Below are 72,089 nucleotides of genomic sequence, written 5' to 3' on the forward strand. Positions count from 1 at the left end.
ATAAACCAACCATGGCTATGGGGTAGGACTTTAAACAACATCCGAAAAATGGGCATACTAAAAAAAGAATCCAAAAGAAGACAATTATTATAATCTCTTGAAGGAATTGAAATTCCTTCTTAGCTTGCAAGTTTATGATTAAATCATAATAACTTGAAATTCTCACAAACAAACAAAGAAAATAAAACATCATAGGAATTGGAAAGAAGATAGACATCTCACCAAATACTAAAAATGAATTTACTAATAAAAACTTTTCTAACAAAGGTAAAAACCATCCAACGTAGGCTCTATCCCATACAAATATGGCAGCAGCTACACAGTGACAGAGCCCCCAGTAACACACCGCAACAGACATGATCCAACAACCAGGAGGCTTGGTTGAGACTTTGGACGAAATTATATATGGGGAGTAAATTCGTAACAAATTCAAAGAAAGAATATGATAACTTTCTCAAAGATCCACAAAGCATCTATTGAACTACCCTTTAAAGGGATCCACATGCCTTCATAGCATTCAATCTTATGAAAATAGCACTAGACTAAAGAAAGTTCATAACCCAAACTCTGTTCCAAGGCAATAAAACATTTGTCTCATCCATTCTTACAACCAAAAAAACAGACTTTAAATGGTCTAACCAAGAGAAAGTGAAGAGTACACTTACAACCTGGATGATCACATGAAATGCGGTCCTGAAATGGAAGAGCACCACTTTCAAAAAGGTTTGATTTTGCAAATTTGATGCACCGGGCAACAAGTTTTAGAACCCAAAGTTGGAAATAAACCAACTTAAATTTCACCAAAGAATCTGGACTCTTGAAATCTTGAAAAAGGAGGGCAAAAAACCCACACTCTTCAACTACGAAGATGAAGAAGAACGACACGAGCGAAGCACAACTGGGCAACAAAATATTAAGAGCATACAAGACCGAAAATTCATCTGAACAACCACTTGAGAACGATAACAAAAACAAACCACCATCGAAACCGAAATCACAGAACCTACAAACCCTAGCCAGAAAACCTAGTTTGAACTTGAAGGGGAGAAAAATGAAACATTAAATCCACTTTAAATACTGGATTGGGATTTTTATCAAAGTAGTAGATGACATAAACTGAGATAATAGAAATTGAAAAGAATTTTCTCGAAAATTCGAACCCAAATTGGGGGGAATTCAAGAGTTGAATTACAAGATTTGCAACTGGAATCCAATAATTATACTGATGATGAAGCTAACCAGCAAGAATGCAGCAAGCTGGGAATCGAAATGAATCACGAAATTGAATTGAGGCAATTTTGGTTAGCTAGGGTTTCTATTTTGAGATAAATTGGGGCTTTTTTCTCTTTCTCTCTCTAACTCTTTCTCTCTCATCTTTTTTGTTATATATATATATATATATATATATATATATATATATATATATATATATATATATATATATATATATATATATATATATATTAATATATAATATTATATATATATATAATATATATATATATATATATCTCTGTGTGTGTGTGTGAAAAATCATACTGGAATGCAAGACATAGTGGTCCGAGAATCCTTAACCGTTCAAGAGGTTAGGCGTTTGAAACATGATAGTAACATTAAAGGTGAACAATAAAGATGCATAAAAGGTTGCAAAAAAATTCAAGATTATGACAACGTTTAATTAGAATGTGACTATCATGTCCGGGAAAAAACACACATAGTTAAGCATTATAATTGCATTTTACAATATGCAAGAATAAAATTATAATAATCCCTATTAAAACCATTAAAAGTATCATTCCCCAGTAAAACATGACCTTCAGCTGTCTGAAAGATTCTACAAGATCTGCGTTTTTAGGGCGGCGGTCTCCGGCATTATACACGGTCGTCGAAAATGATGGAGATGAAGTTTGTGAAATTTTATGAGAGAGAAAATTTTATGTGGTGGAAGTGATTAAGGGGAGGTGGATGAAAAAATGGGAAGGGTTAAAGTCCCTTTAATAGTGGTGTAAAAATATTATACATATTTAACAGGAAAAATATATACTAGTAAGTAATACGTAAAATTTACATAACATTCTGACAAAAAAAAAAGAGCATATGTAATAATTTACCATAAGAACTACAGTTATAACTAATGGTTTGACATATTAAAGCTATTTATCATTACTGCTCCCCTTTTTGTTCTTTTTCTTGGTTTATAGATTTTTTTCGTTTTGTTTTCATGAAAAAAAAACTTAATGTGGCTTTAATTTATTACATCAGTATGCGTATAGTAATTGTAGTAGAAGACTAAGAAAAAGCAAGCATTGTGCCTCTGGCGTAAGTCTAAGCCATCAGATGCATTCACTTGGTTGCTAGAGGACAAGGGTTCAAGTTAACATTGGAAATAGTTGTTGACAAACAATAACGGACATTAACTAGGACATGTCATCAGGTTGATGTTTCATCAATTTAGCATTGGAACTAGAAGCTTCTATAATTTAAAACAAATCATAATATGCTACTTATAAGTTGTTTTCGGTGCAACAAAGAAGTCTAGCTACTTCTTCTATTATTTTTTTGTACAGTCTCAAAAGGTTTTCCCCCAACTTTTTTTTTTTACACAAGACATGATTTCCATGAAAAAATAGCAAAGAAAAAAAATAGCAGGTAGTTCCACCATTATAACAATTTTCTGGCCAAACATTTTCTCTTTGTAGTGTTAGCCGTCCATGTAGGCGGCAAGTTCAACAGAATAGCCCTTCCATATAGTCCGTCCATATAGGCGGCTTTAAAATGCAAGGTCTTTGCCCTCCATGAAGGTGACGCGACTTGCTTGGCGGCGCCTAAGCAGAAGGACCTGCCTCGTCCCAACTCCTTTTATTATTGTTAGGAGTTTGCCGGATTTCAGTTAGTGGTTCCGGAGGAGGGTTATCATTGAGGTTCGGGACTGTGGTTTGTCAGCGTTCGTCGACATGGCTATTAACGTGAGTATTGTGGCGTTGGGGTGTACTACCAATTCCTCGTGTCGGATTTGTGGTGCAAGGTACACTATTACTTTCTATAATAAAATATATACTACAAAGAGATACATTGTTTAGAATATTATTGATCCCATTATACTATTAGAAGTTGAGAAGAACTACCTTTTGATAGTAGAGTGAATTGGTGTTGATAACGTGTTGTGATTTAGAGAGATTTTAAGCAAGATTGAGAGAGAATGATATTAGTTATGTATCTTATTTTCTCCCGCGAATTGCGGTATATATAGTGTCGGGTGAATAATTCACCCGGTGATACAACATATTACTGCAGTATGCAATGAAACGTCTAATCTTGGGTGGCAAAGATACAACGACGTATTTATCCTTTCACTATTTACATAGAATATTACAACTGTTATATGCATTGACATGTAGGTTTATTGTTACTTAATTTATTTTTTATTTTTATCTGCAAGCATTGACAAGTTGATTGCATTAGGTTGTCATAATATGTAAAATTTTACTGATTTTGTTTATGTCTCGGGTACCATATGACCCGGTTCGTGAAAATCAGATACTCAATTAATCCGGGTTGGGTCACGAGGCAAGTTTCCGATTACCCAAAGCTGAACATCCCTATTAGATTCACATGATTTTCAAAAATTGATGAAATCTAAGAAACTCCTTAATAAGCCATCATAATCCTTTTAAGGAAAATTAAATCGTTTGATATATATAATATGATCGAAAATAATTTACAATCATTAAAAATACTCTCTTGAGAGAAGGATGATCTAACATCTTTTTTGTACCTTTATAAAAAAAAATTAATAATTTCAAAAGCAAAATAAAAGAAACTTCTTATATTCCCTTTCTTAAGTATATGGCATAGGGTGGTTCCAATAGAATGCCAATAAGTGACCTTGACTTACAACAATATGAAGCATATATAGATATGATCATCTTCTTTGCAGAAAACTCAAGGGTGACTCAAACAATATACGTGACAATAGAAGTCCATAAAACTTGTATTTGATAAAACAACTTCACTAGCGAGGATGAAAGACCATGAGAATTCGATTCATTATTTAGGGGTGATGCTAACTGTAGGCAAGTTTTTATTCGCCTATGCGGTGTGAGCGTGTTTATACTACCTCATTTAAGGGTTCTATTGATAAACAATTTTGAAATCGCCAACAAGTATTTAGATAAAGACTCATAGACCCAATTGAATATTGGAAAATATTAGGAACAATTTTGGGACTTATCCAATGTATATTTTCCCGTCATGACTAAATAGTAGGTTAGTAGACCAAAAATTGAGTTCGGGAGTGAGGGTACAAACATGATCAGGAATCACGTTCTCCCATTGCTAGTTTCTACTTAATACGATTCATAGGAAGATTTATGCAATTAAATAGCCAAGTAATATGTTAATGCGATGTGAGAATTAATCTATGTTGGTTCATTAAAAGCGCAAAATAATAATTTTTTGTGACATGTTATTTAAGCAATCAAATTTTTGGAAGCCTAATCCAAAATTGTCCAAATTATCTGAATTTATCCCTCGAACATTTAATTAGTGCTTTGATTAACTAAATTGTGCATGTGAGGTGATGAAGGTATTAAAGTATTATCATGCATATATGAATGATACTATAGAAAAATAAAAGAAAGAGAAGAGTACATATTAGAATATACATGTAACCATTAATTCCTTTGATATCTACATTGTGAAATGTAGATATTGTTAGTAAAAAAGGAATTCGATTTGAATTGACCCTCAGGAATAATACCTTTATCGCTTGGATCTTATGTAACGATTTGTAGAGAGAGCAATTTTGAAGCTTGAAATATGAAATTCGAATGTAATTTGAATGTGTTTGAATGTGAGTCATGAAATGCATGGATGTGTATTGTAAGTGTTTAAGTCGTAGGGAAAAAGTATGAAAATCGTATCATGAAGTGTTAAAAGTTGTTCACCGGAACATAAAGTATTGATAGGAGAAAGAAAACCCGAAAATTATGCAAAGATAAGAATAGAGCTTACGCTAAGCGCAAAGGCAATGTCTGGCACGCATAGGCCATGCGCTTGACGCATGAGCCGTGTGTGTGGTCCATCTGGCTTGCGCTTGGCGCAGCCGTCTTTGCGTCAACGCGTCTCAGACCTGGAGCGAATTTGGCTCGTTTTAAGATTTCTTTTGTTCTTTGATGAAATTTATCTTTTGAAATCCGAAATCAATTATCTTTAGGAATAGAAATATGATATTCATAATATCCTTGAGAAAATTAATTATTGAGAATAATTAATAAGAATATTAAAAATACAATCAATTATTAATAATTAATTGAGTCTTTAAAATTAGGTTTGGATTTAATAAATAGACTTTATATTTTCAAAACGCTTTGAGCATAGCTTGTTGAATTGCTTTTCCTTTGGACCTGACCAATTAGAACGAGGATATTGGGTATTGGAGAAACGATTTGTGTCTTCACTAACCAACAAAACTAATTCTATTTTGAGTAAATAGTCTCTTTCGATTTGATGAATATTAGACCAACAAAATTACCGAAATCGTTGTGCAAGGGTTGTTAGACCTCTTGGTAGAGGTATATAAAATGTCCCATCTCTCATAGAAAACTTCATATTACGGGCAATACCCATATTATTTATAAATATACTTAATTGTAATTGCAAAGTATTTTAAGAAGAATTATAATTTAAAATATATATTGTAGTCTATATAAAGGATTATAAATATAAAAAATTATTATTGAATGTTAGTCTTATGTTTTTCTTAGACATTTTATATTTATAACATAAAAACGAGGGTTTCTATTTTATGAATTGGAGAGAAGAAGTTTATCGTTATAATAACTTATATTATTTGATAATTATTTTTAAAGTAATTGGATAACTCTCATTGTCCGATGTGTCATACAGGAACTGAAACCATAAGTCACCTTTTCTTCACATGCTCTATTACTCAAAAATATTGGAACTCCAATCATATAAGACAAAAAATTTGGCATACTATACCTACTAATATTGAACAATGTCTTACCTCACTTCGCCACCGTCCTAAGACTATTCGTTTAGTTAGCTATAGCCTTTGGAGCATATGGAAAGAACGAAATTCTATTGTTTTTGAAAGAAGTAATGTCAATATAGATCGTATATACTACAGAGCCTGGCATTTGCAACAGGAATGGACCGCTCGCTCATTGGTAGATATCTCTCACACTATATCTTCCCTCCCACTGTGCAGGCCACCTACCAGAGTGTATGTTCGATGGCGCCCCCCTCCGCAAGGATGTTGTAAACTTAATTTTGATGGCTCTGTTGTTGGGACCTCCGCTTCGGCTGGTGTAATCATCCGTAACTCTGCAGGACAAGTTTTAGCAGCACAAACATATCATTTTGGTCAAACTTCTGCCCTTGTAGCTGAGGCCTGGGGATTACGCAATGGTCTGATTTTGGCTCAAAATCTCAATATCTAGAACATCTATGTCGAAGGAGACAATCAGGTGGTGATTCACATTCTTCAAGGTCGATATTCATGTCCATGGAGCATTACCACTCTCATCAACGATATCCGGTTGAAAATTAGTCAAATGACTATTTGTTCCATAGATCACATTTTTCGCAAAGCCAACCGCACATCAGACTATCTATCAAAAAAAGGTCACACTATTTCTGCTGGACGTTGACACAGGAAATGATCCTACACTAGCCTATTTTGTAAACCTAGATTTGTCAGGTTACTCCCTTGAGAGAAGGGTGCCCTAACTTCTCCTTCTGTACCAAAAAAAAAAAAAAAAAAAAAAAAATTAGAGTTTCCTAATTGTAGTTGTTTACGGGGAAGTTTATAAATATACCATCATCACCTCAAATTTTGTTACACTTAAATCTTTTCTACACTCTCCATCATTAATACCCAGCGACAAAAGACTTGCCCATTCAGAGCAGAAAATATATGTTGGGCAACTAACATTATATGCAAACGTTCTTGTAAGAGTTGACAAACATAAGAATCGATCAATCATTTTCTAATTAGACTGACAACTTTGTCATAATAATTGAGGACAAGTCTTGAACTTGAGACCTTAATTTTAACATTAGCAACATATTCATTGACTTAATATAATAATAATTTTCTTCTAGTTTTTTATTACTTTTGTTATTAATAATCCCCCATTCTCTCTATTTTTAAGAGTTTTCTACCCTATATTTGGTTTCTTTCTCTTCTTTTATGGGAGCTTGGAGTTTAATTTTATTCTCTTCCCACTGAAAGTTTGAAAAATGGTATGGAAAAGTGTTCTTATTGGTTGAAATTCAAGACTATCAACATAAAGATACTGGAAATTCAGATGCGATCAATATGGTTAAATCAAGAGTTTTTTTCCCAAACTATGTCAGAATGATAGATCCTTATCAATAGCAATTTGCTTCAACAAATACAAGGAAGCTTCGTTGTATTGCTCGATCTGATTCATTATAGTCTTTTGGAATACGAATTTGATTTGATCTTGTCTTGATTTTATATTGTTTCTCTTCAATACTTATTGTAGATGACGTTTGGCTTTCAATTAATGAAATTTCATTTTTAGAAAAACATGATAAACAACCATTTAAGAAGGAAAATCATAAAGCAGCTCAACTCATCATCAATTTCTAAGAAATAAATTTACAAGCATTCCAATAAATTTATCCATATTGTGCTAACACGTGAAGTGTCGCTCGCACCCAAAATCTAGTCGCCCTAAGGTTTTGTTTGGTTGACATTGTTTAACATAATAAGTTAGAATTCCTAGGAATTGAAATTTTTTAATGCTGTTTGGTTGACAAATTCATGGGAGGTAGAAATTCCTATAAAGTTTCAATTCCCACAAAATGGAGGAAGTTACTTACTTAAGTGTACCTAGGTAAGTGAGAATTTCCATGAGAATTTTCATTTCCCACGAATTACCAAACAACATTCAACCAAACAATCACGAATATAAAGTGGGAGTTAGGCATGGAAATGGATCGGGTTCAGGACGGGTGGAGCTTCACCCGCATCCATCCGCCCCACATACATCCATTCATCACCCGCATAAGCCATCACCCGTGTAAGACATCACTCGCATCCATCCATCTGTCATCCACCGGTTGAATGGGTCGAGTGGTTAGTGGGTGAGGATATATATTAGAACTTTTACAATAAATTATTACATAAGAAATACTTATTAAAATTTTTAACTAAAAATTTACTAAAGTAAGTAAATAAACATGTGTAATTGATAATATGGATGATGGATGGCAGGATGGGTGTAAGTGGGTGATGGATCGAGTGACGTTGTTGAAAAAAAAATCTCACCCACATGCATTACTCGCCACCAGCTTTTCATCCATTTATTTTGGGTGTTTACCCACTTAATAAAATCGGTTTAAACGGATGATGAATGATCCAATGCATCATCCATTTTCATCCCTAGTGTGAGTGCCCCTTTCCTTGTCATAAGCAGCATGGTTTGTCACACGTGCCCCTTTCCTTGTTGATTACACCAGCACGTGCCTTCTCCCACCAGAAACACGCCTAATTACTAATTAGCTACTCCTATTAACAAAACAAAACCAATTGTTTTTCCATATTTTTGAGACAAAAATCACAGTGCGAGAGAGAAGAGAAGGTGGTGGTGGAGATAGAATAGAGAAGAGAGAGAGAAGGAGAGGGAAAAGAAAAACAAAAAAAAGGCGATTACTAAATCAAAAACAAATAAAAATAAATTCTTTGATGAACCCATAAAAAAGAGAGAAAAAAAAGCTTCGGCTCCCTCATTTCCTCTCTTTTTCTCTCTCTTTTTGTCTGTCTCTTTTGTTATCTCCCTCCCTCACCAAACCAAGTTTAAAAAAATCAATAAAATTGTGAATTTTCATTACTTTTTCCCCAAAAAAATTTGATTTTTGGATTAATTGCTCCTTAGGTTGCTTTTTTTTTTTTTTTGTGGGTATGTGTAATTTAATTGAGGGTCCTTCAAAATTTTGGTGATTTCTTTGTTTGGGGAATTCTGTTGTTTTGATGGGTAATGTGGGTTGGTTTTGATTATCTAAAATTTGGGAAAATTGTATCTGATAAATTGTTGGATCGGTGGAATTGATGTGAGTTGTGGGTGGTATGATCTGGGTAGTTATGTTAGCAAAGAAGAAAATTATGAGAAGTAATTTTTGATTTGATTGGTTTCGGTGGATTAAGTTGATCCACCAGAATAATTGAGGAAAAGGGTTTGAATTTTGAGATTAAAAAATCTTTGCTTTATTTTTTGAAGATAAAAGTTCGGGTCTTTTATTGTCCACTGTATGATGGATCTTGTAGTTGGTGGAAAGTTTAAGCTGGGTCGTAAGATTGGGAGTGGTTCATTTGGTGAACTTCATTTGGGTATGTTATTGCAATTTTTGCTCTTCTATATTGTTCTTTGGTTTTTTGTTTTTGCTTGTTTAAGTTATTATATTATTCATGGTATTGATTGATTGAATTAGGGACCAATATAACAAACGGAGAGGAAGTTGGTGTCAAGTTGGTACGTCTTCTTGCCGTCAATTTTTATTTTGTCTATCCTATCTTTGGATGATCGAATTGCTTGCTGTTGTTTTACAAATTCTTGTTGGAATTCATACTGTTTCATGCAATTTGTATTAGACTATCACAAAATTTATAGCAACATATGTTTAGGGGTATAACTTATTTGTTAGTTTAACGAGGATAGTTCCATTGCTCTATCACTCTTAAGGACATTGATTGCTTAACATTGGAGTGAGGTTCTTGCATTGCATTGCGGCAAATCGCCAAATCCTGTGTGACTTATGGTTATAGGCCTAGAAAAGTGCAACATCCAATGTGTTGCAACTTACATTGCCCATTTAGATTTAATTTATTAATTGAATTGGAGAAATGTTTGTGTCCGTGCAATCACACAAGGCACCAGAATGCTTCCTGCTAATCAAACTAAACATTACTTCTGGAGGCTAGATTATGTCTAGACTCTCGAGTGTGTATAATAAGTGTACTGTGGTATGAGGCTGAGCTTTTTGCCTTGGGGTTTGTGAGCTGATATTGTGGTCTCTTTACAAGATCTTCAGCATAGTGGGTAGCATACAAATGGTTTGACATGTATCAGTCTTTACAACTTAAAAACCTGTCGATTTTAAGCTTATATAACAAGATGGTGCTGAACTATGGCAATTGAATGGAATCTTGGCAGTATAAGTGTCCAGAGCTCCTTGAATTTTAGACTAGATGATATTAATATCTTGAATCAAGACACATGAACTGCTAACTAATTATGCTTGATTTTATACACACATGAAACATTGTTCAGTCACACAAGGCACCCGAACCAGTAACTATGAATTGTGTTTCGTGAATATGCTTTGAATTTCTAGGTTGTAGCCTGGACTTGGTTCTTAGTGAGAGGACTAAAGAAGGTATGTGCTGAAATATATGACTGATGCCCTATAAGTGAAAGGGGTTTCCTCACTAATGACAAGAATATGTTTGATTTCATTTAGGAGTTTGCTACGAATTAGCAAGATTTGTTTGACCTCATGAGTGTGCTTCTCTGTCCAGTTGTGAGGGTGTAATCTTAGTAGTCAACAATTCTTTTTATTTTACCGTTTCAGCAATACTAAACATCTGGATGAATGTGTCAAACAATGAGCATTAGAATTTAGGAAGGCATGAGTCCTTGTACAATCATTTGTACAAATTGAGAATATAGGGCTGAAAGCCATCGGGAACTTTTTGAGCTGTCGTAGCTAGTGTGCTGGTGTTGTAATATTTATGGATTGTATGCTAGTCATGGGAAGCAAGGAAAAATTGCACATCTGGTAACGGTCACATTGTCGTGGAAACGACTTGTAATGGATCATTGATGATGTGGCGAGAAGGACGTGATTTTTCTCCCGGTGTTCAATAATGGGGCTTTGCTGGAGGGCAACTTGAGAATCCGTTACAACTCTGTATTGGAGTGGCTGAGTTTTTATTCCATGTTTGGAAGACATGTCCTCTGCTTCTATCTTGACAAGTGTATCAAGTCTATGTTGCTCGGACTCTTCATTTCACCTCAAGTACCCGTGTCGGATCCTTGACACTCGGACATGGGTGGGACACTTGGACACTTTGTTTTGGGCTAAAAAAAATAAAAATTTTCAAAAAATAGCCGAGTCGGACACTTGGACACGTATCCGTGTCGGACATGGGTACCCGAGTCTGAGCAACATAGTATCAAGTTGCTTTGTAATTGCATGAGCTTTGCTCTTTCTGATGAACGAGAAAGTAGATCGGGGAATAGGGATAGTTATTTTTAGTTAACTTGTGTAAAGGGTTCAAGTCTAACTAATCAATGCTTAGGAGACAAACTTGCTCAATTAGTGGTTGAGGTGCCTTGTTTCAAAGGGTTGAGTGCGTTTTGTTAAAATTCATGAAGTTTTGCTCACTAATACTTCAATGTTTTAGGCTCACTGGTGCACTTTTTTTTTTCCTCTATAATTTGTTCAAATGAACTTATACTTCCTCCGTTTCATCATTATCGCAACATATCTCTTTGACACATTTTTTAAAAAAGCCATGTGAAGTGGAGAGAGGTAGAGATAGACAAAAAGTGGGATCCTCATGTAATAGAAGAGAGATAAAGTGAAGATATTATCAAATAAGGAGAGGTTGCAATCAACATGAAACTTTAAATAAGGAAAATGTTGCAATTAAAAAAGAACGGAGGAAGTATGATTGTTCTGAGGATGTTTTCAAGAGGATATGGAGTGAGATGTGCCCTTTTCAACTTTCTCCCTTAATTTGGTTGTTGTTGCATCCCTTATGACAAGCTTAATTTATGTAAAATATTCCCTTGTTAGTATACCGTGGCGTTAAATGGCTAGTAAACTCCTATGCTATAAAGCACATGTGGCATATAGGTAGTGTGAAGCTAATGATCCCAATTAGGGAGCTAGATTTTTTTTGGTGTAGTTTACCACATACTCCCCCCGTTTCACTATATTACATTAAAAGCTAGGAATTGGGGGTAAAGTGGGTACAAGAAATGAAAAAAGTGGGGTTAGGTGAGAAACAATTACTCCATCTGTATCTTTTTAATTGCTACAATGTGAAAATTTTTTGAGACACAATTTCAAACCTTAATATCTTGAGTTATGTATAAGATAATATTATAAAAATTATGTATTGGAGAGTACACATTCAGATGAATCAAACAGGATTCCGCATGACTATGTTTTTGTTTACGTATATAAAACTATAGAAGGTCAAAGTTGTCATGTGAATACTAATAGTACCCACAAGTAGATTGTAGCAACTAAAAAAAGACGGAGGAAGTGTAAAATAAGGAGACTTAATTATCAAAATAACAAGATGTGGTGGGCCTTATGTCACAAAATGGAAAAAGTGAATTGTGTAACTTTATATGAAACAAACTATAAAAGATGCCTTATATTCAAGCCAAGCTCAGAAATCCGCGGGCGCAGGCTCGATCCCGCGGGCGAAGGAATTCGTCGATGTGCAGCAGCCCGAAATCCCGCGGGCGCAGGGTCGATCCCGCGGGCGGACAGGAAGTCCGTGAGAATGGGGAGCATCGGCTGCGGGCACGGGCGATACCCCGCGGGCGCGGGACGGGCGACTTGAGCATAACGCGTTTTACGCGTTTTTTGTCCGTTTTGTATTAATAGGTTATTTCTACCTAGGTTTTACACTACGAGAAACACTCTGTTCTCTCTGTAATCTGGTTTTCCTCACATAATAAATATTCTCCCTCTCTCTGCCGTGGATGTAGCCAAATTGGTGAACCACGTAAATCTGTTGTCTGATTTTATCGCTTTTTGCATTCATAATTTGTTTCTCTCTCACGTCCGTTATAACACATACCAAGAAAGAAAGTGAGTAAATTTCTTAGTATCCAAAAGCAACCTTTTGGTACCATTGAGCAGTAGTGTTCGTGAAGAAGGTTATCGGTGAAAAGTGAAAAAAACATATATGGTAACATGCTCAACCTTGGTTTATGTCAGAAGTGGAAGGCTATTATTCCACGTTCCATGTGTGAGAAAAGGAGATAAATAGGACAAAAAGACATTCAAGGATACATGATATATATTTTCTCCTGTCTATTTTTGTTCCTCTTTTTTTTTTTTTATTATTATTCTTATTATTATTATTATTATTTTTTTTTTAATTATTATTATTATTCATTTACTTCTGTATATTTTAGTTAATGTATAGTGTGCTGAGTGATATTTTGTGCCGGTAACCTCAGGAACCTGTGAAAACAAGGCATCCACAGCTTCATTACGAGTCAAAATTATACATGCTTCTTCAAGGAGGGAGTAAGTATTTGTTCATTTCTCTGTATTATCTGGCAGATTCTTCATCTGCAAGATAGGTAATCTCAAGACTCAAGAGTATTGTGTGTATCTGATTTATCAGTTTGTTTTGTTAATTGAAGCTGGAATTCCTCATTTGAAGTGGTTTGGAGTTGAGGGTGAGTACAATGTCATGGTGATTGACCTTCTTGGGCCTAGCCTTGAGGATCTCTTTAATTATTGCACCCGAAAGTTCTCTCTGAAAACTGTTTTGATGCTTGCTGATCAGTTGGTATGTTCATCTCTTATCTTTGATCTTTGTGACCAGTATTGAATTTCTGTTATTTATTCCATTGTGGTGATTTTGATCATGTCATTGTAGATCAGCAGAGTTGAATACATGCATTCCAGAGGCTTTCTTCACCGTGATATTAAGCCTGACAATTTCCTGATGGGCTTGGGGAGGAAAGCAAACCAGGTTCTTAATCGTACTTCTGCATTTATTAACTAATTCAAAACCAGTACAAGCACTATGATTTAAATGAGTATTACCCTAGGATATGTATTGGCATATAAATGAGTAGACTGTGGCCGTGCATGGGGATGTGATGTCTTGGCATATTGTATTTATTTGTTTTAAAAAAAATCATAAACCTTGGAATTTGTACATGTATTAAGTTTATTGAAACTCAATATTGTGCAGGTATCACATGTGGCTAGTAATCTCATTTGCTTTCCACATTATATTGAGTTTCTGATTACATGTATATAGCATGATCAATGATGTGCATATATTAGTCTTCTTTGAAAAGAGGGAGACTCCGCATTTAAAAGAGATGCTAAATGCTGATTTGTTGCTGAATACGTTCAGCTATATACAACTTTGGACCAATTATTGCCTTTTGAATTTGATACTCTTTTGTGCAAGTTCATTGTGGCATCTCCATTAGGAAGTGATATATTAAGGTTTAGCAAATAGTGGTGGTTTTTACGCGAATTTTTATATCGAAATAAATCTTTAAGTGTGTTGTCGTGAAGAACACACTCATAAGCGGCTTTCCTCATCTGTTATAAAAGTTTTTTCATTCATGATAAATTCTTCTAAGGAGATTTTCTTAGGATGGGATACTCTTAGGCGAAAAGTAGAAGGAAAGTGAACAATGCTTATGGGACGAAGTTTCTTTCAATTATCCGAAGTTGTATAATGTTCTGCCTACTTAATTTCTCCAGTTGTCTCCTTGATAATACAAGGAACAATAGCCATGAGAATCTCTTTCGGAGTTAGTGGCATGTGGGTATAGGATATGCTATGAGGGGAGTATGGATCTCAGTGATATCCCTTGGTTTTAGTTTTGTGTGATTTTTCTTGTGTGACTCTGAAGTGAGGATGAGAAAATTGTTTGAACCACTTTCTAGAACACAAAATGCTGTAGATCTTAGTTTTAAAAAGCGCTCCCAAGGCGCGCCGAGGCGCTAGGCGAGTGGAGGCGAGCCAAAACACATCCTCCAAGTCAGACAAAGCGCATGACGAGAGGCGAACACAGGCACGCGTTTTCTGCCGCCTTTGGGTGAGGCGCAGGCCCAGCGAGGCGCACACTTTTAGGGAAGAGGCGCAGAAATGTCGATCTTGGTTGCATTCAAAGAAGAAGATGAAGAAATTTTTAAATTAAATGTTACGTTAGCTTTAATACACACATTTCGAGCAAAAGCCCTCACCTAATTGCATGAAATATCTCAAATTTAACTGAAAATCCAAAGCCCTAATTTGGGAAAAAAAACCCTAATTTGCCAAATTGAGATATGTGTTGAATTGAGTGGTTGCCAGACTTCCAGACTGTGACAGAATAGGCCGGCAGGCATCCTCGCCTGATGTTTAGCAACAAATCGGCGGTGGTGGCCGACGGTGAACAAATCTGAGGTAAGTTCTCTGCGATTTACTTTCCTTCTCTTCGATCTACTTTTTCTACTTCGTCGTCGCCCTCTGTCATCTTTTCTTCTCTCTTTCTCTTCGATCTGGAGTTATGTTTGATTTTTGAATCATGATACTCCGGTTCTTATGTTCTTCGCTTATGACAATTCTTCTAATGTTCGGTTACTTTTCTCTTCCTTCTTTTCTTCTTTTCTTCTATTCTGTTCTTTACCTTTTTTTTCTCCTTTCCGTGGGGCCCACTGTTGTTACCTCAACAGAGAAGTAATTTTTTTTTGGAACAGCAGTGAACTAGAGAAGTATATGAAGTGAAAATAGAAACATATATTCCTATTTTAGAAATGCTGCCAGTTTTTTATTATGGAATTTTATATTAAATACTTTAATATGTGCTTATCTACAGAAAAATTAATGTGATAAAAAATAAATAAATAAGGGTGTGCCTCATGTACAAGATGTGTGCCCCTTCGCCTTGTGCCTTGCGCCTTGCGCCTTTTAGAACTAAGCTGTAGATATACATATTCCTTTACAAGTGTGGAGGCAAAGTTGAGGGCTAGTATTATACTCTTATAGAAGTCCACAGCACACTCACCATTTGGAAATTACATTGCCATGTCGCTGGACGAACATGATTTGTCATTGGTTTGAATCTTATTTTTTACTTTTTACTTGTCTTCCATTAATAGGTGAAATAGTTTTTAACGATTTTTTAACCTAAGACTGGTTGCTTCATATGTTATGCTTTTATAATAAGGCATTGAGGCTAGTGATTATGTTATTGGAAGAAATAAATATTAGTAAATGCCATGTATCTGTAAGGGGAAAAAAAAAAGTAAGGCCAATGTAAAATATTCTGCTACGAATTCAATAGTGTGCACGCTTAATATAGCCTGCTCTCCGTTATCACCACCGTAATTATGATATTATCTAGCCTCCAAATGTTCACGTGCAACCTCGCTGTCCCACTAGAGACCCACAACAAACCTATGAATCATGATACCATATTCAAAAGATATTGTAAGTATTAATTCATATTGAAGATGCCGGGGTTAAAAATCTAGTCTTTGGTTGCTGGTTGTATATAAGCCATTACTACTAAAGATGAGTAGAACTCTTTATATCATGAGCGTGGCAATGTGGCATGCAAATATGCAATGTTGAAGTGCTATAAGGTCAAAGATTGCCAAAGCCTAGCTCATATAACGTGGCCGGATCTGTTGCAAAATTCCGGGTAAAGTTCCCTTCCGTCTCCTTAAGTGGAGAACTTCAGGAGGTGGCTGGGTGATTCATTGGAAGCTTTTCTTTGTTTTTGTTGCATTGTTTAACCTTGCCTCCAGGGTACACGCTTTCTCTTAGTTGATAGCTTTTATGCAGACATAGGTATTGGGTAAAGTTAACACTAAGTCACGAGCTATATGTTCCAGTGACAAAGACAAGGGACAGCATTTTGCCGGATATGTGGATATGGTGTTGTGTCAATAGCAAGTGTTGCTCGCATGTATTCCTTCATTGTGTGGCTGCAGCCTGCATGTAATATTTGGAGGCGGCTTTTTGCTGTGTATGGGGAGTGACCCTTAGGTTTTCCCTTGTATTCTTCTGGAGCAGGTTGTTTTGTGGGCTTTGGAATGGCCAACGCGATGTTGTGGCAGAATGCTAATGGTTAGAATAGAATGTCCGCTTTTTCTTGGAATTCGTGTTAACAAGTGAAAGAGACCTCTATGCAGATGCTTGCTTATAGATATACATCACTTGGGGATGGACTTTAGATCAAATTTACCACCTTACAAACATTCTGTCTATTAGCATATTTACCATCTCAATATCAACAAGCACAATAATAACAAAACCTTAATCCCTATAGGATGGGTTGGCTGAGCCAAGATTTTACCATCTCAAGCATCAATGATATTTTTAGCCGTGATGTAAAAAGATCTTTGGGCGTTGGTTTTTTGGATCATTCTGTCTAAGAAAAAAGCTATTCTCTGTAGCTTTATGTGTTGTCTTTTGCCGTACTGCAGGTTTACATCATTGACTATGGCCTTGCAAAGAAGTATAGAGATCTTCAAACTCACAAGCATATACCATATCGGTATGACTCTGGCACATTCTTGTTATATGTTCATAAGAGAAATCATACAACGTTGTACTGTTCAAAATTATATTTTTGTGGGAGACATCCGCTGTAGTCATATTCGCTTCACATCAGAGATTAATTTGGATGACAATCCAATTTTCTTTTCATTTTCAGATTTGAACTCCACTGGTTCAGTTACTCTTTTTTGTCATTAAATTCTGACATGCTGAGCAAGAATTGACTTGTTTTTGTGCTTTTCTCCTGTTTAGCGTTCAGCAGCATGAACGACTCTGTTATACTTTTATACTTCCTCGATTCTACTATTATTGCAAGTTTGCAACATGTATGCTTGTCACATTTTTGTAAGAAAGCCATGTGAAGAGGATAGAGATAGATTGAAAGAGGGACCCATGTTATAGGAGAGAGAGAGAGAGAGAGAACAAATTACCAAATACAGTATTGTTGTAATTGATGTGAATCCTTCAAATTAGGAACTTTTGCATCTAGTATGAATTGAGAAAGTATGTTGTAAGATTCAGTCCCTTTTTTTACTTTTAAAGCTGCGGTTGTTAAGCAGATTTATCCTTGTAACCTGATGTTTACATAATAAAACTATTACATGCGAAATTTCCCCGTTTAAATTGCCATGAGCCATGTCACATTTTCGGAATTGTAGTTAATTGTAACTTGTTGTAAGCCAAATATTACTACTTTGTAATTGGTTGTTCCATGGCCTGTGGTTACAGTTTTTTTTTAAGATAAGGAAATTGTCTCTGTTACTTGCATTTGTTTTGTCTGCATTGATGCTTTTACGTTCATGCCATTTTCAAGGAAATCTTTAACTTGATCTTCACCTCTCTGCAGGGAAAACAAAAATCTCACTGGCACTGCCAGATATGCCAGTGTTAACACTCACCTTGGCGTAGGTAATTGAGTGAAATTTGTTTATTTTTACTCTTTATTTTTTTCCAGAGAATTCATGGTGGGAAGTTGAATTGGGTTATGTGTTTTATGCTCAGAACAAAGCCGGAGGGATGATCTGGAGTCTCTTGGTTACGTGCTTATGTACTTTCTGAGAGGAAGGTTGGGTATAGCTTGGGTCTTGTGCTGTTTTTCTATCTATCCTTCTGAGCCTCTTCTGTTCTGCAGAATAATATACCTTCTTACTATGTTGGATGTTCTTCTGTTTTCCAATTGGTGCTCTCAGCCTTCCTTGGCAAGGACTAAAAGCAGGGACTAAGAAGCAGAAGTATGACAGGATCAGTGAGAAGAAGATGTTGACTCCTATAGAGGTCTGATTTTTATACTGTTAGATCAGAAAATCTCTACCAGCTGATAGGGATTATACTTCTAGATGGTCTGCTTGGTTGATGTGAATCTGAGTTATGACTAGACATGCTTAATGTTTGATGCACCTAAATAGATCTAAGCAATTTTGATTCAGTCGAGCCTTGATTCTTCTGCTTGTCATGCACTTACTTTTCGTTTTGTCTCTTCATACATGAAGTATGTGATGTTGAATATCTGTTGTCTTAGTATATATAGCCAGCAATAACTTTAGCAAAATATGTCCATGCTAGGCATAGCTACATGTCAATTCGAAAAAAGGTGTTGATATTTCTGGATTCTAAAGTATAGCGATTACACAAGCTTGGAAGCACTCTATCTGAGTGCAATAAGATCTACATCTTCAAGTTTGAGGAATAGCTGATGCTCTTTGTGGTTTGTGCTGTGGGAGCTGTTTGAAAACATATAACTAAAACATGATTATCAAAGTGTGAGAACTTGGGCATTCAATATACTTGCTTTAGTTATGTTCTGTAAACACGATAAGCAAATATTAAGGAAGAGACACATTGCCTGTGCCTTTTCTTCTTGTTCTTTGGGCATGCGACTGAATGTGTTAGATACTGCGAATGCACTTTGGGGGGCCTATGATGTCCTTCACATGCTCAAAGGCTCCCTTGAAAACTTATTCGGTCTCTGCTGGAAATGTGGGGGAACTCCTTCATGGCCGAGGGCATCCTTTCAGCACTTTCCTCCAGCTGTCTAATCATTTTAGGTCATCAGCCAACAGCTGTATCTTTTCCTCGACTATCTGCTATTAGGATTTAGGAGTTAACTCTAAGAGGTCATTGTCATTAGTTGCTTCATTTTCACTACTACAAGCCATTTTGACCACCACCCTGAAGTTGTACTAAGATTTACCTATCAGCCTTGCGAGGAACTAAATGCTTTGAGAAAAATTGCTATTGTGGATTCTATAGTGTTTCTCTAACGTGATAAATGTCATGTTTATCTTTCTTGTGTAAGTTAAGGACGTGCTCCACCATTATAACCCTTTATCATCTGGTTGTGATCTAATCAGATTGCAGTTTGCAAATGCTGCTTGATAGTTTCTCATGTTTTGTACTTCGAAGGATGGTAATATTGGTTGCTTACCTTTCATCCAACTTTGTGATTCCTTGGCAGGTTCTTTGCAAGTCATATCCAACAGAGTTTACGTCATACTTCCATTATTGCCGATCGTTGCGTTTTGACGACAAGCCTGATTATTCATACTTGAAGAGACTATTCCGTGACTTGTTTATACGCGAAGGTGCCCTTCCCCGGACCTGTCCTTGACTATGCTTCACTTGACTTAGCTGGTTTTCATTGATTAGTGTATCTTGCTCATTTATCATTTTCAAATTTCATCTTCGCTGGGTCTGCTTAGATTTTTTTTTTGGCAATAACTTTCCTGAATTAATTGAGACCTATTTAAACCAGATATGGTAAAGATGGTTATGAACTACCTAGCTCATCTTGTGGTGAACTGGTGATTGCTCAAGTTGTGAATATTCTGGTCTCCTATTGTTATTAATCATGTTAACAGTGACTTAATTCCTAAAAGTGTTGTGTCAGACCTGCATAACAGTTTTTGTATCTTTCATGGCCTGTTTGGTAGGCGTTAATTATAGGTTGTAATGGCCGTGAATTCCTATATAATGTTGTAAAGAAAGTCTCATACCGCTGTCTGTGGTAATGCCTGCGCATTCGCAACTACCAATTTTTTTCATAAATTTTCTTTACCAATCATTACCACTTAAGAGGTTTTATTGAGTGGCAATGAATATATATGAAGAAAATTACATCTTTAGGGATGAAGTTCTCTTATCATGGACAATAGCATAAATCTTATTTTTACAACATTAGGTAAAAATTCAACTTTACTACTTACCAAATTCTCCCTCCCTTGTATTTGTGATCTCAAATCTTGTTCCTAATTAGGATGATAGTTGTAAATATGTGATTCTGGACTATGTTTCTCTCTCTTTTAGAAATCATTAAGTATCTCCTTTTCTTTTATTATAAATAAACTTCCTATCCAACCCCCACCCCCTTTTTAAGTCATCTAATGTTGCATGTGGTTTTCTAGCACAAGAAATTAGGGGTAACATTTGACCCAGATATCAGAATTCAGGTGCAACTGTTTTTCCTATTAAATTCTGAACATCTCGGTGATCTCCTAAATCCAATAAGGCAAAAGAGAAGAGGGATAAAGGGGAATGATATTTTTGATATCCCCAAAAATGGTTAACGAAGAGCTCAATTTTTAGAAGTGGTCAGTTATGCTTCTCAGATTAGAAGCATGTTTCATGAATTCGCATTTTCACTGCAGCATTATATTGCAGTCAAGTCTTCTTAAGTAGTCATCCCCTCGCCTCCAAATCCCCAATCAATTTTCAGGAGCAATTGTGAGCACTTCTCTTTCTTCGAGGAAAGACTATATAGAAACCAAATGCTCGATGTTTTAGTAGCTTTTGTACTTGTTATATTACAAATTTTATACTACTTTATGATATTATGCAAATTCTGTTTCATTTCTTGGCATGGTTGATATTTCAGGCTATCAATTTGATTATGTTTTTGACTGGACAATACTGAAGTATCCTCAGCTTGGTGCTGGTTCGAGACTAAAGGTTAGTTGTACTGTACATTGGCGCGCATTACAATATTACACGGGTATGCAATTGCACACCCCGAACCTTCAAAACATTTGGATGCACAACTACGTTGTTAAATCTACTTGTTTTGTTGACAGAACTGCAATGATAGAGTTAGCCAACATGGAAGTTATGTGTTTGAGCCTCATAATGTGAATAATTTTCACCATTTTGCATTTCTTTGGCATGTAATCCCCTTTCCGTTCATCGTCATCTTGTTGTTCTACTGATTCTCTCTTTATTTCATAATTTCCTCCTGATGTGTCTCCTATTAATCATTGCATGACAATTTCTATTATTGATGTTGCAACATACCTTTCATCTTCTGGGTCACGTCATGATCACAAGCACGAAATTTCACTTGGTCTCAATTAATACTTCTGAATACGAAGTCTGACTTTATATTTATAAATTACTATATAGATCGTATTTTTTATAAAATTACTACAATGATAATTTGATGTTATGTTACAAAGAAGTCTTTTTTAGATTTTGCTTTCTCTCTTTATGTCAGTTTTGGAGATTTAGATTTATCCAAGTGGTTAGAGGTACATTCTATTAGTTCTTCATACCCAAATTCATATTTCTGGATCTGCCATTGGTGGTCTGTATCTTAATTTTTATTTTGCTGCAGCAGTTCTTTTTTGTTTAAATTTAACTCTGTATGTGGCATTTCAGGTACCTTCTGGGAAGACAGGTGGACATGCTGGACCATCTGCTGAGAGAGCTGATAAACATTCGGGTACTTCTGTTCCCTTACAAAGTGTAGCTTACTGGAATTATGAGTCCGCATACTCAGTATTATGGAAAACAAGTTTATTGTGAACATTCTTTCTTTCTGTTTATTCTGACACTCGTACATTTGATGTGTTCACAGGGAAAGAGGTCCGTGAAAAGTTTCCTGCTGCTGTTGAGGCTTTCTCGAGGAGGAATTCATCTGGTGGGCACGGTGATTCATCAAGACACAAGTCTACAGAGGTGGTAATGTCCTCGAAAGATTTGGTATATTAGGCAATTTCTTCCTTTTACTCCTTTCTTTTGCATCTGTATTTTTTCTTTCCAGTTCCTCTTTTTAATTATGGAATATGTTGAATCCCATTTATTTATGTTGTACACAAGTGAGTTTTCCCACATCGGAGAAGCGAGAAAATAGCCGCCTTATAAGCTTGGGGAGCTACTCTCTCAGTTCTCCTATAGCAAATTGATTTTGGGATGTAATCTGCTTTGGGATTATAAGTGGTCCAAACTCTTCTCATATATGGGTTGCCCATACCCTTTTCATATTCTTTTAGAAAAGATTGATTTATCTCGTACAACAATGGTTTTAATAATTGATGGAACAAATTTTTTGGCAGCCTGATTCTATGAGAAGCAGCCATACCTCTACTCGGCCCAGCAGCACGTCAAGAAGGGCTGTGGCTTCAACCAGCAGACCTAGTTCTTCTAATGGACCCAGTGAGCGATCCAGTCGTTTAGTCTCAGGTAGTGGGCGCTTATCCACCAGTCAAAGACTGAAATCTGGGTCTGAGCCCAGCAGGTTGGGAACCCCTTCTCGTCCCCCAACCGCAAATAAAGGTGTTATCGATGACGCTGTTCGAAGCTTTGAGTTCCTGTCAATTGGTAGAGAGAAGATCAGGAAATAACAAGTTGAGTTATTATATTCTCAGAGGCTGAGAGCTGACTGACCCTCTTATTCAGTTGCTGTGAGTCTAAGGTGCAGTAAAGGTTTCAACGTGTTATTGATTTCAAAATTGTGGAGGAACTAGACATGGGGATACATGCTGCTGTATGCTAGCAGTTTGTGCTGGGTCTTCTAAGCTGATAGCAGCCTCTCTTTATCTTTTAGTATCCCCCCACCCCCCTCTTCTCCATTGGAGTTCTAATGTCTACTTTGTATCGCGCGCTGTAATCTTGTTCCATATTAGATCAAACGATTGTCAAGGTTCAAAAAAATTGTTTTACTGTTGTGTATTTTTTAAAATCGTGTAAAAAATAATGAGTGGAAATGTATGCATTACGTGTCTTCCATATTGTACTTGTTAGTTGTTAGTCGTTGCGTTTCTGCTGTATCCAGGTATATTTTGTATTCATGCTTTTACCATATGATTATATGAGGGATTACTGTACATAATATTTTGGTCATGTACTATATGGAAAAAATGGAAAGCTTGTTTTACCATGGGGGATTAAGTACCGTGCATGGTTTTTGGTTGATTGGTGACAAATGGTGGTTATGGTCTTATGGATCACAGGGATGGATTTATTGCAAGTTTTTTTTTTTAACACCGCGAAAACAGACTTAAAATTAGTTACTAGAAAGAGAAAACTTTTTTTTTAAAAAACGAAAGGCATAGATAAATTAGATACTTATCTTACAATAAGTGTTTCATACATAGTCAAAAGTGGAATTAGCCCTACTGACAAAAGTAAACGTAGAACACCTTCTACAGTGTTAACATTTACATTCAGTTTATCCAACAACCTAAACCAAACCATATTAAACTTGCGAGTTTCTTTGAATCTGTGCTCCAATGAGATCTCTCTCCAGCTCCTCCTTAACATAATCTGGAATCAACACATGGATTCTTGAGCATTCCTTCATATCCATCCCTAGTTTAGCTAACTTATGAGCTACCATATTTGCTTCTTGTTTCACATGCAGAAACTATGCTTCAAAATATGAGTCGATAGCAACTTTTATCTCCTGAATTATCATCCCAAGTTCATCCATTTCATTATCCTCCACCTCCTTCAACAGTTGATGAATAATTAAAGCATCCATTTCAACTTGAATTTTGTTCAGCCCAAAATCCTTTGCAAGTTCAATATCTTTGCTCACCGCTAATAGCTTCGCATGCGCTGGATCCTTAGCTTGGGTCTTGAAGGAATAACCTAAGAACCAGATGCCACCATCCTTCCTGATTACACCTCCTCCATCAGCTTCATTGATCTTGTAAAATTCAGCCTCATATAGCCTCCATTTAACATTTCTTTTACTTGTAATTTGTTGTTTGTCTCTGTCCTGAAAAGTTTTAAAATTGGCCACCAAATCGGTTGTTAATCTATTAAACACATAAGAGCCATGTCTCATTTTCTGTTGGAACACCGTCTCATCCCTATTTCGCCAGATATGCCAAATATTTATTCCAAATACCACACCCAATCCTGGTTACCTCTAGTATTAACTGGCATCCAAGTATTCCAATCACTATTCATAAACACCTTCATGTCAGGTTTTTCAATATTTTTGTTTGAATTTAAAATCATATTCCAGATTTCCCTAGAGTTGAAACAGTCCCTAAAAACATGAATGTGATCTTCCTCCTTTTCACACATCGAGAGCAAACTGGGTTAACGTTATGAATTTTGGTTTTGAGGATTGTACCAACATGAAGGATTTGGTGGGAAAGATGCCACAATAACATTGTATATTTGTAAGGGAGGGAATTTTTCCAAAGTTTCTTCCAATTTAGTAGTGAAAGGTTAAAGTAACACTTAGAGGGAGAAATGATCCTATAAACACTCTTAATATCATACTTTCCAGAGGTTCTTGGACCCCAGGCTAACTTGTCATTTTTTTGATGTTAGAGACTAGAAAGAGAAAACCTAGATAGACATTAGACACCACTCCTTAGCAAGCTGATGAGCCTGAGCCACTCGTTCTCTTGAAACTTTGTGGATGGTACAATATTCGGACGACCCTGCTATCAAACGAATTTCCTGAATTATGTGGCTGATAGAGATGTCAAGAACATAAGGAGACGCTAGATCTTGCACTAAAAGCAAAGAACTTGTGATAATCTCATCCCTTCCAATCAGCGCACTTCGAGCCCAAAGAAGGGCTTGATGACATGCTTTTGCTTCAGTTAGGAGTGCAGAAGAGGCAAAAAAAAAAAGAAATTCACTGTCTTTCATTGTGATTTGGCGGCTCATGACACATCATCCATGCTGCCCCACCTCTTCTTGTTGTTCGATCCCAGCATCCGTCAATCTGGATGACGACATCCCTATTCCCTAGGTGCATATCTAACTTGATTAAGATTAGCCATGTGAAAGCTAAGGGGAAAAGAAGGGCCCTAGTGCTGGGTATGGCTAGTATCTTCTCTAGTGTAGGTGGTATGTTGTCATGTTGAGACATGCCCTACTGGAAGTTCATTGAAAATCGTTCCAAAGTCGCCTATGCCGAAAAACTTGTGCATTCCTTGTAACCCAAATAGCCCATAACCTACGTATAAAGGAGGGGAGACGCGACCCATTGTAACCATCTTCAGCCCAGAACTGAAGAATTCTATCCCTTAGCTAGATAGGAAATGGAGCATGCAGTTGACTTATAGACTCGAAGCCTAAATTGTTATCATTCCAAGCTCCGAGAGCTAGGGGGCATAATCAAAAGAGATGTTGAAGATCCTCATTATCACTCAAATAAATAGGGAAACAATCAGAGGAGCCAATACCTCGTCGTACTATAAGTTAGAATTTATAGCCAGACTATATATTATGTCATAATTTTCATATGAAAAGTTTCCATTTCGGCATGATGTTCAATTCCCATAAGATATGAAAGAATTTCATACTCATTGGCATTGTCATGTTACGAATTTCTGTATGTTGTTGTTGAGACAATAGAAGTAACCAGATTTGTTGGAGTAAGCTCCTGATTTAGTGAGTGACCAATATTGAATATCTTGTTGGTCTGAATCAGCAGGTAACTCGATCCCCCTGATTTGACGGGCACTATCGAGAGTAAACAAGCGACAAATCTTCGGAAGATTCCAGCGCTGAGTCGTAGGGGTAATAAGTAGGGGTGCTTATCGAGCGAGCCGAGCCGAGCCCGAATAGCACTGGGCTCGGCTCGAGCTCGTTTAAAATTTCCCAGGCTTGGCTCGGCTCGTGATGGAAATTTGGGGCTCGAGCTCGACTCGCGAGCTCGTTTAGGCTCGGCTTGCAAGCTCGTTTAGGCTCGGCTCGCAAGCTCGTTTAGGCTCGGCTCGCAAGCTCGTTTAGGCTCGACTAATGAGCTCGGCTTGGCTCGAAGTAGGTGAGCTTGTTCACTCACCCATCATATGCTTTTATAACTTGATTTCCCTCTTAGCATTGCTAAGATTTCAATGTGGGACTCCATGGTTTGTTAAAGAAAAACAAACTCACTATCCCCATTTCAATGTGGAACTCCATGTTTTGTTTAAGATAAACAAACTCATTCTACATATGCTTATATAACTTGGAATCCCTCTTAGCATTGCTAAAATTTCAATGTGGGACTCCATGTTTTGTTAAGAAAAAAGCTCATTATACCCTTGGTTTGTTTACATATGCTTTTATAACTTGGAATCCCTCCTAGCATTGTTAAAATTTCAATGTGGGACTCCATGTTTTGCTAAAGAAAAAATTATCAAATATTTTACGTAATAAATAATCAACTATTTAAAAATATACTTCATTCCCTCTATGAAGAAAATAAAGTATTGTTTTTGTTTTCCAACCAAGGAGATACAAAATTAAACTTTAAGTTGAAGTAAGGAGTAGTAGCTATTTATGAAGAAAATAAGGTGGATCCTTGTTTTCTTAACCAATGTGGGACTTTAGTGCCTAGTAGAGTAGAGGTGAAGTTGGATCAAAAATTAAAATATATAATTTGTAATCTAAATTAAAATATAAATTAGTATTAAATTTTTTTAATATAAAATATTTTTTTAATATAAATATATTTTTTAATATAAAATAATAAACGAGCTGCTGACGAGCTTTACGAGCCGAGCTTTGCCTAGCTCGGCTCGGCTCGTTTAAGTCTCGAGCTGAACCCGAGCTCGAGCCGAGCTTCAACGAGCCGAGCTTTGACCGAGCCGAGCCCGAGCTGCTCGCGAGCTTGTCAGGCTCATTATCACCCCCTAGTAATAAGGTCTGCCACTTTAAAATGAATTTTGTCATTAAGAGGAGTATCATCACGAAATATTGGCGACGTTTTTCTATTCATCCATTTATTCACTGAGGCTGAGATTAAAGAGTTGTTGCCCACCTTCCAGGCAAGGTTTTTTCTTAGCTATATTTTCGCTTCCTTCAACCCCTTAAGACCCCAAGATATGTTTTGACGATGAGGTGCGTAACCTATAGCCATTCTGACGAGAATCACAAAATATTTTTGAAAGTAATAGTTGTGGGTTCCTGTGCATACGCCAGACTTGTTACGTCAATGATGCATGATTGAACAGACGTACACTAAAAATGCCTAAACCCCCCAATCCTTTTGGGGTGTGAAGAATTTCCTTCTTTCTCTAGTGAATACCTTCAGCAAGAGAATTCCCCCAAAAAAACCTTGCTAGGAGACGGTCAATTTTGTTTATAATTTGTCGTTGGGATACGAAAAACCGCAAGATGATGAAGATTTGACACTGTTAAGACTAAATTGATCAATATAAGCTTTGTAGAATGGGAAAGGTTATTATGACGCTGGTAGGACATGCGCTTTGAAATCTTGTCCAATAGAGGAGTAAAATGGCACACTCTCGTATCTTGAATTTCTATTGGGCCAGATAGGTGCCCATAGAATTATGGGAGTTCATGCAAAGAATATCCTTATAAATTTGTTACTACTCTGCAGAATTATTAGGCGATGTTTGACAAAGGACTTTTGAAAATTAAGCATCTGACCTGATATGAGGTAGAATCTAGTGATCAATGTTGTGATCTCTTTGCAAGAAGCCTCTGAAGCTTTGATAAAAAATAGCGAGTCATCAGCAAAGAATAAGTGAGAAATAGTGGGACCTCGTCGTTTCAAGTTGATGCCTTGGAAAAGTTATATGTACGTTGCTAAAGTAGACATTAGAGAGAGAATATCCATACTAAATAAAAACAGATATGGAGACAAAGGATCCCCCTAACGAAGACCACATTAGGAATGAATGCATGAGAGACCGAGTCACTGAACCATTAATAATCGTTATCACTATTTGTCGTTCGTATTTACTAAAAATCTCCCGTATTTTTTCCTTTAAATGCCCCCATACCCCTCCTCTTTCACCCACTCTTACTCTCTCACCTCTCATCCAACCTCACCCATTCCTACTTTCTCACCCCTTTTTCACCTCTAACACTACTACTACCCGACCACCACCACCGACGGACCATCATCATCTGAGTCACACTCGATCACCACCACCACCGGTGGACCACCATCATCGGAGCCACAATTGCGCACCACCACCACCAGAGTTACACTTGCACACCACCACCACCGGAGTTACACTTGCGTACCACCACCACCGCGAACAACCACCACTACTGGAGCACCACCTCACAGTCGCAGACCACCACTGCCATAGTACCACTGAAGCACCACAATGTCCGGCAAAGAACCGTCAACGCCGCAAGCATCACCAGAACGAAATGTGGTTAGTTATAAAACAATTCCGCCACCAACGCACGGTAATTCCTACACCGAGTAAATGAAACAGATTTTCGTTTCCTCCATGGAGGAAACGAAATTCCACTTCGTTACCACAGTAACGAAATGAATTTATGTTTCCTCCATGGAGGAAACGAAGATCTGTTTCGTTTCCTCCGTGGAGGAAACAGAGATCTGTTTCGTTTCCTCCGTGGAGGAAACAGAGATCTGTTTCGTTTCCTCCACCGAGGGAACGAAAAAAAATCGGTACCTTGTAATTATATTCGCACAGAAAATCTGTTAATACGTACAAAACTGAAATATTTTGATAATTAATAGTAATTTTCTGATTAGCATAGTTATTCTGAAAATATTGTAATGTTGCTAACGAACATTTGTTACTAGGTTGTGTAATTATATATTTAGTTAATATCAAGTTATTAAGTTTAAGATGAATATGTTTGCATATTATTCGAATTATTCTGATAATTAATTGTTATTTTTTTTGTTAGCTAATGATAGTCGTGCAAAAATTTGCTATGTTGTTAATTATTTATTGAATATTTAGTTAATATTGATAGTTGTGATTAATTAAGTAATTAGTAGGTATGATTAGTAAGTGATTGATTTAATTAGATAATATTAGTGACTATATGTTCTATAAATAGTAAATGTTAAAATGTTTTATATTTATTTGCCGGATTTTGGGGGTGATTATATTGATTTTAATCACATGTTTTATAATGAAACACTTTGGGCTGAGAATAATGAAGTACATGCTTGGATTAAAACAAGGACACATGAAATTAGGTTTGTGATGGTAATTTCGTAAAATCATAGACTTGAGCCTAGTGGTCGAGAGTATGTTTATATGAAATGTAATCGGGGTGAAAGATATCGAGGTGAAGGTAGGCATCTTAGCATAGGAGAACGTCTAGCTACAAAAACAAAAGCATGTGGATGCACGGCGGGAGTTAAGATAAAGTTTTTGGATTATCCTAATCGAATAGGATGGATGATCAAAGCAGAGCTTGGGATAATGGGCATACACAATCATGAGTTCATTCATTAACGTGAGAGCCACGACCCATGAGCGGCCTTAGTCTGGCGACTATGGTTTTCGTTCGCGATATGATTAAGTCGCACGTTAGGCCTACTAGTATCATGAAATTTGTTAATGAGAAATTTCACGATGATCATCCATATATGAGACACTTCTACAACATGAAGGAAAAAGATAGAAGGAAAGCAATGGATGGTAGAGACGTGATGCAATATTTCATCCACCTTGTCGAGAGCACGGTTACCTTCATTAGATAAGACAAGACGAAGAGACAAATGTAATGAACATGCGTTCATGGTGCACATTTGGTCGGCAAATATCCTCCGTACTTATCTGCATGTTGTTGGCATGGATGCAACGTACAAAACCAACAAGTATAACATGCCTTTTCTAGAGCTCGTTGAGATGACACGTGAGAGTGAGTGAGTGAGAGTAGGAGAGAGTGAGTATATGTAGGGGTAGTTTAGGAATATCTTGGAAAATATACAGGCAATTTTCAGTAAATACAGACGACAAATAGTAATGCCCTTAATAATAACCCGATACGAGACTGTAGAAATACATTGTTGAATCAGCTGAACACAAAACGGCGGGAACTCATAAGTTGTGAGCACTTTTGGAATAAATAGCCAGCTAGCGTGATCATAAGCTTTATTCATGTCAAGTTTAAGAGCTGCTAGTTGACAAATCCCACTTCACTGTTTGTTATTAATATGTATAATCTCATGTGAAAATAATATTATCACTCATATGTCGACTCCGGACAAAAGCATTATGGTAGTCTTCAATAAGTGAAGGGTGAAGGGGGTTCATACGATTAACGATGCATTTGGACGCACATTTATAAACAATATTGCACACACTGATTGGGCGTAAATGATTTACCTTTTCATAAAGTGAAATCTAAGGAACAAGGACCAAGTGCAATTCCATTCCTTAAGCGATCGAGAATCCCGTTATAAAGAAACGATGAATTGCCTGTAGAACAGAAGGACCTAAAAGTTGTCAATGTTGTTTGAAAAATTCAGCGGAGAACCCATATGTGATTATCTACGCGAGATAAGCGCGTATTTGACTACCTCATCGTAATGGTTTTATTGAAAACGTTATGAAACATAGAGAAGCCGCCAACAAGTATTTAAAGGAAGACTCATAAAACCTAATTGGATATTGGAAAATTGTAGGGATAACTTAGGGAGTTATCAAATGTAGGTTTTCCCGTCATGACTCCATTAATGATCAATGAACCATAGATTGAGTTCAGGGGTGAGGGTACGAATAACATTTGGAATCAAATTCACCCATTGATGGTGTCTACTTAATATCGATTCATTTCAAGTTCTATGCAAATAAATAAGCAAGAAACTTTTTAATGGAGTATATAATTAAACTATGTCGGTTCATTTAACAAACAAAATACTAATTTTTTGTGACATATTATTAAAGCAACCAAATTACAGGAAACCTAACATGTTGTCCAAATTATCCGAATTTAATGTTATAACAATTTTTTAGGTCTTTGATTAGCAAGAATAATCATGTGAGATGATGAAAGCATTAAATCATTCATCATGCATATGACTAATACGATTGTAATGTAAATGAAAATATAAAAAAAAGGGATATTTAGAGAAGAATGTATAATATAGCGCTAATTCCCTTTAAGATCTACATCGTGACAAGTAGATTGTTAGTAAAATAAGAAATAAATTGAAATTAACCTTCAGAAATTATACCTTTGTCTGGGTCTTGTATTACAGTCGCAGGATGAGCGATCTTAAAACTTGAAATAAGAAATTCGAAGTTACCGATGTGTGTGAATGTGAGTTTGAATGTATTTAAATGTGTTCCAATATGAGTTTGAGTATATATAGGAGAGTATGTGTAGAAGTCGTAGGAAAGCATTATGAAAAGTTGTTCGAAGAAACGAGGTATTTATGGGCAAAAGAGACTGAAAACGAATCGAAAAGATAAAATGAAATTGTGCATCTAGCGCACAACTTTGCGCGTCACACGCACTTACTTTCTGGCCGGTTTTGGATTGCTTAAAGATTCTTTTGTATCCTTTGAAATCCGGAATCAACTATCGTTAGGAATAAAAATATGATTTTCGAAATATGCTTTAAAAATTAATTATCAAGAATAATTATTATTAAAAATAAAAATAATTATCAATAATTAATTGGCCTTTAAAATTGGGATTGAATTTAATAAATAGAATTTATATTTTCGAAATGTTTTTGGGCTAAGCTCGTCCAATTGTTATTCCTTTGAACAGACTAATTAAGATGACAATATGTTTTATCATTGGGTACTCAATGGGGAGACACGATTTTGTGTCTACACCATCCAAACTCGGGGATTTATCACTTGCAATGTTGAAGATATTTGCTTTAATTTCCTCATCAGAAAAAGGCGCAAGAACATACACTAGTAGAACAATTGTATATTGCTATGGCTTTTTAGGGACCTATTGCTGCAATTTTAGTACCGCCACAAATCAATTGATGCGGTTTTGGAAATGCGACAATAGCTTAACCTATTGCTGCAGTTGTAACCTAAACCCACGGCAATATGTACATCAATTTTTAAATTTTTTTTTTTTGTGAATTTCGGGTCATATTGAGTGATTTATTATGAATTCCAATACTCAGCTTTTAATGTGGAAAACTTTAAGCATAGGTACTCAACTTTTCCAACACAAAAAATTGCAATTCACGATAGAGATTGAAATCCAACACAAACTTACAACAACGAAAAATGAAACTAAAATCCAACCCAAACTTATATCACTGAGCAAAATCAGATACAATGTTAACAACTCAACCAACCTAATTAAAAAATCAAATTAATTTTTTTCAACAAACCTAATTAATAAATCAAATAAAAAAACCCTAAAAAAGCTCAAAAACTCGAAGAACTCAAAGACTTGTGCGAGTGAACTCAACAAACCATCTCTTCGTTGAAGGCGGCGAAGAACACGACCACTTTGAAGACGGCAAAGACGATTGAAGAATGCGGCTGCAATTGAGATATGACGATTCATTGGCGACGGAGCACAGTGATGGATGAAGGAGGAATCTCGATCTGAAGACGGCAAAGGACACGACCAACAACGATTACTGATTTGAAGACGATGTCGCATGGTGATGGATGAGGGAGGAAGCTCGATCTGAAGACGGCGAATAATGTGGCCAACAACGACCGTTAATGGGTGGAAGAAGCTGGTGTGAAGAGGACGGCGCATGGTGATGGATGAAGAAGCAAGCTCGATGAGGAGATTGCAAGGTGTGAAATGAGGGAAAGAGAAAGGAGTGTTATGAGATGCGAAGAAAGTCTGAAACCCTAAGCTAAAGAAGGAGTTAGGAGAGAGAAGAAGTATTGAAGAGAATGACGCCTTTTCATGAAATGGAATGAGGGGTAACCCTATGTCCCCAAGCGTGTATTTTATCAACTGAAGATGGATATTGCTGCAATTTTTAGAGAAAACCGCAGCAATAGATTAAAATATTATGATTATTTTAACCTATTGAGTTTCCTCTTAAAACTAAAGCAATAACTTATTCTGAACGTCTTTTTTTTCTTTCACACAGTTTATTGTTGTGTATAGCTAAAACCGCTACAATTCAATAGCAGCAATATTATATTTCTCTACTACTGAGATGATCTTTGCGCTTCCTAAAGACTGGGCAAGGGCCTGTCTCTTCGGCATAAAATAACTTAACTGAATTGTACACTGAATTGAATTAAACTGAACTGAACTGAATTAAACTGAACTGAACTGAATTGAAATGAACTGAATTGAAATGAACTGAAATGAACTGAACTGAATTGAATTGAACTGAAATGAATAGTGATATGTGAGTGTAAAAGTATTATCCAGAGCTAAACTAAACTGAACTGAATTGAACTGAACTGAAAAATAAGCTGGGGAGAACATGCCCTAAATGTAATTCCTGTAGAACAAAATCAATTTCCGAGCCATGCTGGTGATAATCATCAAGCATAGTATTTGGCAAAGAAAAAATCTGGTTAAAATGGTTCAACACATGAAAACTATGTCGTGTTGATTATTGATCCAATTTCCGCCTTCATTCTTTAACATAAAAGTGTGATTCCTTTGTTTTTGTTTACAAAGGCGTTGGAAAAGATACCTTGTAGGAAGATCACCAAGAATGATATTGTTATCTTTCATACGTTGTTTCCAATACGAAAAGCCAAGCGAAGCTTCATTTATTAGTTGTCGCCTACGACCCAAAAAAAATCGAACTCTCCTGTAGGGTAGTTATCTGGTTGCTCATTTGTTGAAGATCATAAAAAATTGAATGCCAATTTACTCCTCAAAAAGTTTCTGACCAAGACAACATTACTTCACATGTTCTCGAACTACCACTAATTTTCGAGAGAGAAGATACATTGGTGAACCAGAAATATGTAATTTCCAAACCTCTTTAATGATATTATTTAATTTTTAGGTATTAGAGACACCAATTATCTATCTAATAAGTTCATTTGTTGATTCTAGCAGGGGGATTCGTTTGAAGGAAAATAGGGCCATGATCTGATTAAACCATGGGAAGATTATGAATTATCGTTTCGGAAAATTCATCGAGCCATGGGGAAGTAACATAAGCTCGATCTAGGCGTTCGAGAAAATCCTGTTGATCTTCTCTATTATTTGACCAGGTGAACCGCAAACCATAAAATGGAATACCATGAAGATTATATATAACGGCATGTTTCCGTTGATTTATAGCTTCCCAACTTCGAATTAATGGTGCTCCCCCAAGTTTATCAGCATAGTTGTCTATTTGGTTGATGTAGCCGATGATAAGGAACTTCGAATAGTTTGAAAGCAAAGTATATAATTCATCCCAGAGCTACTATCTATTTTTATGTTGAGCTTCACCATACAAGAACAAAATATGTCATTCCTTACCATTACTAGCCAAGATTTAACAAAAGACAAAAAAAAAAAAAATAGGCCTTACACACAACATCAACTATGAAGGGTCCCTAACAAAAAAACTACAACCCCCCCCCCCCCCCGAGTCATCATCATCTACTCCACATACATAGTGTTATGGGTCCAACCCAAGTTAGTAATATGTGTTTTTTATTTGGGTCCTTTTGTTTGGCCCAATATTATACCATGTTACTTGTTTATTTTTTTCTAAGTCCAACTTTGGGTTTATTATGTGGCTTATTTAGCAAGCTTTAGGAGGGTTTATAAGGTGGAAAATAAGAGCAGCAGCAATTAAGAAAAACACACGCACAAACAAGAGATTGAGGGGTTTTGTTGATTTTCGTATTTCAGTCTGCCCAGTCCTGATCAAGTGCTCGATCGGAGGTGTTCCCATGGTCCGATTTTGCTAAACTTTTGACAGCTTGTTCCTGACATCTACGGCTTCATTTTGAAGGTTGGATCGTCGCTGTGAATTTTGGTTTGGTCGGAATTAGGATCTGGACAGAACTTCTATTTTGGTGATATTCTTTCACTTTATTGTTATACTTTGATCTCTTATTGTTCTTGGTGATTGTTGGTGGATGCATGAACCTTTGTAGACTGATTTGGGTTCTTTTTTCCTCAATTTGTCAATAAGAGAAGTATAGGGTGGACTCCTTAAATGGTCCCGTGGTTTTTATCCTTCACATCGAAGGGGTTTTCAACGTATAATTCGTGTGCGTTGTTTGTTATTATTTCTTCCTGTTATCGTTGCATTTCGTAACTGTTTTATTGTTGACTATATATTGCAATATTGTTGTTTATCTTGGTGAATTGGTTGTGTGACAAATTTTGGGTTGATTGGATTTAATTATTGGTTGATTGTCTTGTGTGTGACATTGTGGGTGTCGTTGTGACCCCCTTTCGATCCTTACAACTTGGTATTAAAGCCGATAGTAAATTTGACCATTGTTATGGAGTCTACTAGTGGTAGTGGAGGTAATTCAATGGTTAAATTGACAAGAACCAATTATTCCATCTAGAGACCTATAATGGAGGACTTGTTATATTGCAAGGACTTATATGATCCAATTGAAACTGTCACCAACTCTGATGGTAGTGTCTCTAAATCATCTAAACTAGATAAAATGGAAGAAAAAGATTGGGTAAATTTGAAAAGAAAGACTTTGGAGACTATTAGGCAATGGGTTGACATTAGCATATTCAACGACGTGTCACAAGAGTCCGACCCTTATGATTTGTGGAATAAGTTGGAAGGTCTTTATGAAAGGAAAACTCCTCATAACAAAGCTTCATTGATTAAAAGACTTATTAATTTGAAACTGAAAGGTGGAAAGTCTGTTTCTGAGCATCTTAGTGACTTCCAGGATATTATTAACAAGCTGAGTACTATGAAGATTGTTCTTGATGATGAGTTGCAGGCTTTGTTCTTGTTGAGTTCTTTGCCAAATAGTTGGGAGACCTTGGTTGTGACTATTAGTAACTTTGCTCCTGATGGCATTTTATCTTTGGATGTGATTAAAGAAAGCATGTTTAATGAAGAGATCGGAAGGAATAATGAGATGGGAGTTGACAAGTCACATGCTCTTAGTTGTGGAGAACAGAGGAAGAAGTAAGAGTCAGGGTCCCCAAAGGTCGTGGTAACTCATGGAGTAGGTCTTAATCCAGTGATGGGAGAAATTTGGCTATATGTCATTACTGCAAGAAGCCCGGACATATCAAGAAATATTATTTTCGCTTGAAAAGAGAACAAAGGAAGAAGCATGATTCACAAAAGGAGGGAGATGACAAAAATACTGCAGCAACCGCTTCTAAGAGTGATGATGAGGTCACTTTGATTTGTGCAACTAGTGAATGTCATCATGTTGATGGTTCAGATACACAGTGGTTAGTAGATACAGGTGCTTCATACCATTGTGTTCCAAGAAGGGAGTACTTCATGAATTACCAACTTGGCGACTTTGATAGTGTTAAAATGGGTAACTAGAGCTCAGCAAGCATTGTTGGGTTAGGTGATATTCGTGTGAATACTAGTGTTGGGTGCATGCTTACATTGAAGAATGTGCGCCATATTTCTGATCTACGCCTTAACTTGTTCTCTGCTAATGTTCTTGATCAAGAAGGATTCATACATACTTTTGGTGATGGAAAATGGAAATTGTCCAAGGGTTCTATGACAGTTGTACGAGGCGAGTTGTGTTGCTCTTTGTACAAAACATATTTGAGTGTATGTTCCGGTGAGCTCAATGCCGTAGAAGAGAAGAATTCTCCTAACTTATGGCATTGCGGATTGGGACACATGAGTGGCAAGGGTTTAAAATGTCTAGCAGGTAAAACTCTTATTCCTGTTGATACTACAATTACACTTGACCCCTGTGATCATTGTTTTGCAGGCAAGCAACATAGAGCTTCTTTTTCAAGGAAGTCTACTAGGAGGAGCTTGTTCACTCCGATGTTTGTGGTCCCATTGGGGTGGAGTCTAATGGTGGCAACAGATACTTTGTCACTTTCATTGATGATGCTACTAGGAAAACTTGGGTCTACATGTTGAAGACTAAGAGCCAAGTATTTGAAACATTCCAGAAATTTCATGCTATGGTGGAGAGGGAGACAGAAAGAAAATTGAAGTGTCTTCGTTCTGACAATGGTGGTGAGTATACTTCATATGAGTTTAAGAATTATTGTTCACAGCATGGTATTCGACATGTGAAGACTGTTCCTGGCACTCCTCAACATAATGGTGTTGCAGAGAAGATGAACAGAACCATTGTGGAGAAAGTGAGGTGTATGTTAAAGATGTCTGATCTACCAAAGTCATTTTGGGCAGAAGCAGTGCAAACTGCGGTTTATCTGATCAACCGTTCTCCATCTATTCCTTTTGGGTCTCGACATTCTTGAGAGAGCATGGAAGGGATGTGATCCCACATATTCACATCTTAGAGTCTTTGGATGCAAGGCATACATGCATGTGCCGAAAGATCAGAGATCGAAGCTTGATTATAAGACTACTCCATGTGTGTTTGTTGGCTATGGTGATAAAGAGTATGGGTTCAAGCTCTATGATCCCGAGAAACAGAAGGTAGTGAGAAGCAGAGATGTGGTATTCTTTGAGCACGAAAAGGGTGCAGATCTTATGAGTGCAAGGTATCACACTAACTCAGATTCATTTGTTGATACTACTGATGTTTCTTCTGTCCCTACTTCTATTTCTGTTGAACAACCAACACATGAGAATATTGAAGAAACACATGATAGTAATGAGGAGGTACAACCTGATGATGGTGGTGATATACCAGAATTTAATGATACTCATGATGATGCTCCCGATGATGATCAACCAGATGAAGAAGAGGTTCATGATCGGGGGAGCAACCTACCCCACAGGTGGATGATGTACAAGTTCGAAGGTTAATTGGAGATCGAAAACCTTCTTCTAAGTATCCTAACTCAGAGTACATCTTAATCACTAATGAGGGGGAGCCCGAGAGTTTCCAAGAAGTGATGTCTAGTGAAGACAAGGATCTTTGGCTCGAGGCTATAAAAAAGGAGATGGATTATTTGATGAAGAATCATACTTATGAGTTGGTGAAGCTTCCTAAGGGAAAGAAAGTCTTGAAGAACATATGGGTTTTCAAGAACAAGAAAGATGATGAGAAGATAGTGAAGGGGAAAGCCAGGTTGGTGGTAAAAGGATGCAACCAGAAAAGGGCATTGATTTTGATGAGTTCTTCTCTCTGGTTGTCAAGATGACTTCTATCAAAACTATTTTGGGGTTAGCTGCAAGTCTTGATCTTGAGTTGGAGCATCTTGATGTGAAAACTGCTTTCTTACATGGTGACTTGCATGAAGAAATCTACATGGAGCAACCTGTAGGCTTTGAAGTAAAGGGCAAAGAGAAACTTGTTTGCAAGTTGAAGAAGAGTCTTTATGGGCATAAACAGGCACCAAGACATTGGTATAAGAAATTTGATTCATTTATTACTAGTCATGATTATCAACGAACTTCTGCAGACCCTTGTGTGTATTTCAGAAAATTCCCCGGTGATAACTTTATTATCCTTCTTTTGTATGTGGATGATATGTTGATAGTTGGACAAGATGCAGGGATGATTAGCAACTTGAAGAAAGACTTGTCCATGTCATTTGACATGAAAGATTTGGGCCCTGCGAAGCAAACCTTAGGCGTGGAGATTGCTCGTGATAGGAAAGCTGGAAAGTTGTGGTTATCACAAGAAAAATATATCGAACGTGTGCTTGAAAGGTTCAATATGAAGCATGTCAAGCCTGTTATTACACCATTAGCAGCTCACTTTAAGCTAAGTAAGAGAGATTGTCCTACAACGGAGAAGGAGAAAGCAAGTATGTCTTCTATTCCTTATTCTTATGCTATTAGTTCTTTGGTGTATGCTATGGTGTGTACTAGGCCAGATATTGCACACTCTGTTGGTTTGATGAGTAGATACTTATCTAATCCGGGTAAGACTCACTAGGATGCAGTGAAGTGGATCATCAGATACTTGTGTGGCACCTCTAAACTAAGTTTGTGTTATGGAGGTGGCAAACCTATTCTTGAGGGTTATGCATATGCAGACATGGCTGTTGATCTTGATAACAGAAAGTCTACCTCAGGTTATGTGTTCACATTTTCAGGGGGAGCTATTTCATGGCAATCCAAGTTACAAAAGGGTGTGGCATTGTCAACTACTGAGGCAGAGTGTATAGCAATCGTGGAAGCAAGTAAGGATCGGAGATGCTTTGGTTGAAGAGGTTCCTTCAAGAGTTAGGTTTGAAGCAAGGTGAGTATGTTGTATTTTGTGATAGTCAGAGTGCTATGGATTTGAGTAAGAACTCTATGTATCACGCTCGTACCAAAAATATTGATGTTAGATATCATTGGTTGCGAAATGTGATCGAGGAGAAGAAAATGAAGCCGAAGAAGGTCCACATACACTTATAAGAATAGTGCAGACATGTTAACTAAGATGGTTCCCAGAAACAAGCTTGAAGTTTGTGGTAAGCTTGTGGGGATGAGCTTCAAGTGGTGATTGAAGTGTGTTCATCTTCCCTGTGTTGGGTTGAAGGGGGAGATTATTATGGGTCCAACCCAAGTTAGTAATATGTATTTTTTATTTGGATCCTTTTATTTGGCCCAATATTATACCATGTTACTTCTTTTTTTTTTAAGTCCAACTTTGGGCTTATTATGTGGCTTATTTAGCAGAATTTAGGAGGGTTTATAAGGTGGAAAATAAGAGCAGCATCAATTAACAAAAACACACGCACAAACAAGAGATTGAGGGGGTTTGCTGATTTTCGTATTTCAGCCTGCTCAGTCCTGATCAAGTGCTCGATCGGAGGTGTTTCATGGTCCGATCGTGCTGAAATTTGGAAAACTTGTTCTTGAAATCTAGGGCTTCATTTTGGACGGTTGGATCATCGCTGTGAGGTCTGGTTTGGTCGCAATTAGGGTCTGGACAGAACTGTTGTTTTGGTGATATTCTTTCACTTTATTGTTATACTTTTATCTCTTATTGTTCTTGGTGATTGTTGGTGGGTGTATGAACCGTTGTAGTCTGATTTGGGTTCTTTTTCCCTCCATTAATCAATAAGAGAAGTATATGGTGGACTCCTTAAACGGTCTCGTGGATTTTATCCTTCACATCGAAGGGGTTTTCCACGTATAATTCGTGTGCGTTGTTTGTTATTATTTCTTCCTGTTATCGTTGCATTTAGTTACTGTTTTATTACTGATTATATATTGCAATATTGTTGGTTATCTTGGTGAAACGGTTGCGTGACAAATTGTGGGTTAATTGGATTCAATTATTGGTTGATCGTCTTGTGTGTGACATTGTGGATGTCGTTGTGACCCCCTTTCGATCCCTACACATAGTAGGACTAGTAGTTCTAAGCAAACTATGTACATGATTAACAGAAGTTTTAGTTTCTTGCAGAATTAAAAAGTGGGACGAAAATGCGAAATAAGCCAAAAAAGATAAGGAACGGTCGTGTTATAATTGGCTTTTGAGCCGCGACAGTTCCATGAAAGCCCCTTCATTGACTCATTAATGGTTGATCTAGGTCAACAACTTCCCTAGTAACAGCATCATCCTCAAGTGTAACAGTCATAGTGAAATGCAGCTCCATATGTTCATAATCCAATTCCATCGTCTGCTCACGTGCCTCCGATTTGTCCTTTGACGTTCTGATGTGTTTTAATGACCAATCCTCACCTATAGTTGGTGGAGACACCCTTGCTTGCCTTTTATGATTTGCTGGAGAGGTTATGTCAGTATCAGATTCCACGCCTAGATGGCGTGCCATTGAAAGGTCTTTTAGAGCCTTTGTCTTGAATTGCATCGTGCTCTTGCGGCTAAACATTGAATCCCCCTTTCACTTCCCATCCTTCTAACCTGTATTTTTTTGATTTTTAATACGACTTTTGAGTAATATCACCCACTAAAAGAATATAACTTCCCAAGGACTGACTGCAGGTCAAGGGTGCAACTCGACGTCTCTTCTCTGTGAAAGTTGCTGAAGAACACTGAAGCGCCGTCACAATTGGTCTTGGGCATGAATTAACTGGTGGGGTAGAAGAATCATCTTCGGACTCCAAGCTAAGGTGCATCTTGGTAAATTGAAGAGGGCTAGTAGGAGAGTATAAACCTGATTGAGAGAGTGGATGCTTCCTATTTGTCGTCAAACCCTAGCCCTGCAATACTGGATTAAATGGCTTAGAAAAAAAAGGAGGAGAAATAAGAAACTGATCATTAATGAATTGAGAAATATTCCTCATCTCTTGTGTTTCAGAATCGATGGCCTCATGTTGCAAAGGGTCGCCTGCCTAGTCCGAGTTCAAAGCCCATCCAATAGTAGCATTGTGTTAAGTTTGGGAGTAACATTTTCAAATCAATTCCTTGGCCCATCTTCGTTTAGACCCGCTGGGGGTCTTGAGGCCCAGCCTTGAGAAACAAAATCCTCTAAAGTGCCATTGTCAGCTTGATTCAATGGGCATTAGGCTTGGAGTGGTGAAAGTGGATCATTAAACCCAAACGAGTCATGAAAGATCAAATTTGGGCATAAAACACGGATTGCGCTTGGTAGATTACATAGGCTTATAACTCCCCTTAGTAATTAGAAATACCCAAAGCTTGAAAGAGCCGACTCTACTGTGGCACTTGAGCACTTGTTTCACTCCCATGTGGGCTTGGATTTTGGGCTTCGGTATTTTGTGGACTAGGTTGACGGGGAGGCTGGTTAAAGTTTAGGGTTTGATGATGGCGGTTTTGACGTGGCGGAGGTGGGGTAACTAACCCTTGGGTCACCGGAGCAAGACCAAATCTGCGCCCTGGCGAAGGGGAAGCATGAAAAATTTGAATCATTAGAAAAATTTGATAGGGATTGGTTTCGTTTTGAGAATTTTAATCGGAGTAGATTTGATTAGGGTTAGGGTGATTAAACTCAGGAGAAGCCTCAAAGAATTCCTCCGACCAGCTTTTCGAAGACCCATGTTCATTAACGCAAAGATGTGTGAATAAATATGGATCATGGCGAGGTGCAAGAAGATTATAATGGATTTGTTGAATACTTACACTAAGATTTCTTTAAACGAATTAATCTGTGAGCCCATTAATCATTTTGGTGTATAATTGAACTCCCTCTCTTGTATGGAGAATAGTCATACCTTGTTCTTCAAAACTTCGAGCTCGTTGGCGAATGATTCTTTGCGCATCATACGCGGAAAGATTGCATCTTCCCGTATAGTGTCCCACAAACCCGCACTCCTTACAAAACTTATAGATACCTTCATACCTAAAATACACCCACGATACGTTATGCTCGTCTAAGGAAGAAAGCAGCCTAGTATCAAGGGCTGGGTTAAGTCAACGATAACCCTAGCTCGTAAAAATGGTTGTAATGGCAACCCTGGCCGTTGAGGCTCAATTATTTCGACATAACCAATATGGCGTAAATACATATTGTTCTTTCAAAATCTAGAAAAACCCATGGAAGGTCATGAATATGTACCCATATTCGCACCATATTGAAATTGATACTAGTAGGTATTTGATGTGTTGAGATCGAGCGGAACGCAATCGGTTTGCCATCAATGAAAGTAGTATTAAGTAGAAAAATAACATCTCTATCCAGCGCGTTTTGTCACTCAATGATGTAATATATTCCCGTTCTATGCACCCGAATAATCTCTCGAGTTTCCTAATGATTGTTAATGATCTTTGTTATGGCTGAATTTTTTACAGGTTGACATTGACGCAAGGACGCGATGACGCGACGACATGACAACATACGGTACGGTGACGAAGGGAGTTAGACCTAAAGACATAGCAGGCAATGCGGAATTTGAAGCTGGAACATTGAATGAGTAACGGTCTGGTTAAATAAGGAAAGAGATTAACCAGCCATAAAATCAGCCGTTAAGAAGCGTGGGTCAAGACGTTGGCACACAAGTGAAGAAGATCGCCGTGATTTAAGCCAAGAAATCAATGTAATAATGAGTAGATTTATTGTTGTATTCGTTGGAAAAAAGCCAAAGGAAAGAAAAGGCGTATAAAAGAGAGAGAGAGGTCATTTTCATGTTTTTTACGCAACATTATGAGAAAGACACTAAGGTGAACTTGGCATTCTTGTAAACGACACTCAGTCACAAAGAAAGATAGTGAACGATATTAGTTTGGTGGATCTCTAACCACCCGCGGTTTTTACCCATCTTCATAGGGGTTTTCCGCGTCACCATTTTTGTGTGTTCATCCCATTTGACTCCCCTTTGCATTCTTTCGTCGCATTGACCTTAACATTATCTGGTTAGCGATAAATTTTAGCATAAACAATTTGGCGCCCACCGTGGGGCCTAACAAGACCATCTACTATTCAAAATCTGTCAAATGGTAAAAACACCTAACCTCGAGGAAATGCAAAGGCAGTACGAGCAAATGAGAGCAGAGATGCTCGAAATGAGGCAAGTCAACGAGCGTCTAACTACTGACTTTACGACAAAGAGAGGATCCAGAAATTACAAGAGGAGTTAGCATCATCCAAGGCCTCGAAAGCCCGACGTCGAGAAAATCTGAATGACGTCCCTTATATGGGGAATCTCTCTGAGTCGGATGATGAAGCACCTGAAAATGATGAAGAGCCCGAGGACGAATAGCCTTTGAACAATGAAGGAAACGACCAAGGTGGAGAAGAAGCAAACCTTATGACGAAGCGCCTGACTCAGATCGAAAAGCAGAACAGGCGCTTGATGAAGCTCATGTCCCAGCTCCCCGGAGCCCCAACACTAGGCATCGTGGAGCACCCCGACGGCTACGCAGAGTCACCGTTCGTCGACAGGATCTCAAGAGTCGTGCTCCCCAAAAAAGCTCAACCTGCCTACCCTAGCTGCTACTTACGATGGTTCAACCGATCCGGGCGACCACGTCGCGCAATACAAGCAGCGGATGAGGCAAGCGTCGATCCCCTGGCATCTAGTAGAAGCATGCATGTGCAAGTCGTTCGGAGCCATGCTCACCGGTCCCGCTCTCAAGTGGTTGGGATCTCTCAAGCCACGAAGCATTGGCAATTTCTCCACCCTCGTCAATAAGTTCTATGAGAAGTTTGAAGGCAGTTGCAGCCTGGAAAAGCAAACGAGCGACCTATATGGCGTCGTGCAGGGACCCAAAGAATCCGTTCGCGATTATTATAATCGCTTTAACAAAGAAATGATTAGCATTAAAAATCTTAATACTAAGACTGCTATTGAATGTTTCAGGAAAGGACTAATCTTGCGGTCGAAGCTATACAATCGCCTGACGAAGTACCCGTGCCAGACGTTCGAGGAAGTCAAGTCGCGAGCATTAGCACAAATGATGTTGGAGGAAGACGACGCCATCCTGAACACCATATCCACCCGACGCGCGCCGGATACTCCCGTTGATCGGAAGGCCTTCGTCCCTAAGAAGAACAACTGGCGAAGTCACCCCTACAGCCGTTCAAACCAGGTAAACGATGTTGCTAACATCGCAGAAAGTGCAGGTAACGGCACAATGACGGAGTCGCCAGCCTTCCATGCCTTAGATTCCTACGGATTGTTCGTCGACGTCGGAGGCGTGGTGAATGCCTTAGCTAGAATCGGAGCGCCAGTTCGTTGGCCGAAGAAGAGCGACCGCCCCGAGGCGCAAAAAGATCAGTCGAAATGGTGTCAGTTCCATCATGATCATGGGCATAAGACGGAGGAGTGCATTGCGTTGCGACGCGAAGTCGCGTTCATGCTCAATAAGGGACATCTTAAGGACCTTCTGAGCGACAAAGGTAAAGCGTCCTTTCGAAAAAATACTACGCAATCCGACCCTCCTGCATCGCCCGCTCACGTAAAGGTAATTAACGTCATTTCTGGTGGATCTGATGTATGTGGACTAACGTATTCCGCAGCCAAAAGGCTAGCAAGAGAGGGTACCCCCTCGTCCGCCGTTTATAAATCTTGCAGGTCAGCCGAGGAGCGCAAGCTCGAAGCGATGGCCATAACCTTTGATGACGACGACGTCTGCGACGTGGAGCATCATGACGGATTGGTCATATCCCTGACTGTCAGCAACTGCCTATTGAAGTGAGTGTTGGTCGATGGGGGCAGCTCAGCCAACATCATATTCAAAAGCGCCCTCGAAGGTATGGGTCTGTGTGATAAAGATATTACTAAAAAATCTATTATTTTAGTAGGTTTCAGTGGAGAGGCCCAGCATACTGTCGGGGAGATCACGCTGCCAACGCTAGCCAAAGGCGTCAACCTCTCGACCAGGTTCAACGTCGTAGATTGCCCGTGAGCATACAACATCATTCTCGGAACCCCATGGATACACAAGATGAAGGCCGTCCCTTCAACCTATCATCAGTCGCTGAAGTTTTCTACCAAGTTGGGGGTCCAAGAAATAAAGGGCAAGCAGAAGTCTGCAAGGGAATGCTATAGTTCATCGCTCAAGCCCCCAAAGGCAGCTATCTAGCAATTAAAGGATGGGTCAGCACCCGACGCGCCCAGCGAGCAGGACGTGGATGAAGTAATGCTCGATCCATCCATCCCCGATCGCGTCGTTCGAATCGGAGCGACATTGTCACAAGAGATACGAGGTCAGTTAATCGATTTCTTGAAAGCTAACCAAGATTGTTTTGCTTGGTCCCATGAAGATATGACAGGTATCAGTCTTGACGTTATCACGCATAAGCTCAACGTTGATCCCGCTCACAAGCCTGTGAAGCAGAAAAGACGTAAGTTCGCTCCTGAAAGGAACCAGGTCATCAACGATGAGGTCCAGAAATAATTGATACCGGAAAGATCTGCGAAGTAAAATACCCAGATTGGTTAGCTAACGTCGTGGTGGTCAGCAAAAAGAACGGAAAGTGGAGAGTCTGCATCGACTTCACGGACCTGAACAAAGCATGTCCTAAGGATCCGTTTCCTCTTCCCCATATCGATGCAATGGTCGACGCGACGGCCGGTCACGAGCTTTTAACGTTCATGGACGCGTATTCCGGGTACAACCAAATATTGATGCATCCGGGCGACCAGGAAAAGACCGCGTTTGTCACTGATAAAGGTATATATTGTTACAAGGTTATGCCTTTTGGTTTGAAAAATGCAGGTGCCACGTACCAGCGACTAGTTAATCAAATGTTCAAAGACCAACTGGGTGACACCATGGAAGTGTACATCGATGATATGCTCGTCAAGTCCAAGCGAGCGAGCGATCACATTCAACACCTGTCGGAGGCTTTCGACGTATTACGAAGGTATGTCATGAAATTAAATCCTACTAAGTGCACCTTTGGAGTGTCCGCAGGAAAATTTCTAGGGTACGTCGTGACGCGGCGCGGAATTGAGGCATGTTATTTCCCTAGGAACACTACAAGAGGGGGGGTCAATTGTAGGTGTAGAAATAAACGTAACTTTTTGTGGAAATTAAAACTTTAACGAATAAACAAGCTAGAGGAACACAAGGGATTTTTACGAGGAAAAACTTCTTGGGCCCAACAAGAAGAAACAACCTCGACCACTAGGGATTTTAAACTCAACTCTTTCACTAATTAGGCCAAACAACTTTGTTACAACCTAATTCTAACTCGAGCCACACCTTGAGTTCCTAAACTCAAGTTCCTGAGCCACTGTTCCCTTAACAGTAGTTCCTCTCAACTTCACTCGAAGTTTTCTCACACATACAAGCTTACTCAAAGCCTCTCTCTTACAGAATTTCACTCAAAGTTCCCTTACCCCAAAAACCAATATACAATTGATCGAAATAAGCTTAGTGGAATTAGAGTAAGAAAGCAAAGAACAAATGGCTATTATGAGAGAATGAAGGCACTGACACTTAATTAGTTAAACTCACTTAATTACTTAGTCAGACACACTTTGGAACTCATTTAGACTTCAATATTTATAGTGATAATCACAAAGAACGTGGGAGTAAAAACTTTGATTACATGTTAAGTCCATTAACCCATGATGTTCCTTCCCTAAGGAACACGTTCTCATCATGTCCCATGATCCCATGATCTCAATATGAACGTGGATATTTTTAGCCACAACTCCTAAGTAATAGGAGTTCCTTGAGCTTTATCCGAAAATCAGTTAGTTATAAAAACAGCTTTTATTTATTAAAACTGAATTTTTAATCTTTAAGAAAATAATATCTTTTGAACAAATTCTTTATAAAACCGGATAATTATTTTCTATATATTTTCCGAAAAACAAAATCTTTTCCTAAAACAGATTTTCTTTTTAAAACTGATTTTATCATTTAACTGATTTGAAATTAGATAAAACTAATTTCCTATAATTTAGGCATGACTTACTCAATTGCATATTGTACCGTTATACTTTTGCACGCCTAAGTCTAGTTCCTTTTATAAACAAGTTCCTTTAACATTCGTTTAGTGCCACTTAGTTTGTTCCTTAGAAAGGAACAAACTCTCATTCTCAAATAAACTGCCACTGTTCCTTACCATTCTTACTTTGTTCCTTTACATTGGAACTAGAAAATAAAACGCCTAGCTTTATTCTTCTTGATCCAATGCTTGCTCCAGTATCAACTATAGAAACTTCTTTACTTAGCCTTTGAAATCCTCTCTTGACTTCTTCCTTGACTTCGTATTCTCCCAGTTCCTTTCATTGATACCTTAACATCATACACTTAAATAACTCATTAGTTCACTACTTAGTTTGCATCTTTGTTTCTTTGTCATCATCAAAACTAGGGTTCAACAATTTCCCCCTTTTTGATGATGACAACAAAGGTACAAACTAAGGAATAACAAATAATATAAGTGAATGAAAATGATAAAATAATAAAGAAGAAAATGAAAAATAAAACACAATTAAGTAAGTAACTGAATTTTGATTTTTCATTTACCTTAACCTATTTTTGATTTTTCATTTACCTTATATAACCAATTATTTTGAATTTTTCATTTTCCTTATTAAAATTTTTAATTTTTTAATTTATGTATATGTACAGTTTGTTCCTTAAATCATTTTCCCCCTTTGTCATCCTCAAAAAGAATAGACTCTGCATGTATTGATGAATTGATTTAACACCTTAAGACCATAAGCAAGCACCATTAGTGGTTAAGTTAGATTTCAAAGAGTAAACTTGCTCAAACATCAATCACATAATACTAGCCATTCCAAGGAAGAAATTATGCATAAACATTCGAAAACACAGATAATAGCAAAAGTCATTGTTTATATATAGCACTTGTTCCATAACAACAAACAAAGAAAGAAAAGAAAAAGGATTAAACAAAGCCATGTTCCTTGAAAAGGAAACAGGAACAATAACAAAAAAAAAACTAAGAAAGGAAGGGGAATGGTGTTCCTCTACAACTTCTTCTTCCACCACATCCTCTAGTTTCTTCATCACCACCCCATGGTTGAGTCCAACTTGTTCCTTCAACTCCGCCAAAGCAAGGGCCATAGAGTCCATCTTCTTTGTTGCGCAACAACTGTATCACTTAGGGTCTTCATAAGACTCATCATTTTATCAGTTTTAGCATCCAAAGTCCAGTGAAGATGATTATAAAATTTGATCATGTGTTGAGCAGGAAGACAAACATCATTTACCCAGCTACATCATCTGGAGATTCTTGTTCCTTACCCTTGGAACCTGAGGCAGAAGGTGAATATTGTGAAGGAACTTGAGGGGGTTGAATGGAAGGTTCATCTGTTCCAGGAATGGAAACAGAAGGTGAAGGGTGATAAATTGGAGGGAGAAATGGTGGTGTTGGTGGAAGAGTTGTGGAGGTGGAAGCAAAGGGATTAGGTCCTTTTATTTCATCCTTCATCTGCTCAAAGCTGGAAGGAACAGAGAAGGATGAGGGAGAAATGGAAGGCAGTTTTGTGAAAGGAACAGAGAGTTTAGGTGATGGTGGTGGAGGGGGTTCCTTGAGAGTGGAGGGTTCCTGTTCCTCAGCATCCGAAAGGACTAAAGGAGAGTCCTTGTTGGAAGGAACAGAAACAGTAGGAGCAATCTTTAACGATTGCTCTTCCTCACCCTCTGAGGAACAGAAACTCTAGGCTTGGTAGCAATGTGTTTTCGCCTCTTTGGTTTTGGTTCCTCCGGCTTAGGAACAGGTTCCTCCAAGATAACATCATTATCTTCTTCTTCTAAGTCAAGCTTAGGCAATTTTCTTTTACTTGAGGAACATGGAGCTATTCTCCCTTGGGTGAGAACTCCTTCTTGGACAGACAGACCAAGTCCATTTAGAGTCCTCTCATTTAATGTTCCCTTGTTTTACTCCTAATGTAGTCCAACCAGTGAGTCTTACTTCAAAGTGATGAAGTAAGAAGTTATCAAAGCACCATACCAATCACACAATTGTTTCAATACAGTGAGTAAGATGTTGAATGAAGAGGGAAGGGAAGTTGATTTGAAGTGGTGGTCAAGCAAAACATATAACACATATCTAAGAGACCCACTTCATTCCTTTTTTCAGTCCGAGGAATGAGTGCTCTCCATACCAAGTTAAACAATACTTTGTGAAGGGGAGAAAGTAGGTTATGGTTTAGTTTGTTTTGACCAGCAGTTCCTCCAAAATATTCTAAATTTTGTCTGAGGAAAATTCGGAAAAGAACAGTTCCTTTCCGTTTAAAGTACAAATCAGTTCCTTTGCAAGGAACTTCCCAAACTTTGCCCAATGTGGCTTGATTAAACTTAATTTTCTTTCCTCTAACCTCAGTTGTGAAAGACCATTGTGTTAGTAAAAATTTGCACAAATTCATCCATGCTAAAGGAACAAGGATTGTTAAAGGCGAATTCAAACAAGAATTCCATGCCTTGTTCCTTTAGAATGGAGTTAATTCTGAAATTCACTTTATTTGCCCATTCTAAATCTACACAAAACCCAAACATACCTAGATTCACTTTGTTCGACCCGTTTCTTGGAAGATGAAGAAACAGTTCCCCCTGAGTTTGTTTCGGGGTTTCTTCTTCATCATCTTCCCCAATTAACTTTCTTCTACGCATACTCCTTCTGGGAGATTCTAATTGTTGTTCTCTATGGGGTTTCTTGAATTTGGTCGGTTTCAAGGGTTTTGGTTGGAGATGAAGTATTTCCATTTTTGAAGTGTTGGTAGTTTTTGATGTTGGAAAAGGAGATTTCGTGAAGTTTTTGCCATGATTTGAGAAGATTGAGGTTTTTATGGAGTATAAGAGGTGTGATGAGTTTTCGGCTATGGTGAAGATGAAGAGTTGAGGAACACGGTTTCATAATGTGAATTAAGAGGAGTTTTGCATGTAATAGTGTTTATGACACGCGGGAAAAAATAAAGCAAATAAAAAATAAAAAGAAAAAAGAAAACGAAAAGATGATAAATAAGAATCAAGATTTAATTAAATCTGATTCCTTTTATTTTGGGATTGTTTTCGGATTTTTATGAGTTTTAATTTTTGAAAGAAAATAAATGCTAAGGAACTTGTGCTATAGGAACAACTAATGCTACATATCAATGTCCTTCATATCATGCATGTTTCTTAACCTTAGGAACAGTAAGGGGAGTATTATGTGACATTTGTGAGTTGTTTAATTTCTTTGAATTCATGTTTATGTTTTAACATTCCAATTTGCAATGGTCTTAGGCAATTAAACACAATTATTTTAGCACACAAAGTCACTCAAATTGATTCAAACATGGGGGAATGATATAGGAACAATCACTTAATTTTTATTAACCCTAACTCAAGCCTTAATTTTTCATATCTATCCTTTGAAAGGCTTAGTTAGAATATCAGCAATCTGATTCTCAGTTTGACAAAACTCAAGTTTAATCAAACCTTTTTCAACATTTTCTCTTAAAAAGTGATGTCTGATATGTATATGCTTTACTCTAGAATGATGCACTGGATCTTTAGAAATATCTATAGCACTTGTATTTCACAATAAATAGGAACACAATTCAAAGTTTATTCCATAGTCACTAAGTTGTTGTTTTATCCAAAGCATTTGAGAGCAACATGCAGCAGCTGCTACATATTCTGCTTCAGCAGTGGATAAAGCAACTGTGTTTTGTTTCTTGGTACTCCAAGAAACTAAACTATGACTAAGGAATTGTGCCATACCTGAGGTGCTTTTCCTATTTACAAGATCTCCAGCATAATCTGCATCTGCATATCCTTTTAGCTCGAATGTATCACTTCTTGGATAGTAGAGTCCAAGATCATCTGTTCCTTTAAGATATCTAAGAATTCTCTTCAAGCAGTAAGGTGAGACTCCTTTGGATTTGCTTAAATTCCACAAACACTGCCTAAAGCTATGTCTGGACGACTAGCAGTTAGATACAAAAGTGAACCAATCATTCCTCTATATTTTGTTTGATCAACACTTGTTCCTATGGAGTCTTCATCTAATCTAGTTGAAGTTCCCATAGGAGTGTGATTTATCTTTGAATTTTCGAGGCCATATTTCTTTAATAGTTCCTTTATGTATTTTTGTTGGTAACAATTATTCCCTTTTCAGTTTGTTTGATTTGTATCCAAGAAAGAAATTTAACTCACCCATCATACTCATTTCAAATTCATTACTCATGAGACTTGAGAATTCTTTGCACAATGTTTCATTAGTAGCTCCGAATATGATGTCATCAACATATATTTGAACAAGCAAAATTCAGTTCCTTTAGATTTTAGGAACAAGGTTTTATCAACCTTTCCTCTTTTAAAATTGTTTTCTAAAAGGAACTTTGATAATCTCTCATACCATGATCTAGGTGCTTGTTTTAACCCATAAAGAGCTTTATCAAGCTTGTAGACATGATTTGGGAGATTATTTTTTCAAACCAGGGGGTTGTTCAACATATACATCTTCTTTAGATAGCCATTTAAAAATGCACACTTAACATCCATTTGATATAGTTTAAATCCCATGTAAGCAGCAAATGCAATTAAAATTCTAATGGCTTCTAATCTAGCTACAGGAGCAAAGGTTTCTTCATAATCTATTCCTTCTTGTTGATTATAACCTTTTACTACAAGTCTAGCTTTGTTTCTTACAATGGTTCCATATTCATCTAGTTTGTTTCTAAACACCCATTTTAAGCCAATTACTTTTTGTTGTTTAGATGAGGGAACTAGATGCCATACCTTGTTTCTTTCAAACTCATTTAATTCAGCTTGCATTGCAGTAATCCAATCAGAGTCAGTTAAGGCTTCTTCATGATTTCTTGGTTCCATCATTGATAGGAACGCATGAAATGCACAAAAGTTCCTTAACTGAGATCTAGTTTGCGTACCTTTGGATATGTCGCTGATTATGAGTTCAATTGGATGTGATTTTTGTAGTCTCCAAGGTTTTGGTTGAAACTCTCTTATAGGAACATGTTGTTCCTCATGAGTTCCTTGAGTAGATGAGGAACTCTGATCAGTTGTTCCTTTTAGCCTCGGTGGACTCAGTTCCTTCATTTTGAGGAACAGGAACATCTTCTCCTCCTTGAGGAACAGGAACATCATTGATGTCATTATTTTCAAATTCCTCGTTCCTTTCCTCTTTCACTTCTTCTTCTTCTTGTGAATCTGCTTCCTTTACTTGGTTGTACTAACCCATCTCATAGTCATCAACCTGTATTCTTGGATTATATTTGTCAGATTCATCAAAGATTACGTGAATGCTTTCTTCAACACACATAGTTCTCTTGTTATATACTCTATAAGCTTTACTATGTGAGGAGTATCCTAAAAATATTGCTTCATCACTCCTTGCATCAAATTTTCCAAGATTATCTTTTCCATTATTATGCACATAACATTTGCAGCCAAATGTTCTAAAATAGGTGATATTTGGTTTCTTTCCAAAATAAAGTTCATAAGGAGTTTTATTAATGATAGGTCTCATCATGGCACGATTAATTATGTGACAAGCAGTATTAACAGCTTCAGCCCAAAAGTTCCTTGGAAGTTCACTAGCAATTAACATGGTTCTAGACATTTCCTCCAAAGTTCTATTTTTCCTTTCTACAACACCATTTTGTTGTGGTGTTCTAGGGGCAGAAAAATTATGATCTAGGCCATTATCTCTGCTTAAGTCATCAAATTTATAATTTTCGAATTCTTTGCCATGATCTGATCTAATGTGCATTATTTTATGACCACTTAAGTTTTGAACTCTTTTAGCAAAGACAAGGAACTCATCATAAGTTTCATCTTTACTAGTGAGAAAAATAACCCAAGTATACCTAGAGTAGTCATCTACAATCACAAGTACATACCTCTTTCCACTTCTGCTTTGAATTCTCATGGGTCCACATAAGTCCATATGAATTAATTCTAATGGTTTAGTGGTACTTACAATCGTTTTAGATTTGAAAGAGGATCTTACTTGCTTACCTCGTGCACATGCATCACAAACTTGATCAATATGAAATTTTATGGATGGTAATCCTAAAACAAGATCTTTTGATCTAAGTTTCTCAAGTAATGAAAAGCTAGCATGTCCTAGACGCTTGTGCCAAAGAAGTGAATCATCTTCAATAACACTAAGACAAGTTAAATTGATTTGAGGAACAAGGTCTAGATCCACAATGTATGTGTTCCCTTTCCTTGTTCCTTCCAAGATAACCTTCTTAGTTTTAATGTTGATGATCAAGCATTTTTCTTTATCAAATTTTACAGTATTTCCTTGTCACAGAATTGAGAAATGCTTAATAGATTATGTTTTAGACCTTCAACTAAAAATACATTTTCAATGGAGTGTAGTGGTGACTTACCACCTTACCCATGCAACTATGTTACCTTTCTTATTATCACCAAATGTTACACTTCCACCTTCATAGGTTGTGAGTGAGAGAAACTTGTTTTGTCTCCTGTCATGTGCTTGGAACAACCACTATCGAGATACCATGTGTTGTTCCCCCTCACTCCAACCTGCAAAAATCAACTAGGTGTTAGTTGTAGGAACCCCATCTTTCGTGGGTTCCTGTTCTTGACTAGGATTTGTTTTGACAACCCATTTTTTCTTACTTATTGTCACATTTTTCCCAATCATCTCAGATTTTATTGACATTGATTTATGTAATGACCTACCTTGCCACAATACATACAAACTTATCACTAGGTAGATCAACATATTTCTTTGTCTTGTTCCTTTTCTTGTAGTTTTCAAAACCAAGACCTTCCTTCCTCTTGGTCTGTGGTTTCTCAATCCACTTAGGAACTTTCATGATTTTGCCTCTGTTCCTTGCGACAACCAGTTCCTTTTTAAGATTACAGATCTGTTCCTTTAAAATATTTTTCTCTTTATTCAATTTTCAATCTCAGATCTGTATCCTTTCAAAGGGGTTGATCTTATATCAAAGGAACTCAGAACAGGGACAAATCCTTCAAGTGTGAAATCTCTAAATTAATTAGATAATTTTCATTTTTCAAACTTTTATAACATTCTTTGATTTTAGAGTTTTTATCAAATAAATCAAAAAATCTTGTTTCAACATCTGTTCCCATTTTCTTAAGCCATTCTATGTGTTCCTTGCAACTTTAAGGCTTGTTCCGTTTGTTTACGTTTTTCACGTTCATCTCTACATTCAAGAATTGCATCATAAAGAAGATCATATATTTCAGGCCTAGTTTTACATCTAAGTCTGACTCAAGACCATGTTGACTTACCTCAACTTTTTCTTCATCTTCTTTTTCGTCAGTGTTTGCCATGAGACAAAGGTTTGCTGTTTCTTCAGTTGGTGTTCCTCTTCTTCTTCCGTCTCTGAATCTCCCCAAGCAGCTATCATAGCTTTGCGACATTTGCCTTAGAGAAAGGTGCTTTTGATTCTTTGTTCCTTTCAGCAAAGCGTTCCTTGTTCCTTTCTTTGGTTTTGTCATTTTCCCAAAGAGGACATTCCTTGATGAAGTGATCTGTACACCACATTTATGACAAGCAGCTTTGTTAGAAAATTTCTTAGTTTTACCTTTGAAGTTTCCATTCTTCATGTTCCTGTACATCTTTCGAAATTTTCGAACCATGAGGGCTGCTTCTTCTTCTTCTGAATCCGAATCATCTTCATCATCTGCTTTGAGAGCAATTGATTTTGATTTGGAGCTTTCACCATATTCAGTATCAAGGTGAAGCTCATGAGTCATAAGTGACCCTGCCAGCTGTTCTAAGTTGAACTTAGTGAAGTCTTTTGTTTCTTGAAGAGCAGTGACTTTAGCCATCCATCTGTCCTTAGGAAGACTCCTAAGAACCTTTCGAACCTGTTCCTCAGATGAAATAAACTTTCCAAGAGAAGCCAACTCATTAATAATGTTAGTAAAACGAGTAAACATGTCTCGGATGCTTTCTTTGATTTCATGCAGAACAGTTCATATTGATTCATAAGTAAATCAATTTTCGATCTTTTAACTTCATTAGTTCCTTCATGGGTTACTTCTAGTAAATCCCATATTTGCTTTGCGGATTTGCATCCCATGATCCTATTATGTTCATGGGGTCCAAGTCCACAATGCAACAATTTAATAGCCATGGCATTTACTTCCATTTTTTCAAAATCAGATTTGTCATAATCAGAGAGGGGTTTTAGAGTTACCTCCTTTTTATCATTTGTAGTTATGACTTCGAAATCACCAACTTCAATGACTCTCCATACCTGATAGTTTTCAGCTTTGATGAATATCTCCATGCGGTTCTTCCAATAGTTGTAGTACTTTCCATTGAACATAGGAGGCCTTTGAGTGGAATAACCTTCTTCAAGTTTCTCGGTGGTGTTCGTTGTTCCTTGGATCTTTTTCTCAATAGGGTTTCCTATCTTACGTGAGTTCTATCTCTGATACCAATTGTTATTTCCCTAGGAACACTACAAGAGGGGGGTGAATTGTAGGTGTAGAAATAAACGTAACTTTTTGCGGAAATTAAAACTTTAACGAATAAACAAGCTAGAGGAACACAAGGGTTTTTTTACGAGGAAAAACTTCTTGGGCCCAACAAGAAGAAACAACCTCGACCACTAGGGATTTTAAACTTAACTCTTTCACTAATTACGCCAAACAACTTTGTTACAACCTAATTCTAACTCGAGCCACACCTTGAGTTCCTAAACTCAAGTTCCTGAGCCACTGTTCCCTTAACAGTAGTTCCTCTCAACTTCACTCGAAGTTTTTCACACATACAAGCTTTACTCAAAGCCTCTCTCTTACAGAACTTCACTCAAAGTTCCCTTACCCCGAAAACCAAAATACAATTGATCGAAATAAGCTTAGTGGAATTAGAGTAAGAAAGCAAAGAACAAATGGCTATTATGAGAGAATGAAGGCACTGACACTTAATTAGTTAAACTCACTTAGTTACTTAGTCAGACACACTTTGGAACTCATTTAGACTTCAATATTAATAGTGATAATCACAAAGAATGTGGGAGTAAAATTCAATTACATGTTAAGTCCATTAACCCATGATGTTCCTTCCCCTAAGGAACACGATTCTCATCATGTCCCATGATCCCATGATCTCAATATGAACGTGGATATTTTTAGCCACAACTCCTAAGTAATAGGAGTTCCTTGAGCTTTATCCGAAAATCAGTTAGTTATAAAAACAGCTTTTATTTATTAAAACTGAATTTTTAATCTTTAAGAAAATAATTTCTTTTAAACAAATTCTTTATAAAACCGGATAATTATTTTCTATATATTTTCCGAAAAACAAACTCTTTTCCTAAAAACAGATTTTCTTTTTAAAACTGATTTTATCATTTAAACTGATTTGAAATTAGATAAAACTAATTTCCTATAATTTAGGCATGACTTACTCAATTGCATATTTGTACCGTTATACTTTTGCACGCCTAAGTCTAGTTCCTTTTATAAACCAAGTTTCTTTAACAGATTCGTTTAGTGCCACTTAGTTTGTTCCTTAGAAAGGAACAAACTCTCATTCTCAAATAAAGCTGTCACTGTTCCTTACCATTCTTACTTGTTCCTTAACATTGGAACTAGAAAATAAAACGCCTAGCTTCTATTCTTCTTGATCCAATGCTTGCTCCAGTATCAACCTATAGAAACTTCTTTACTTAGCCTTTGAAATCCTCTTTTGACTTCTTCCTTGACTTCGTATTCTCCCAGTTCCTTGTATTGATACCTTAATCATCATACACTTAAATAACTCATTAGTTCACTACTTAGTTTGCATCTTTGTTTCTTTGTCATCATCAAAACTAGGGTTCAACAAGGCCAGCCAAGATCAAATCAAAGCCATCATCAACATTCAGTCCCCACGACGCGTCAAGGAAGTACAAAAATTGACCGGTCGCGTGGCCGCACTAAATCGTTTCATATCCCGGTCATCTGAGAAGTGTCATCTGTTTTATGACGTCCTAAGAAAGAACAAGGTCTTCGCATGGACGCAACAACATGAAGATGCGTTACAAAAGCTGAAAAACTATCTAGCGACGCCGCCATTGCTGTCAAAGCCAAACATCGGGGAAACGTTGCAGCTTTATCTCGCGGTAAGTAACGTATCCATCAGCGATGTCCTGACGCGGGAGGCGGAGAGCCAGCAGCTACCAATTTACTATGTCAGTAAGTCTCTGCTAGACGCGGAGACCAGATATTCTTCATTAGAAAAACTCATCTTAGCTTTAGTCGTAGCTGTTAAGAAGCTTAGGCATTATTTTGAAACGCATACTGTAGTCGTGATGACTAATTATCCTATCAAGTCTGTTTTGCGACATCCAGAATTGACAGGTCGCATGAGCAAGTGAGCAATAGCACTCAGCGCGTACGACATCCAGTTTCATCCAAGGACTGCTGTCAAGTCACAAGCCTTGGCAGATTTTGTGGCGGACTTTAGCCCGGAGCTAGAGAAGCTCGCAGACGACGAAGTTGCAAGGATTAAACAAGTGAACGACGACTGCTGGGTATTGTTCGTCGACGAATCTTCTAATTTTCGTGGCGCAGGTTTAGGCATCGGGCTAAAGTCACCACAGGGGAGTAAGATAGTACGAGCCATTTGTTGTGAATTTAGAGCGACGAATAATGAAGCCGAATACGAGGCGCTCATAGCCGGAATGACGTTAGCAGAAGACATGGGAGCGAAAGCATTGAAAGTCTTCAGTGATTCACTGCTGATAGTCAGCCAAGTCAAAGGCGAATTCGCAGCAAAGACTCTAAAATGGCCATGTATCTGGAAATAGCTCAGAGTAAAAGTAAAGTATTTAACTCGTTTGATATTTTGCAGATACCAAGGGATCAAAATACACAAGCGGAGGCATTGGCCAACCTCGGATCTTCATTGAGGGACGTCTCGTTTACGTCCGTCCCTATTGTTCACTTGACAAACCCTGCCATCGCTAAAAATATTGGAGACGCTGTCGCAACCACGACCGACCAACTTCGAGACAGTTGTGGGGTCGTCAGTAATATAGACGGTCCCGCGTCAGGAAGTACTCCCGACGATGACGAGGTAAGTGTCAGTTGGACAAAGCCATTTTATGATTTCATTGCTAACGATGTACTACCAACAGATAAGGCGGAGGCACGCAGAATGCGATTCAAAGCGTCACGATACTTCCTCATTTAAGGAGTACTCTTCAAACGGTCCGCCGCAGGCCCCTAACTGCGTTGATTGGAAAAGGAGCAGTGGGGGCAAGTCCTGAAGGACATGCACGATGGTACTTGTGGGAACCATTCAGGAGGGCGCAGCTTATCTAATAGAATATTGCGCATGGGCTATTATTGGCCGACAATGAGGAAGGACGCAACAAGGTATGTCGCCAAATGTGATAGTTGTCAACGACATGCAGGTATGACGCACAAACCTTGTGAACCTTTGCATCCTACTCTAACACCTTGGCCTTTCATGAAGTGGGGCATGGACATAGTTGGTAAGTTACCTCCAACCCCAGGACAGAAGGTCTTTATGTTGGCACTAACCGACTATTTTTCTAAGTGGATTGAGGCAGGATCTTTTCAGCAAGTACGTGATAAGGAAGTGATCTCCTTTATACTTCCTCCGTTTCTAAATAAGTGCAACATTTGCATAGTGTTTACTATTCACAGTTTAAACTTTAATTAGCTTCGGTGATTTACATTTTAGGAAAAACATAGTCATGTGGGATTTTGTTAGATTCGTCTGAATGTGATTTTTTTTAATATCAACTTTTTATAATTTTTACTTATTGATAATTGAAGATATTAATGGTTAAAATAATACATTGGCAAACGTGAAAACAAGAAGTGTTGCGCTTATTTAGAAACGGAGGAAGTATACACTAACATCATTTGCAGATTCGGTGTCCCGTCCGAGATAGTATGCGACAACGGGTCGCAGTTCATTAGCAACGAAACAAGACGCTTTTGCGATGAGTGGGGCATAGCGTTGCTAACGTCAACGCCAAGATACCCGCAAGCCAATGGACCGGCTGAGTCCAGCAACAAAGCGATCATTGACTCTTTGAAGAAACGGCTCACAGCCAAGAAAGGTAAATGGGCGGAGGCGTTGCCTTCCATCTTGTGGGCTAATCGTACGACACCACGCACTGCCACCGGACAAACTCCGTTCTCATTAGTCTATGGTTGCGAGGTTGTCCTACCAACAGAGGTGATCGTCCCGACTGCGAGATGCAGCCTAGCGACGGAACCACGGAACCGCGACGAATTGATTAACGACCTAGATACCATTGAGGAATTGCGCGATGCAGCTGTGGTGCGCATGGCAGCACATCAGCAAATAGTAGCGAGGAGCTTCAACAAAAACGTTCAAGTCAAGTCCTTCGTCGAAGGAGATTGGGTCCTAAGAAAAGTGTTCTAAAACACACAGGAGGCTAACGCTGGCAAACTAGGCCAGAAGTGGGAAGGGCCATACCAAATCAGTAAAGTAGTAGGCCATGGAGCCTACCAATTGGTTCGACATGACGGAAGCTCAGTACCTCGCAGTTGGAATGCCACGCACCTCAAACGATACTACTTTTAAACGCCAAGTGGCGAGCTTTGTTTTCATTTTCAGCAAAAAAAAAAAAAAAAAAAAAAAAAACAAACATATATACATAGAGAAGTGGATTGGTTGGTAATGTTACAATTGGGTCGCTAGGTGACTAGCGACCATAGTGTTCTCTCACTGGGTACTTGTTGAAGTTGCAGGCAAGTCGTCCACATTCAACTCATGAGCGTCCCAGCGACTTCCACCATTACCTCAGCTGACGCAACGACAGGGGCACAGTCATTTTAAAATCATAGCTATTGGTGACATTTCAGCCACCCCCCCTGACGGGCACATGTAAGTTTTGTGTATTTCCTATGTGTATTCTAGAAAGTCGTTTAATCCAAACGGTACGTCTGAACGACTGATTATGACTTTTATTGAGTCCAAACGATACGTCTGAACGACTAATTATGACTTTTATTGAGTCCAAACGATACGCCCGTATGATTAATTATGACTTTCATTAAGTCCAAATGATACGTCCGTATGACTAATTATGACTCTTACTAAGTCCAAGTGATACGTCTGAACGACCAAAGATGGCCTATAGAACGCCTGGTTAATCCTTTAGAAACGTCAGAATAGCGACCAGGATACATGCATATGACACACAGCAGAGACATAAGATTATCTATGATAAGAATTTTTTTTTCTAAAGCAACGTAGTAAATGGTCACCCCCATAGGCGACCCAAAAAGATCCATGATTAGTAATGTAAAAGTTATGGTCACACCCTTAGGTGACCCAAAAGTTTAATACAAACAGTCACTCCCTTGAGTGACTTAAAACACAGTTTGATTAAAAATTAAGTTTAAAGGATAAGAGGCATGACATAAGGGACTAGGAGACTAAACGTCAGAGACCTTCTCAGCTTCCTTCTCCTCTGACGTTTCAGCTGGCAAGACAGTGGTTGGGGCTTCCTTCTCAGTCTCAGGGTCAGGAGGCACATCCGACGCTATGAACCCAGCACAAGACGGGGCGTTTTCATCAACCTTTGATGTGGAATCCGCCGTCGCAGCTAAGTCCTCCTCATCCATAAGATCTTTCATTGACCCCATGAATTGGATGTATAGGTCGATGTCCTTTTGCGGCGTCCAGGATGCTGTTTTCTTCATCAGGAACTGGTACATCAGCTTCGCCCTGACCCTAGTCGTCACCTTAGCCTCGAGCATGTCCAGCTCGTTCTTCTGTGCATCGACGCTTGCTTGAAGCATCGAGATCTCTAGACGAGAAGACTCCTCCAACCTAGTTGCCCTCAGCCTTATCTTTTCCAGCTCTTCCCCATTCTTCTGCAAAGACTTCTTCATGTCCTCCATGGCCTTCTTGCAGGACTCCACCTCGTCGCTCTTGGACTTTGCGTCCAACTCAGCCTTCTCCATTCTCTGCTTCATGGTCAGATGACCTTTCAACAGAGAAGATATCTCCCTCTTAGCCATCAGGAGATGTTGAGAAGACAACACAAAAAATATAAGAGACGTGTCATTTAGAGAGTTGCAAGCTATAGTCATAAGAGGGCATAATGTTTGAAAAGGGGAGTCGTGTAGTTTATACCTGAAATAGGAGTTCCAGCCCATCCGACATCATGCAAGGAAGAGTATGTTCCTTAATCCTTTCCATTGCGCTGGGAAAAAGGAACCTGTCTGCTTCAGGCCATATGGACCGTTCCAACGACATGAAGTCACTTGGGACGGTCACAGAGTAGGAAGGCCCACTCTTGTCTGGAGGGGCCAAGAAATCAATTTTGCGCGTCTTGGACGCGACGTCCTGTTCATCGTCTAAATGGACGACGACCGTCGTGTCCTTCTTTGCTGATGCTGACGATAGAGACGTCGCGTCAGCCGAAGATTCCCTCTTACGTTTGCGCAGCATCTCAGCTAGCGCTTGACCGTCCAAACTCCCCCTAGGACGCGACTGTGATGAACCTGTCCAAGAATACCAAAGCATGTTAGTAACGCAAGGACCCTCCTTAGAAAATCCTACTTAGAAATAAAAGACAGATGGACTAACCAGATGCCATAGATGAACAACTATCTTGAGAAGCAAAGAGAACCCTTCTGAATTGCCTGTCGTCTTCTGACACCTTCAAGAAACTTGTCATAAAGACTCTGAGACTCTCGCGATGCGACAATAGTTTTGGATTAAGACCTGCAGAAGAAACGATGTAAGAATGGTGTTAACGACACGTCGCAAACTTAGAAAAACTGGAAATTAACACACCTTCGGTATTCCAGCCACCGACTAGAGACGCCCCGGCTTCCCCTAGCGACGACCTCTTCACAAAAACAAACCTGTTCTTCCAACCCCTTTCGTTTGACTGAATTCCCCCGACCAGAGGTTCTAACCTTGCCTTTGCATGTAGGGCTATCCTATTCTTTGCTTTAACCCTAATCTCATAGTGCAACAGTAGGTCGTGAAGGGTGAAGGCCTCTTCCCAAGACGCTGTCACCCTGTCGATGACGTTAAGAATCCTCCAGACTTGGGGCATGATCCGTCGCGCAGTCGCCTCCTTGGCGTTGTTGATGCTGTTGTTCGCGTTCTTGGTGATGTGTGTGTGCGGTGTTGATGGGTTGTCGTGCCGCTGCTCTGTTCTCGTCTTCCTCTTCTCGCCGGTGTCTTAAGTTCGCCGGAGCCTGTTTTTAAGAATGTTTATTTAGAAGTTAATTATAATTATTAAGTTAATTATTTTTCGGATACTCTTATTTTATTTGAGTTGGAGTATGGATATTTATCTTGTCGTATTCGCAATATATTTATTTGTGTAATTTATGAAATTATTTATATTATATGTTTTAGATTTTAGTTATTGAAAATTATTTGAGAGGTATTTGGCCCAAATAGAAAACCTAACAAAACACGAATCGTGTTTATCGGTTAATAGGAACCTAAAACCCGCTTATCTGTTTCTTGGTCGGTTGGATAAACCCAACCTTTCCTTGTCGGTTGACTAGAACCCAAACCCTTACTTATCTTTTCAAAACCCAAAACCCCAAACTGTAAAGCTAAACCCCTTTCCTCTGTTCTTTTGCTCGACAAAATCGAAACCCCAAACCCTCAATTCACTCTCTCGTCCCCTGCTTTCTCCGTCGACGGAATCCGACTGTTTCCTCGTTGGTGTTGTGCGTTGTCTTAGCGCTACTGCTCGCCGGAGCTGCATCTCTCTCCTCTGTTCGTGCTGCTATCGCGCGAAGTGCCGTCGAAATCCTGTCTCGCCGGAGCTTTCTCCTCAACTCCGTCGTGCAGTCGCCTCCTTGGCGTTGTTGATGCTGCTGTTCGCGTTCTTGGTGATGTGTGTGTGCGGTGTTGATGGGTTGTCGTGCCGCTGCTCTGTTCTCGTCTTCCTCTTCTCGCCGGTGTCTTAAGTTCGCCGGAGCCTTGCTGCTTCCTCGACCGCTGATGCGCGGTGTTGCCTCGCCGCAGATTCTGTCGGAGTTGTTGCTGCTGCTATCGTGTAATCCGCGTCGTTGGCGCTGCTAGTTGTGGTCGTGGTTGTCGCTGTAGTTCCGCCTGCCTTGCGCCGCCTCATCGCATCTACTGCTGCTCATCGGTGCTCCGCCGTTGTTCCTTGAAGCATCGAAACCCTTCCCCCTCAACTCCTTTGTCCCCTGTTCTTCGCTGCTCTCGTGAGCAGAGGTACTAACCCCTTTGATCTTAATTTCCTTTCTTTGAATCATGATAACGGTTGATAATTTGATGATGAATTGTGGTTGTTGATTTATGTGGTATTGATGGGGCTAAACTATTGTTTTTGGTGAATTGTATATTAAATTAGATTTTGTTTATATTGATTGATTTTATAAATAGCGTATTATTGAATTATTGTAAATTATTGGTGGTAAATGTATATTGGATATGCCCCTAAACTTAATTGATAAATTAAGTTGGTGTAATATTGGATTTGGAAGAGAGTTGTGAGTATAAGCTATTGAATTAGTTGAGTTAAATATTAGTTTATCTTGTTTAATGAAAGCCTTATACTAACTACGTGGATTAGTAAGTAACTAAACTAATTTATATCTCGGTTGAAGAGTCCAATGATTAGGATAATGGTTCATAATAGAAGAAACAAGAGACAATTATTGGTATTCCTTGGATTAGCTTATTTGGTTAGATAATCTTTAAGAAATGATAATTGTTATTACTTAATAGTATTAAAGTGAAATCATGAATTGAGTTATGAAGCGAAGAGTTATTTGAAGAGCCATGATTGTTCTTAGAAGGTTATTAGCGTAAGGGTGAACATGTCAGTTCAGTTGTCTGCTAATCAATGAGTTGTAATTAGATTATTCTTGAGAGATGAATTCTTTATTTAAGAAAAGTGATTTGAGTTAGTTTTATATAATGAACTAGATGAGAAATACTTGTTAGTAGTTAAAGAATTGGAATGTTGTGAGTTATTAAGAGTTAATCTATATTGCTTGGTTCTAATGATAATAGAAAGTTGTTAATCCTTAAATAATATTCATGTTATTAATTAGAATAATACGTTGTTCGAGTTCATTGTTAATTATGATATAGAAGTCTTGGTTTTGGCTTAAATGGTTTTTATTAGCGTTTGAAGCCGACTTGAGTAACAGATTGATATAGTAATGGAATTATGTTATTGATTTTGTTTATGCGATACGTGAAAGTTGTTTCTACGTTGTTAATGGAAATTCACTGAATTGTGGAAGGTGGAATACCTAATATATAATTAGAATTTTAATTGTAGATTATCATTTTGTCAAAGTATATATTATATTAATAAGTGGATTGATGTGGTAAGTTTGTGATAAGTGTTCTACTTATAACTAGAATGATGTTCTAGAATTGGTTGGGTTGAATTCTATAATAAAATATTAGTTTTATAAAAGTCTAACAAGAGTTATCAATGATAATATGGGGAAGCTTAGTTTGAGTAGACTGCTTAAATGGGTCGACCTAATTAATAACCTCACATGAAGTCAAAGAAAGGCTTAACTAATACTATAATGATGTGAAGAGTATGAAAGTTAGATTACTTAACTATGGATTAAATTAGTGAAGATGTGTTTGATAAAGTATATTAATTGGATGACTATAAATAGAATAGTATAATAAAGTGATGTTGATTGATTAGAATTGAGAGGACTAAGTTGGTTTATGAGATTACTTAAGTATGTGCAAGTTTGTGCATTACTTTAAAGTAGTTTGAGTTACACAATGAAATGACTTCTAATTAGAAGGGAGGTTAACTCGCTATACGAAGTCAGAATATGATCCACTAATGGTTGTTATTGGAATCGAACTTACGAGAAAATATGACCCATAATTGATTAGGTCTAATCGACCTTTGTTTCATGAATCTCGAGTTGTGGAATCTACGCTAACTCTCCTTAGTTAATTCTAAGAGAGAGACTTATTGTAATTGTTGATGGTGTTTGATAACGGTTATTATCATTATTGAGATGAGTCTACATAGATATTGGTGAAGTGAAAAAGAATATGAACTATCTATATGCAAAAGTATGTGATGTGTGGAATCGGGTTAGTAACTCTCGCTAGTTAAATCTAGCTGAGAGACCTATTGTCACTATGGTTGGGTATTTTACAGAATATGATTGGTTACTTGTGTGGTAAGTATGTTTTGTAATTGTAATTGAGTTGAATCGAAATGCATAACTATATTGGCCTTGAAATACTTAAGCGATTATAACTCTTTAAGAAGAAGCCTTGCTTGTTGTTCAATGATGGTCAAGGATTACTATAACTATGGAATAGTTCTAAGAATGACGATTGAGTTATGAACGATAATCGAAAGGAATCTGAAAGGGGAAAGTAGCCTCGTCTGAGTCGACGGATGAGGTGACATGAACAGTGCCCCATGGACTGTGAACCTTGGGGGCCTCACAGGGAAACCTGCCCATTGCTCTGTGAGGCGATAATCGGGTGTTATATCAGGTAATGTAAAACCTGTGGATGGCTGATGAAATCAGCGGAAAAATGTACTCCGGACTAGTCGCGATTATTGGTCAAAAGTAAAGCGAATGGTTGGGTGACGACCCCCCACTGTCGGAGAGTAAGCTTTGTCTCCTCCGCCGCGTTCTCTTTCCCCCTGGTTAAAAGGAATGTTATGTCAGAGTATGAAAGTTATATCGATAATGGATTCCCGATAAGGAATCGTATCGTGGTAAGTTGTTTCGATATTGGATTCCCGATAAGGAATCATATCAGGTAAGTAGTGAATGTTTATTCAGTATATGAATATGAATATCGATATTGGTTTTCTGATAAGGAATCATATCTTGTTATGTGGATTCCTGATAAGGAATCGTATCTCGTTATTGAATTCCCGATAAGGAATCGTTATGATAGGGAAAGTTATAATGTTATTTGTTGCCTGATAAAGGTTTGTGTAGGACAGTTTAAAGGATTGATTGATAGAGTATGAAAACATAAGTTTGGATATCTGATAAGAAATCAATTAAAGGAAGTAAAGTATATTACTTATATCAAAGTTGATAAATCCAGATTCCTTATAAGGGATCGTGATATGTTGAAAGATTAACTAATTAGTTTCTTTATAAGATATGTATCAATTACAAGATTGTTTCAAGTCATGTTGTTGGGTTTGCCTTATGTGAATAACAATGTAGTAGAAAAGGAACAATCAGATAAAGATGTATAAGTATGTTGTCAACATGAGTTGATGTGATGCATGTTATGACAATGTGAATGTGTTTATGTTAACTCCTGAGTCGTTTTCAAGTAAAAGCCACCAAAACATGTGTTACTCTTATTTACGGGTTTAGTACTCAGCTTTGCTGATGTGTGTATGTTGTTTTGTCATTTCTGTGGCCTGTCACTTGGTGGGTGGCAGTATCTCATATGTTTCAGGTTGAAGTCGTGAGTTATTCTTTTGCAAGCTGAAGCGGATACGAGATGGTGCAGTATTATATTTGTTATTGAAGTGAGGACGCTCCACTTGTAATAGTTAATCGTTTATTTTCTATAATTTATTTCTTCATTTAAGAGTCGCTAATTAGTGCTCCTGATTCTCTATTGGTTGTTGCTCCGCGAAAGCGTTGAGATTGTTGAGCTTTGGGATTTGGAAATATTTTATAAATTGAAATTGCAACAGGTTCATATTATTTCTCGCTTTAGCGTTGTCCTATTTTCAAAGGGAACTCTGTCGAATTTTCTGTAGAAATTTATGGGAATAAAGTCTGAGAATCAGAGTGTAGTTGCAATAGTTAATTAATTTGAATAGAGTTGGGAATTGAGTCCCACACTCTCCGATGTAGTTCGGTGAGTGTGATGGTAATAGTTCGGGTTATCTCGACTAGAGTCTCTTTCGCTGTGCTTAATCCTTTGTAAGCTGGTCGGGAGAATTCGGGCTGTTACATAGGGTATATGAGTGGGTTGGGGTGGGTGGTGAACTAGAATTCCTGTTCTTTGAGATTGTGGCCGATTATGACTAGAAGGGGTTTATTAGGGTTTGAGTTATGTATCTTGAGTTATTGGGCACTAAGTTGAATATTCAATGCTTACAAAGGAGATTTTTGCTAGGATATGGAAACAAACAGTGAGATTTGGATGGAAAAAGGGTAATAAAAAACAAGATCCAAGATTTATAGATAGGAAAACTAAAAAGTAGGAGTGTTTGCTGAAAAATATTCGGTGGGAGTTTGCATGACTTCCACCAGTATTTTTCTATGGATTAGCAGTTAGGAATTGAGAATTGTGACAGCTGAGTTGCAAGCTTTATTGGAAGAAAGGAGATCTTCTTGGTTATAGAAATTCACTGCTCGGTGAGGTGATATCTCTATAGGAGAGGTAGAGATCGTTTTCTCACTCTAGGGTTTTTGTTTTTCTTCTTCTTACTTCTTCTTATGGATTTATTGCGAGTTCAATGCTTATGAATTATGACTAGGATTAAGTATTGTACATAGTTTTTTTTGTCACACCACTAATTAACTTTATAAATTTAAGAAAATAAGCTCAAGCGTTTTTTCATTTGCCTTTTTTATGGGAATTTTCAACAATAAGCCTAAGTTTTAGGCTTTTCCTCTTTGGTAGCCAAATCTAGTTTAATTTCTCAACTAGTATTTTGGCCTGGGTGATGGGCTGATGGCACAGGTCAGTTACATATTATTCATAAATTGCATAATAGATTTTAGAAAAAATTGACAGAAATACTCTCAATTAAGACCGTTCCACTCAAAATAATCCCAACTTTGGGTTATTCCGGAATCATCCAAACTATTTGGGGTACCTTCCAAAAATAATCCAAACTTTTATTTTTTCTACCCTTCAATGCTCCCTTTTGGGTCAATTATATATAGGATAATTAAAAGTTTGGATTTGTTATTTTCCTAGGAACACTACAAGAGGGGGGGTGAATTGTAGGTGTAGAAATAAACGTAACTTTTTGCGGAAATTAAAACTTAAACGAATAAACAAGCTAAAGGAACACAAGGGATTTTTACGAGGAAAAACTTCTTGGGCCCAACAAGAAGAAACAACCTCGACCACTAGGGATTTTAAACTCAACACTTTCACTAATTAGGCCAAACAACTCTGTTACAACCTAATTCTAACTCGAGCACACCTTGAGTTCCTAAACTCAAGTTCCTGAACCACTGTTCCCTTAACAGCAGTTCCTCTCAACTTCACTCGAAGTTTTCTCACACATACAAGCTTCACTCAAAGCCTTTCTCTTACAGAACTTCACTCAAAGTTCCCTTACCCCAAAAACCAAAATACAATTGATCGAAATAAGCTTAGTGGAATTAGAGTAAGAAGGCAAAGAACAAATGGCTATTATGAGAGAATGAAGGCACTGACACTTAATAAGTTAAACTCACTTAATTACTTAGTCAGACACAATTTGGAACTTATCTAGACTTCTATATTTATAGTGTTAATCATGAAGAACGTGGGATTAATGTTAGAGTACACGTTTTAATCCATTTACCCATGATGTTCCTTCCCCTAAGGAACACGTTTTACATCATGTCCCATGATCCCATGAACTATAAATGAACGTGGATAAAATGCAGCCATTACTCCTAATAATAGGAGTTCCTTGAGCATTATCCGAAAATCAGTTTTTATAAACTCTTTTTATCTTTAAATCTGAATTTCTAATCTTTAAGAAAATAATATCTTTGAAATAAAATCTTTCTAACAACCGGATATTTATTTTCTTATTTTCCGAAAAATAAAATCTTTTCAAAACAGATTTTCTTTTTAAAACTGATTTTATCATTTGAAATTAGAAATAACTAATTTCCTATAATCTAGGCATGACTTACTCCATTATCTTTTAACGTTACACTAATACACGCCTAAGTCTAGTTCCTTAATTAGTTCAGTTCCTTTAACATATTTGCTAAGTGCCACTTAGTTTGTTCCTTACAAACAAACGCTTCATTCTCAAATATTCTGCCACAGTTCCTTACCATTCTTTCTTTGTTCCTTTACATTGGAACTAGAAAATAAAACGCCTAGCTTCTATTATTCTTGATCCAATGCTTGCTCCAGTATCAACATAGAAACTTCTTTACTTAGCCTTTGAAATCCTCTCTTGACTTCTTCATTGACTTGTATTCTCCCAGTTCCTTGCATTGATACCTTAAACCATACACTTAAATAATTCATTAGTTCACTACTTAGTTTGTTCCTTTGTTTCTTTGTCATTATCAAAATAGGGTTCAACAATTTCCCCCTTTTTGATGATGACAACAAAGGTACAAACTAAGGAAAATAACAAATAATATAAGTGAATGAAAATAAAAACATAAAGAAGAAAATGAAAAATAAAACACAATTATGTAAGTAACTGAAGTTTGATTTTTCATTTACCTTAACCTATTTTTGATTTTTCATTTACCTTATCCAATTTTTAATTTTTTTCAATTTTTTCATTTTTTAAGTTTATGTACAGTTTGTTCCTTAAATCCTTTTCCCCCTTTGTCATCCTCAAAAAGAATAGACTCTGCATGAATTGATGAATTGATTTAACACCTTAAGACCAATATAGCAAGCACCATTGTGGTTAAGTTAGAAAATCAAAGAGTAAACTTGCTCAAACATCAATCACATAATACTAGCCATTCCAAGGAAGAAATTATGCAAAACATTTAGAAACATAGACAATATAGCAAAAGTCATTGATTATATAGCACTTGTTCCATAACAAAACAAAGAAAGAAAAGAAAAAGGAAGAAACAAAAGTTGTGTTCCTTGATGAAAGAAACAGGAACAACAAAACAACAATAAAAGAAACTAAGAAAGGGAAGGGGAATGGTGTTCCTCTACAACTTCTTCTTCAACCACATCCTCCAATTTTTCATCACCACCCCATGATTAGTCAACCTGTTCCTTCAGCTCCTCCAAGGTACGAGCCATAGTTCCATCTTCTTTTGCTGCGCAACCACGGTATCACTCAATTTCTTCATAAGACTTCATAGTATCAGTTTTGGCATCCAAAGTCCAATGAAGATGATTGTAAAATTTTATCATATGTTGTGCAGGAAGGCAGACTTCATTAACCCAGTTAGTATCATCCGGAGTTTCCTGTTCCTTACCCTTGGAACTAGAGGCAGATGGGGGATGTTGTGAAGGAACTGGAGAGGTTTGAGTGGAAGGCTCATCTGTTCCAGGAATGGAAACAGAAGGTGAAGGGTGATAAATGGGAGGAAGAATGGTGGTGTGGGTGGAAGAGTTGTGGAGGTGGAAGCAAAAGGATTTGGCCTTTTATTTCATCCTTCAACTGCTCAAAACTTGAAGGAACAGAGAAGGAGAAGGTGAAATGGAGGGTATTTTGTGAAAGGAACAGAGAGTTTGGGAGATGGTGGGGAGTGGTTCCTTGAGAGTAGAGGGTACCTGTTCCTCATTATCCGAAAGGACTAAGGAGAGTCCTCATTGGAAGGAACAGGAAACTGGAGCAATTTTTCGACGAGTGCTCTTTCTCACTCTCAGAGGAACAGAGGGTTTAGGCTTAGTGGCAATGTGTTTGCGCCTCTTAGGTTTGGTTCCTCCGGTTAGGAACAGGGTTATCCAAGATTACATCATTATCTTTCTAAGTCAGTTTGGGCATTTTCTTTTTCCTGAGGAACTGGAAGCCATTCTTCCTTGAATGAGAACACCTTCTTGGACAGACAACCAAGTCCATTTAGGGTCTTCTCATTCAAGATGTTCCCTTGTTTACCTATGGTGGTCCAACCCGTAAGTCTTACTTCAAAATGATGAAGTAAGAAGTTATCAAGGCACCGTACCAATAACACAATTATTCTCAATCAGTGGTTAAGTGTTGAATGAAGAGGGAAGGGAAATTATTTGTATGTGGTGGTCCAAGCAAAACATGTAACACATATCCAAGAGACCCACTTCATTCCTCTTTTCAGTTCGAGGAATGAGTGCTCTCCAAACCAAGTTAAACAGTACTTTGTGAAGGGGAGAGAGTAGGTTATGGTTAATTTGTTTTGGCCAGCTGTTCCTCCAAAATATTCTAAGATTTTGTCTTGAGGAAAATTCGGAAAGGAAACAGTTCCTTTCCTTTTAAAATACAAATCAGTTCCTTTGCAAGGAACTTCCCATACTTTGCTTAAAGTTGCTTGATTAAACCTTATTTTCTTCCTCTAACTCAGTTGTGCAAGTTCCATTAGTATTAACAAAATTTGCACAAAACTCATCCATAGCTAGAGGAACAAGAGCATTATTAAAGGCGAATTCAAACAAGAATTCCATGCCTTGTTCCTTTAGAATGGAGGTTAATTCTAGAAATTCAATTTTATTGCCCATTCTAAATCGACGCAAAACCCAAACATACCTAGATTCACTTCGTTCGACCCTTTTCTTGGAAGACGAAGAAACAGTTCCTTTGGAAGGAACAGGTGCAGTTTCTTCCTTCTTCCCCTGAGATTTCTGCGGGTTTCTTCTTCATCATCTTCCCCAATCAATTTTCTTCTTACGCATGCTCCTTCTAGGA

The 72,089-nt window shown here is 37.7% G+C and overlaps 1 protein-coding gene across 2 annotated transcripts; it reads left to right on the forward strand.

Moving 5' to 3' along the window:
* The first annotated feature begins 8,583 nt into the window (after nt 1-8,583).
* On the forward strand, nt 8,584-23,341 carry LOC104907680 (casein kinase 1-like protein 11). Of its 2 annotated transcripts, none has more exons than XM_048643163.2 (14): nt 8,584-9,382; nt 9,484-9,524; nt 13,260-13,329; nt 13,449-13,597; nt 13,688-13,783; nt 17,251-17,321; nt 18,171-18,232; nt 18,326-18,389; nt 18,514-18,598; nt 19,779-19,905; nt 21,195-21,268; nt 21,971-22,034; nt 22,170-22,273; nt 22,648-23,341. In XM_048643163.2, exons 1-14 carry the CDS (start codon nt 9,304-9,306, stop codon nt 22,933-22,935), a joined length of 1,374 nt encoding a protein of 457 aa, XP_048499120.1. In that variant the 5' UTR covers nt 8,584-9,303; the 3' UTR covers nt 22,936-23,341. The 2 variants fall into 2 exon arrangements, with proteins under 2 accessions (XP_048499120.1, XP_010694947.1); XM_010696645.4 differs by having other exon boundaries at nt 8,586-9,382; nt 22,170-22,294.
* The last annotated feature ends 48,748 nt before the right edge of the window (nt 23,342-72,089 follow it).

The sequence above is a fragment of the Beta vulgaris genome, chromosome 4 (assembly GCF_026745355.1).
Source record: "Beta vulgaris subsp. vulgaris cultivar EL10 chromosome 4, EL10.2, whole genome shotgun sequence".
Lineage (NCBI taxonomy): Eukaryota > Viridiplantae > Streptophyta > Magnoliopsida > Caryophyllales > Amaranthaceae > Beta > Beta vulgaris.

Coding starts and splice junctions, on each gene's coding strand:
- LOC104907680 (XM_010696645.4), top strand. CDS start 9,304: ATGATGGATCTTGTAGTTGGTGGAAAGTTTAAGCTGGGTCGTAAGATT. Junction 9,383..9,483: donor ATTTGGTGAACTTCATTTGG/GTATGTTATTGC, acceptor TGATTGAATTAG/GGACCAATATAACAAACGGA. Junction 13,598..13,687: donor TGATGCTTGCTGATCAGTTG/GTATGTTCATCT, acceptor ATGTCATTGTAG/ATCAGCAGAGTTGAATACAT.